This window comes from Triticum aestivum, chromosome 5D (genome assembly GCF_018294505.1).
Source record: "Triticum aestivum cultivar Chinese Spring chromosome 5D, IWGSC CS RefSeq v2.1, whole genome shotgun sequence".
Classification (NCBI taxonomy): domain Eukaryota; kingdom Viridiplantae; phylum Streptophyta; class Magnoliopsida; order Poales; family Poaceae; genus Triticum; species Triticum aestivum.
The window spans coordinates 350,398,163-350,469,785 of NC_057808.1; the positions used below are offsets into that span (position 1 = coordinate 350,398,163).

A 71,623-nucleotide genomic window follows, 5' to 3' on the forward strand; every position below is an offset into this window, starting at 1 on the left:
ATTACATTGTTTCTAAATATTTACCACCTAGCTTCACATACCAACAAAAGAAACAATTCTTCTATGATTTAAGACACTACTTTTGGGATGACCCACATCTTTATAAAGGAGTAGATGGTATTATTAGACGTTGTGTACCTGAGCATGAACAGGGACAAATCCTACGGAAATTTCACTCCGAAGCTTATGGAGGGCATCATGCTGGAGATAGAACTGCTCACAAGGTATTGCAATCTGGATTTTATTGGTGTCGGAGTAAATGGCCATGGGTAGCCTAACCGACTCCCCCTGGCTCTTCGAAAAATTATCAGGCCATTCGAGCCTTCAAGCATACAAAGCATAGGGCCGCCTTCCCCCGGCCGGCTATCCCCAGGGCCGACTCCCGGAAGGCGACCCAGTCTCAGAAAACCTCCCCCAAGAAAGATACAAGATAGCCGACTCCAGGAAGCCGGCCCCAAGAGGACCGACTCCCAGAAGCCGGCTATGAAGAAAGCCGACTCCCAGAAGCCGGCCAAGACTGCACCCACTAAGACTATACCCACATAACGGTGATAAGATGGGGCGTGGCCGCAGTACAGCCCACTACTCCCGAATCCCGGAACAGGCATGGCCACAGGATGCCGTACGAGCCAGCCATCCCCCGTCCGGCGCGACACTGTAGCCATGTTGGCCCCGACGTCACCCACGACAGGTGCCAGAACGGCCCGCGGGCGGCGGGCCCCTTTGCCAGGGAGACATCTAGAGACAGCCCTGCCTCCTCTAGTCGGCCAGAGATGTGGCCGGCTCCCAATAGCCGGCTACCTCCCTCCCTCGAAGCATGCGCCCTATTAAGGAGACAAGACGAGGTAAGGCTACAGTGAGAGCTTGCAAGGTGGCGACACTGTAGCCATGCTTACCTCGACAAAGCCCTCGTCATCAGAGGTGAGGCAACAGTAACCAGCCGACGATAAAGCCCCCATGCGGTGGGGCCGGCAGCCGGCGGGACCCACCAGTCGGCGGGCCCCAATGACCGGCGGAGAAGCCGGCAAGCATGGACACTGATGGCTGGGACCCGCGCCTAGCCGGATTACCATTGTACCCCTGGGGGGTAGGCCTATATAAACCGCTCGGGACACCCATGCAAAGGGTTGGTCTCATAGAATTACACACACCACATAGAGAGAAAAGGAGAGCTAGCCTTGCCCTTCTTCTCCCTCTAACCCGACAGCTCAAGGAGCACTTGTAGCTACTTGTCTTGATCTAGTGATCATGCGGAGACCCTGCAGAGCAGGACTAGGGGTGTTATCTCCACGGAGAGCCCCGAACCTGGGTAAGATTCGCCGGCGTGCATGTCTTCGCCTCATCCCGTTTCCAGGCACCGGCGACGTCTTACTGGCTCCCACAATGATAAGCCACCAGTTGGCATATGTCGCACCTACCACCCGACATTTGGCGCCCACCGTGGGGCCAGGTGCACTGTCGTCCGGAGACCTGTTCTGGACGGGAACCCTTTTCCTCCCCCGCGAGCGCAGCCAGCCCGCTGCACCCGATGGCACTTGCCCCGACGCGCTACAAGGCGTTGACGACGTCTGCGCAGCGAGCTGCCTCGCCGATCTTCTTGGTGAGGCTCGCATCTCTGACGAGCCCGCATCCGATGCAGGCACGGACTACCCCGAGAGCCGCCTCATCAGCCTCCTCGACCAACTTCACGTCTCCAGCGAGCCTGCTGTAGACTTGGAGTCGGTCGGCTCCACCGACCCGATGCTTGTCGACTCCGACACGGCATCGCTCGACGCCTACCCCTCCAACGTGGTAGTCTTCGACGACCCTCTCCCTCGAGCTGACAGTGGAAGCAGCACTGTCACTGAGGTGCTGGTCATCAGCCACGTCGCCGACTCGGGCGAGAACGCCTACGACACCCTGCAAGCGGCGATGCATGACTTATCCATCCCCATCCCGGCCGACGCCGACGCCGAGACCCTGGAGGCACGCCGCCTCACCCTCATCGCGGAAGGCTAGAAGATAGCCCCATGAGACGCCTCACCGAGGCTCACCAGCGCGAAGTCGACCGCGCCGCCTTTGGCACGCCGCCTCCTGGCGGGCCGAGCCGAGCCGGCCTCGTCAAGAAGCGCGGCGCGGCCATCGCCAGCATGCTGGGGGCAGACCGCCCCGTCTATGCCACCCCGCTCGAGAATCTGCGAGCCGCTCAGGCGGTCGCTGAAGAGCTAAATGGGCTGGGAGCTGATGAGCTCCCCTACATGACAAGGCGAATCCAGCAGCTGATCGACGCGGCCGCAGAACGGCACGAAGCCGGCGCCCGCGCTGAGAGTCCTCCCCCGCGCCGAGAGCACGCCGCGACATCTCGGTCGCCGACTGCGAGCGGCGCCCGCGCAAGGAAAGACAAGGAGCCGGCTGCTAGCCCCAGCCGGACTCGGATCACCATCGAGCGCGACGCAGAAGGCCGCCCTCGAGCAGTGGAGCGCCAAGGAAATCCGACTCCTCCCCCGCCTCGAGGGGAGAGATATCCCACCCCGCCACCTGTCACGCATCCGACTCTTGGTGGCCGACTAGGCCACTGCGAAGGAGTCGGCGAGAACAACGCCCGCCACCGGATCGACCGCCTAGCTCGATCCCTGGCGCTAGAAGAAGAAGGCGATGTCGGCCCTGTTGGGGATCATAGCAGAAATTTAAAATTTTCTACGCATCACCAAGATCAATCTATGGAGTCATCTAGCAACGAGGGAGAGGAGTGCATCTACATACCCTTGTAGATCGCGAGCGGAAGCGTTCAAGTGAACGGGGTTGATGAAGTCGTACTCGTCGTGATCCAAATCACCGATGACCGAGCGCCGAACGGACGGCACCTCCGCGTTCAACACACGTACGGAGCAGCGACGTCTCCTCCTTCTTGATCCAGCAAGGGGGAAGGAGAGGTTGATGGAGATCCAGCAGCATGACGGCGTGGTGGTGGAAGTAGCGGGATTCCGACAGGGCTTCGCCAAGCGCTACGGGAGGAGGGAGATGTGTCACGGGAGGGAGAGGGAGGCGCCAGGGGCTGTGGTGCGGCTGCCCTCCCTCCCCCCTCCTATATATAGGCCCCTGGGGGGCGCCGGCCCTAGGAGATCTGATCTCCAAGGGGGGCGGCGGCCAAGGGGTGGCTTCCCCCCCAAGCCAAGTGGGGGGCGCCCCCACCCCTAGGGTTTCCAACCCTAGGCGCAGGGGAGGCCCAAGGGGGGGGACGCACCAGCCCACCAGGGGCTGGTTCCCCTCCCACTTCAGCCCATGGGGCCCTCCGGGATAGGTGGCCCCACCCGGTGGACCCCCGGGACCCTTCCGGTGGTCCCGGTACAATACCGGTGACCCCGAAACTTTTCCGGTGGCCGAAACTGGACTTCCTATATACAATTCTTCACCTCCGGAACTCCTCGTGACGTCCGGGATCTCATCCGGGACTCCGAACAACTTTCGGGTTACCGCATACTAATATCTCTACAACCCTAGCGTCACCGAACCTTAAGTGTGTAGACCCTACGGGTTCGGGAGACATGCAGACATGACCGAGACGACTCTCCGGTCAATAACCAACAGCGGGATCTGGATACCCATGTTGGCTCCCACATGTTCCACGATGAACTCATCGGATGAACCACGATGTCGAGGATTCAATCAATCCCGTATACAATTCCCTTTGTCAATCGGTACGTTACTTGCCCGAGATTCGATCGTCGGTATCCCAATACCTTGTTCAATCTCGTTACCGGCAAGTCACTTTACTCGTACCGTAATGCATGATCCCGTGACCAACCACTTGATCACTTTGAGCTCATTATGATGATGCATTACCGAGTGGGCCCTGAGATACCTCTCCGTCATACGGAGTGACAAATCCCAGTCTCGATCCGTGTCAACCCAACAGACACTTTCAGAGATACCTGTAGTGTACCTTTATAGTCACCCAGTTACGTTGTGACATTTGGTACACCCAAAGCACTCCTACGTCATCCGGGAGTTACACGATCTCATGGTCTAAGGAAATGATACTTGACATTGGAAAAGCTCTAGCAAACGAACTACACGATCTTTGTGCTATGCTTAGGATTGGGTCTTGTCCATCACATCATTCTCCTAATGATGTGATCCCGTTATCAATGACATCCAATGTCCATAGTCAGGAAACCATGACTATCTGTTGATCAACGAGCTAGTCAACTAGAGGCTCACTAGGGACATGTTGTGGTCTATGTATTCACACATGCATTACGATTTCCGGATAACACAATTATAGCATGAACAATAGACAATTATCATGAACAAGGAAATATAATAATAACCATTTTATTATTGCCTCTAGGGCATATTTCCAACAGTCTCCCACTTGCACTAGAGTCAATAATCTAGTTACATTGTGATGAATCGAACACCCATAGAGTTCTGGTGTTGATCATGTTTTGCTCTAGGGAGAGGTTTAGTCAACGGATCTGCTACATTCAGGTCCGTATGTACTTTACAAATATCTATGTCTCCATTTTGAACACTTTCACGAATGGAGTTGAAGCGACGCTTGATATGCCTGGTCTTCCTGTGAAACCTGGGCTCCTTGGCAAGGGCAATAGCTCCAGTGTTGTCACAGAAGAGAGTCATCGGGCCCGACGCATTGGGAATCACTCCTAGGTCGGTAATGAACTCCTTCACCCAGATTGCTTCTTGTGCTGCCTCTGACGCCGCCATGTACTCTGCTTCACATGTAGATCCCGCCACGACGCTTTGCTTGCAACTGCACTAGCTTACTGCCCCACCATTCAAAATATACACGTATCCGGTTTGTGACTTAGAGTCATCCAGATCTGTGTCGAAGCTAGCGTCGACGTAACCCTTTACGACGAGCTCTTCGTCACCTCGATATACAAGAAACATATCCTTAGTCCTTTTCAGGTACTTCAGGATATTCTTGACCGATGTCCAGTGTTCCTTGCCGGGATTACTTTGGTACCTTCCTACCAAACTTACGGCAAGGTTTACATCAAGTCTGGTACACAGCATGGCATACATAATAGACCCTATGGCTGAGGCATAGGGGATGACACTCATCTTTTCTCTATCTTCTGCCGTGGTCAGGCATTGAGCCGTGCTCAATTGCACACCTTGCAATACAGGCAAGAACCCCTTCTTGGACTGATCCATATTGAACTTCTTCAATATCTTGTCAAGGTACGTACTTTGTGAAAGACCAATGAGGCGTCTTGATCTATCTCTATAGATCTTGATGCCTAATATATAAGCAGCTTCTCCAAGGTCCTTCATTGAAAAACATTTGTTCAAGTAGGCCTTTATACCTTCCAAGAATTCTATATCATTTCCCATCAACAATATGTCATCCACATATAATATGAGAAATGCTAAAGAGCTCCCACTCACTTTCTTGTAAACACAGGCTTCTCCATAAGTCTGTGTAAACCCAAACGCTTTGATCATCTCATCAAATCGAATGTTCCAACTCCGAGATGCTTGCACCAGCCCATAGATGGAGCACTGGAGCTTGCATACCTTGTTAGCATTCTTAGGATCCACAAAACCTTCCGGCTGCATCATATACAATTCTTCCTTAAGAAAGCCGTTAAGGAATGCCGTTTTGACGTCCATTTGCCATATCTCATAATCATAGAATGCGGCAATTGCTAACATGATTCGGACGGACTTCAGCTTCGCTACGGGTGAGAAAGTCTCATCGTAGTCAACCCCTTGAACTTGTCGATAACCCTTAGCGACAAGTCGAGCCTTATAGATGGTCACATTACCATCCGCGTCTGTCTTCTTCTTAAAGATCCATTTATTTTCTATGGCTCGCCGATCATCGGGCAAGTCAGTCAAAGTCCATACTTCGTTTTCATACATGGATCCTATCTCGGATTGCATGGCTTCAAGCCATTTGTTGGAATCCGGGCCCGCCATCGCTTCTTCATGGTTCGAAGGTTCACCGTTGTCTAACAACATGATTTCCATGACAGGGTTGCCGTACCACTCTGGTGCGGAACGTGTCCTTGTGGACCTACGAAGTTCAGCAGTAACTTGATCTGAAGCTTTATGATCATCATCATTAACTTCCTCCCCAGTCGGTGCAGGCACCACAGGAACATCTTCCCGCGCCGCGCTACTTTCCGGTTCGGAAGGGGTGACTATCACCTCATCAAGTTCCACTTTCCTCCCACTCACTTCTTTCGAGAGAAACTCTTTCTCCAGAAAGGACCCGTTCTTGGCAACAAAGATCTTGCCTTCGGATCTGAGGTAGAAGGTATACCCAATGGTTTCCTTAGGGTATCCTATGAAGACGCATTTTTCCGACTTGGGTTCGAGCTTTTCAGGTTGAAGTTTCTTGACATAAGCATCGCATCCCCAAACTTTTAGAAACGACAGCTTAGGTTTCTTCCCAAACCATAACTCATACGGTGTCGTCTCAACGGATTTCGACGGAGCCCTATTTAAAGTGAATGCGGCAGTCTCTAAAGCATAGCCCCAGAATGATAGCGGTAGATCGGTAAGAGACATCATAGGTCGCACCATATCCAATAGAGTGCGATTACGATGTTCGAACACACCATTACGCTGAGGTGTTCCAGGCGGCGTGAGTTGTGAAACAATTCCACATTTCCTTAAGTGTGTGCCAAATTCATGACTCAAATATTCCCCTCCACGATCTGATCGTAAGAACTTTATTTTCCTGTCACGTTGATTCTCAACCTCACTCTGAAATTCCTTGAACTTTTCAAAGGTCTCAGACTTGTGTTTCATTAGGTAGACATACCCATATCTACTCAAGTCATCAGTGAGAGTGAGAACATAACGATAGCCACCGCGAGCCTCAACACTCATTGGACCGCACACATCAGTATGTATGATTTCCAATAAGTTGGTTGCTCGCTCCATTGTTCCGGAGAACGGAGTCTTGGTCATTTTGCCCATGAGGCATGGTTCGCATGTGTCAAATGATTCATAATCGAGAGACTCTAAAAGTCCATCAGCATGGAGCTTCTTCATGCGCTTGACACCAATGTGACCAAGGCGGCAGTGCCACAAGTATGTGGGACTATCGTTATCAACTTTACATCTTTTGGTATTCACACTATGAATATGTGTAACATCACGTTCAAGATTCATTAAGAATAAACCATTGACCAGCGGGGCATGACCATAAAACATATCTCTCGTATAAATAGAACAACCATTATTCTCGGATTTAAATGAGTAGCCATCTCGCATTAAACGAGATCCAGATACAATGTTCATGCTCAAAGCTGGCACTAAATAACAATTATTGAGGTTTAAAACTAATCCCGTAGGTAAATGTAGAGGTAGCGTGCCGACGGCGATCACATCGACCTTGGAACCGCGCATCGTCACCTTGTCCTTCGCCAGTCTCCGCTTAATCCGCAGCTCCTGTTTTGAGTTACAAATATGAGCAACCGCACCGGTATCAAATACCCAGGAGCTACTACGAGTACTGGTAAGGTACACATCAATTACATGTAGTATCACATATACCTTTGGTGTTGCCGACCTTCTTGTCCGCTAAGTATTTGGGGCAGTTCCGCTTCCAGTGACCACTTCCCTTGCAATAAAAGCACTCAGTCTCAGGCTTGGGTCCATTCTTTGGCTTCTTCCCGGCAACTGGCTTACCGGGCGCGGCAACTCCCTTGCCGTCCTTCTTGAAGTTCTTCTTACCCTTGCCTTTCTTGAACTTAGTGGTTTTATTCACCATCAACACTTGATGTTCCTTTCTGATCTCCACCTCCGCTGATTTCAGCATTGAATATACCTCAGGAATGGTCTTTTCCATCCCCTGCATATTGAAGTTCATCACAAAGCTCTTGTAGCTTGGTGGAAGCGACTGAAGGATTCTGTCAATGACCGCGTCATCCGGGAGATTAACTCCCAGCTGAGTCAAGCGGTTGTGTAACCCAGACATTTTGAGTATGTGCTCACTGACAGAACTGTTTTCCTCCATCTTACAACTGAAGAACTTGTCGGAGACTTCATATCTCTCGACCCGGGCATGAGCTTGGAAAACCATTTTCAGCTCTTCGAACATCTCATATGCTCCGTGTTGCTCAAAACGCTTTTGGAGCCCCGGTTCTAAGCTGTAAAGCATGCCGCACTGAATGAGGGAGTAATCATCAGCACGTGACTGCCAAGTGTTCATAACGTCTTGGTTCTCTAGGATGGGTGCTTCACCTAGCGGTGCTTCTAGGACATAATCTTTCTTGGCAGCTATGAGGATGATCCTCAGGTTCCGGACCCAGTCCGTATAGTTGCTACCATCACCTTTCAGCTTGGTTTTCTCTAGGAATGCGTTGAAGTTGAGGGCAACATTAGCGTGGGCCATTTGATCTACAAGACATATTGTAAAGATTTTAGACTAAGTTCATGATAATTAAGTTCATCTAATCAAATTATTCAATGAACTCCCACTCAGATAGACATCCCTCTAGTCATCTAAGTGAAACATGATCCGAGTCAACTAGGCCGTGTCCGATCATCACGTGAGACGGACTAGTCAACATCGGTGACCATCTTCATGTTGATCGTATCTTCTATACGACTCATGCTCGACCTTTCGGTCTTCCGTGTTCCGAGGCCATGTCTGTACATGCTAGGCTCGTCAAGTCAACCTAAGTGTATTGCGTGTGTAAATCTGGCTTACACCCGTTGTATTCGAACGTTAGAATCTATCACACCCGATCATCACGTGGTGCTTCAAAACAACGAACCTTCGCAACGGTGCACAGTTAGGGGGAACACTTTCTTGAAATTATTGCGAGGGATCATCTTATTTAAGCTACCGTCGTTCTAAGCAAATAAGATGTAAAACATGGTAAACATCACATGCAATCAAATAGTGACATGATATGGCCAATATCATTTTGCTCCTTTTGATCTCCATCTTCGGGGCGCCATGATCATCTTCGTCACCAGCATGACACCATGATCTCCATCATCGTGTCTTCATGAAGTTGTCACGCCAACGATTACTTCTACTTCTATGGCTAACGTGTTTAGCAATAAAGTAAAGTAATTTACATGGCGTTGTTCAATGACACGCAGGTCATACAAAAATAAAGACAACTCCTATGGCTCCTGCCGGTTGTCATACTCATCGGCATGCAAGTCGTGATTCCTATTACAAGAACATGATCAATCTCATACATCACATATATCATTCATCACATCCTTTTGGCCATATCACATCACACGGCATATGCTGCAAAAACAAGTTAGACGTCCTCTAATTGTTGTTGCAAGTTTTTTACGTGGCTGCTATAGGTTTCTTAGCAAGAACGTTTCTTACCTACGCTAAAACCACAACGTGATATGCCAATTTCTATTTACCCTTCATAAGGACCCTTTTCATCGAATCCGTTCCGACTAAAGTGGGAGAGACAGACACCCGCTAGCCACCTTATGCAACTAGTGCATGTCAGTCGGTGGAACCTGTCTCACGTAAGCGTACGTGTAAGGTCGGTCCGGGCCGCTTCATCCCACGATGCCGCCGAAACAAGATAAGACTAGTAGTGGCAAGAGAATTGACAACATCTACGCCCACAACAAGTTTGTGTTCTACTCGTGCATAGAAACTACGCATAGACCTAGCTCATGATGCCATTGTTGGGGATCGTAGCAGAAAATTAAAATTTTCTACGCATCACCAAGATCAATCTATGGAGTCATCTAGCAACGAGGGAGAGGAGTGCATCTACATACCCTTGTAGATCGCGAGCGGAAGCGTTCAAGTGAACGGGGTTGATGAAGTCGTACTCGTCGTGATCCAAATCACCGATGACCGAGCGCCGAACGGACGGCACCTCCGCGTTCAACACACGTACGGAGCAGCGACGTCTCCTCCTTCTTGATCCAGCAAGGGGGAAGGAGAGGTTGATGGAGATCCAGCAGCATGACGGCGTGGTGGTGGAAGTAGCGGGATTCCGACAGGGCTTCGCCAAGCGCTACGGGAGGAGGGAGATGTGTCACGGGAGGGAGAGGGAGGCGCCAGGGGCTGTGGTGCGGCTGCCCTCCCTCCCCCCTCCTATATATAGGCCCCTGGGGGGCGCCGGCCCTAGGAGATCTGATCTCCAAGGGGGGCGGCGGCCAAGGGGTGGCTTCCCCCCCAAGCCAAGTGGGGGGCGCCCCCACCCCTAGGGTTTCCAACCCTAGGCGCAGGGGAGGCCCAAGGGGGGGGACGCACCAGCCCACCAGGGGCTGGTTCCCCTCCCACTTCAGCCCATGGGGCCCTCCGGGATAGGTGGCCCCACCCGGTGGACCCCCGGGACCCTTCCGGTGGTCCCGGTACAATACCGGTGACCCCGAAACTTTTCCGGTGGCCGAAACTGGACTTCCTATATACAATTCTTCACCTCCGGAACTCCTCGTGACGTCCGGGATCTCATCCGGGACTCCGAACAACTTTCGGGTTACCGCATACTAATATCTCTACAACCCTAGCGTCACCGAACCTTAAGTGTGTAGACCCTACAGGTTCGGGAGACATGCAGACATGACCGAGACGACTCTCCGGTCAATAACCAACAGCGGGATCTGGATACCCATGTTGGCTCCCACATGTTCCACGATGATCTCATCAGATGAACCACGATGTCGAGGATTCAATCAATCCCGTATACAATTCCCTTTGTCAATCGGTACGTTACTTGCCCGAGAATCGATCGTCGGTATCCCAATACCTTGTTCAATCTCGTTACCGGCAAGTCACTTTACTCGTACCGTAATGCATGATCCCGTGACCAACCACTTGGTCACTTTGAGCTCATTATGATGATGCATTACCGAGTGGGCCCTGAGATACCTCTCCGTCATACGGAGTGACAAATCCCAGTCTCGATCCGTGTCAACCCAACAGACACTTTCAGAGATACCTGTAGTGTACCTTTATAGTCACCCAGTTACGTTGTGATGTTTGGTACACCCAAAGCACTCCTACGTCATCCGGGAGTTACACGATCTCATGGTCTAAGGAAATGATACTTGACATTGGAAAAGCTCTAGCAAACGAACTACACGATCTTTGTGCTATGCTTAGGATTGGGTCTTGTCCATCACATCATTCTCCTAATGATGTGATCCCGTTATCAATGACATCCAATGTCCATAGTCAGGAAACCATGACTATCTGTTGATCAACGAGCTAGTCAACTAGAGGCTCACTAGGGACATGTTGTGGTCTATGTATTCACACATGCATTACGATTTCCGGATAACACAATTATAGCATGAACAATAGACAATTATCATGAACAAGGAAATATAATAATAACCATTTTATTATTGCCTCTAGGGCATATTTCCAACAGGCCCGCCATGCTTTGGCCCCCGCATCCGTGATGAGCCCTTCCCCAAAGGGTTCTCGCTCCCCAGAGACACGCCCAAGTACAACGGCTCTGTGAAGCCGGAAGATTGGCTCATCGACTACTCTACTGCTGTCAGCATAGCGAACGGCAACAGGCGCGTAGCCGTGAAGTACGTCCCCCTCATGCTGCAAGGCACGGCACGCACCTGGCTCAACAGCCTCAAGCCCTACAGCGTCAACAGCTGGCTGGACTTCATGGAAGTCTTCGTCCGCAACTTCACCAGCACGTACAAGCGGCCTCCCAAGCCCCGCCAGCTCTCCCTATGCGTCCAAGGGCCCAACGAGTCGACCCGCGACTACCTCACGCGGTGGGCCGAGCTCCGCAACTCCTGCGAGGGGGTGCACGAGGTTCAGGCCATCGAATACTTCACCGCCGGGTGCCGAGAGGGCACCCTCCTCAAGCACCGACTCCTCTGCGACGAGCCGGCTACCCTCGACGAGCTGCTGATCATTGCGGACAAGTACGCCACGGCCGACTCCTCGATGAAGACCGAGCTCCGAGTGGACGCCTCTGGGAAGGTGCTCGCTCCGGCTCCCAAGACGCCGGCTGGCGACCCCAATCGGCGCCCCTACCAGAACGACCACAAGCGTAAGGCCCCTATGCCGCCATCCACCAGTCGGCAGGTGGCCACAGTCGAAGATGAGCAGCCCGAAGAACGGCCCGCTCCCAAGAAGAAGGGCGGCAGGCCGGCTTGGCAGCCGGCCTTCTCCTACGAGCAGACTCTCGATGCCCCCTACAAGTTCCACATCGGCGCGAAGCCGTCCAACCACACGACCCGAAAGTGCCACTGGCTCACACGGATCTCCAAGGGCGAGGGGCTGGTGCCGCCTCCGCCTCCCGGCCCGCCGCCTCCAGCCCCCCAGCAGCTGGCTGCTCGACCAGCAGTCGGAGCCATTCAAGATGAGTTCCCTGAAGAGCACGCCGCCTACATCGTCTTCACGAGCCAGGTTGAAGACAAGCGCAGCCGGCGCCGACAGCACCAAGAGGTCAACGCAGTCACCTCCAGCAACCCCGAGTTCATGCATTGGTCCGAGAATCCTATCAACTGGAGCCGGGCCGACCACCCAGAGGTGATGCCGTCCCCTGGCTCCTACGCATTAGTATTGGATGTCACCCTCGCAACGGAGAGGCGAGCTGCCCGATTCTCCCGCGTTCTGATTGACGGCGGAAGCAGTATCAACATACTGTACCGCAATACCATGGAGAAGCTGAACCTCAAGGCAAAGCAGCTCATGCCAAGCCGGACCGTGTTCCATGGCATCGTACCCGGCCTGTCTTGTTCCCCGATCGGCAAGATCAAAATGGATGTTCTCTTCGGAGACAAGGATCACTTTCGCCGAGAAGCAATCTGGTTCGAGGTAGTAGATCTGGAGAGCCCTTACCACGCCTTGCTTGGCCGACCTGCTCTGGCCAAGTTCATGGCTGTGCCCCACTACGCCTACCTGAAGATGAAGATGCCGAGCTCGAAGGGGATCATCACCGTAGCCGGCGACTACAAGAAGTCCATCGAGTGCTCCGCCGCCAGCAGTCGGCTGGCCGAGTCCCTCGTAGTGGCCGAAGAGAAGAAGATGCTGGAGCGAGTTGTGGCCATGGCCGGCAAGCAGCCGGCCTTGTCCCCTAACCCCAAGGATTATGATGCGCAGGACTCCTTCCAGCCGACCAAGGAGACGAAGAAGATACCTCTGGACCTGGAGAACCCGGAAAGGTTTGCAGTCATTGGTGCAAACCTGGACAGTAAATAGGAAGGCGAGCTCGTCGACTTCCTCCGTGAGAATCGAGACATCTTTGCATGGTCCCCAAAGGACATGCCGGGTGTTCTGAAGGATTTCGCCGAGCACAAATTGCACGTCCGAGCCGACGTGAAGCCGGTCAAGCAGCCCCTCCGCAGACTGTCAGAAGAGAAGCGAAGAATCGTAGGAGAAGAGATAGCCCGGCTCCTCGCCGCCGGCTTTATTATGGAAGTATTTTTCCCAGAGTGGCTTGCCAACCCAGTCTTGGTGTTGAAGAACAACAACAAATGGCGTATGTGTATAGACTACACCAGCCTCAACAAGGCCTGCCCCAAAGATCCGTTTGCTTTGCTACGGATTGATCAAGTGATAGACTCCACGGCCGGATGCGAGCTGTTGAGTTTTTTGGATGCCTACTCAGAATACCACCAGATCAAGTTGGACCCAGCAGACCGCCTGAAGACTGCCTTCATCACACCATTCGGAGCTTTCTGTTACCTGACTATGACATTCGGCTTGAGGAATGTCGGTGCCACTTTTCAGCGTTGCATGCAGAAATGCCTCCTTAAGCAACTCGGCAGAAATGCCCACGTCTACGTAGACGATATTGTGGTGAAGACAGAGAAGCGCGGCACCCTGCTGGAGGACCTCAAAGAAACATTTGCCAACTTGCGCCGATTCCAGATCAAGCTCAACCCTGAGAAATGCGTGTTCGGAGTACCAGCCGGCCAGCTTCTAGGTTTTCTGGTCTCCGAACGCGACATTGAGTGCAACCCTGTGAAGATCAAGGCCATTGAGATAATGGAGATTCCCACCAAGTTGCGGGACGTGCAGAAGTTCACTGGGTCCCTGGCCTCCTTAAACCGCTTTATCAGCCGGCTAGGAGAGAAGGCTCTCCCCCTGTACTGACTCATGAAGAAATCCACTCATTTTGAGTGGAATGACCAAGCAGACCAAGCCCTCCATGAGTTGAAGAAGATGCTGACTACTCCACCTGTCCTGGCGGCGCCGACTGAGAAGGAGCCCATGCTCCTTTACATTGCCGCGACTAGCCAAGTGGTCAGTACAGTTGTCGTGGTCCAGCGCCCGGAAGAAGGCCGAGCCCAGCTAGTCCAGAGGCCGGTATATTATCTAAGCGAAGTACTATCCAACTCAAAGCAAAACTACCCGCACTACCAGAAGATGTGCTATGGAGTGTACTTCGCCGCCAAGAAGCTGAAGCCCTACTTTCAAGAGCATCCCATCACGGTCGTGTGCACCGCCCCGCTTGCCGAGATCATAGGCAGCCGGGATGCATCCGGCCGGGTGGCTAAATGGGCCATTGCGCTGGCACCTTATACGATCTTCTACCAGCCCCGCACCGCCATCAAGTCCCAAGCATTGGCCGACTTCCTCGTCGACTGGGCCGAGACCCAGTACCTACCGCCGGCTCCCGACTCTACCCATTGGCGGATGCACTACGACGGGTCCAAGATGCGCACCGGCTTGGGAGCCGGCATCGTCCTCACCTCTCCAAAGGCGACAAACTCAGATACACGTTGCAAATCCACTTCGCCGCCTCCAACAACGTGGCCGAGTATGAGGCACTCATACACGGACTCCGGCTAGCCAAAGAGCTCGGCATACGCCGGATCCTGTGTTATGGCGACTCAGACTTGGTGGTCCAGTAGTCATTTGGCGATTGGGACGCCAAGGATGCAAACATGGCGAGCTATCGATTCCTCGTCGAGCAGATCAATGGGTACTTCGAAGGGTGCGAGTTCCTTCACGTGCCATGGGCCGACAACGACCAAGCAGATGTCCTGGCGCGGATCGGCTCCACCCGACAGGCTATACCGATCGGTGTCTCTCTCCAGCGCCTCCTCAAACCGTCCATCAAGCCGTCTCCAGAGTCGGACTCTATATTCGTACCGCCTGCCCCTGATGCAGCCGGATCCGACTGGAGGAACCCAGCAGGCGGCTCGGGGACTTCGACAACCGGCCCGGGGACTGCCGTAGTCGCACCCGGCTCGGGGACTTCAGAACCCGGCCTGGGGACTACAGCAGTCGGCCCGGGGACTGCAGCAACACAAGAAGCGGTGGCCGACTCCAACTCCCCACCACCCAACCCGCCCACCCGAGTCACAGTGGCCGTACTGACAATAGAAGAAGTCATAGCTCCATCATGGGCCCAGCCCATCCTCAACTTCCTAGTCAACAGAGAGCTGCCAGCTGATGAGATCTCGGCAAGACTAGTGCGACGTCGAGCCGGAGCATATGCAATAATAAACAGAGAACTTGTCAAGCGCAGTGTCACTGGAGTCTTCCAGCGGTGCGTCGAGCCAGAGAAAGGTGTGGCAATCCTCAAGGATATCCATCAAGGCGAATGCGGCCACCACGCAGCCTCAATATCACTTGTGGCCAAAGCTTTCCGCCACGGTTTCTTTTGGCCGACTGCTTTGGAAGATGCCAAAGAGATAGTCAAAAGCTGCAAAGGATGCCAAGTCTTCAGTTCCAAGCAACACCTACCGGCTTCCGCACTCAAGACCATCCCCCTCACCTGGCCCTTTGCCATCTGGGGGTTGGACATGGTGGGCCCATTCAAGACAGCCCGCGGCGGCTTGACACATCTGCTTGTTGCCGTGGACAAATTTACCAAATGGATCGAAGCAAAGCCGATCAAGAAGCTGAACGGGCCGACTGCCGTGACGTTCATTGCCGACATCACTACTCGGTACGGCGTGCCGCACAGCATCATCACCGACAATGGCACAAACTTTGCCAAAGGAGCACTGGCACGTTTCTGCGCGACGCAGGGTATTCGATTGGACTTAGCGTCCGTGGCCCACCCGCAGTCAAACGGCCAGGTCGAGCGAGCAAATGGACTCATCCTCTCCGGCATCAAGCCCCGACTGGTCGTACCACTAGAGCGATCGGCCGGCTGCTGGCTCAATGAGGTGCCGGCTATCCTCTGGAGTCTGCGTACTACCCCTAACAAGTCAACCAGCTTCACTCCATTCTTCCTTGTATATGGTGCCGAGGCTGTCATCCCAACCGGCATCGAGTTTGACTCGCCTCGGTTCACCATGTACACGGAGGCGGAGGCCAAGGAAGTGCAAGAAGACGGCGTCGACCTGCTGGAAGAAGGCCAGCTGTTAGCACTCAGCCGGTCCGCCATCTACCAGCAGGGTTTGCGCCGTTACCACAACCGCAAGGTCAAGCCAAGATCTTTCCAAGAGGGCGACCTTGTGCTCCGGCTGATCCAGCGAACAGCCGGCCAGCACAAGCTCTCGGCCCCTTGGGAAGGCCCTTTTGTCATCAGCAAGGCACTAGGCAACGAATCTTACTACCTGATCGACGCACAAAAACCAAGAGCACGCAAGAGGGATGATTCCGGCAAGGAGTCGGAGCGACCATGGAACGCGAACCTCCTGAGAAAATTTTACAGTTGAAAGTAGTATGTATCATGCTACCTTTTTGTATTAAGTACGAAACAATGGGCCCCCCGAGGAGCACTCGGGGACTGCCCTCCTTTATCTATGAATGACGAGTGTCGTATTCATGAATGTATTATTACATTTGATTTTCTGTCTGGCACCGGGTTCGACTAGTCGACCCGGGGACTGGCCGCCTTAAGTTATATTAAAGTTCTACCTGAAGTCAGACAAGTAGTGTGCCGGCATCCGAGCCCTCTCTTGTTGAAAGTCGCAGCTCGAAGAACCGACTGTCCGACTAGCAAGAGCCAAAGGCAGAAAAGATACCCACATGAAAAACGGCTAAGGACTAACGAACTTGTATAACGAAAAGACGGCCTCCAACCACGCTTGCCGGCTGTCAAAACAGCCGGCTGGCTGGCCTCCCAATCACTTCGCTATAATCCAGCAAAGCTAGAATACTTACCCTCCCAACTGGCCAAGCACTTCTCCAGCCACAGATTGCAGAGCAACTGTCCGACTGGGGAGGCGGCAACCAAGGGAGGGCGGAAAAGGAAACAGCTAAAGGATGAAAAGCAAAGAACAAGGGAAAGCCAAACGCATGCATAATTATATTTACACATAAGGCCCCCAACAGGCCGGTAGTCAATATAGTTTGAATACACCCCCAGTAGGTGGAATTGTGCAAACCTAACAAAATACTGTTCCAAGAGTGGTAAAACAGGAAAATAGAGGCAGCAGACTAGACTAAGGGCGCGGTGTGGGAGCCGGGTTGGTCGGTGGAGACGGCGCCACCGGCTGGAGGAGTTGCCGGCTGGCGGGTCTCGGCTTGATCATCACCAGCTACAGGCGGTGCACCCGCGCGTGCCTTGTTGCTGGAGGCACGGTCAAGCTGAGGCTGAACGGCCGCTCCACCATCTGGCCCAGCGTCTTCACCCTCCTCCTCCTCGCCCTCGTCGCTGGAGTCGATCTCCTCCGTCGAGTCCTCGCCGTCTGCCGGGTTCAGCCCGAACCACTCCTCCGGATGGGCAACACCGTTGTCGTCCACCTCAGGAGCGAAGGCGCTGGTGTTGGTGTAGTCGGCGATCGCCGAAGCCCGCTGGATGATAGCCGGCCACGCCGGCTCCAGCTCCGTGTCGGCCTCCTGCCGCCAGGTGGCCAGCTGGTCCAGACTCAGCACAGGATACCAGGCCTTGGCGAACTCCAGCGCCCGCCTGGCGCCGGACCGAGCCACCGAAGCCTTCCAGGCCTTGAAGCGGCCGACCGCCACCTCCAGCCAGTCGGCAGTCCGACTGGGGGTGCGGGGAATCACTTCACCAGGCCAGAGAGCGGCCAACACCTGCGCCCCAACACGCTGAAGCCGGCGGAGCAGGCGATGAGCCGGCTGGAGGCGGGCCTGGATCGCCAAGAGCTGCTCCTCCAGCGACCGGCGAGCGTTTGGTGCGATTTCGGCGCCAGCCTGCCTTTGTGCCTCGCGGTGGGCCTCGACGACCTGGTTGGCGGCGGTAGAGTAGCCAGGGAAGTACTCTGCGCAAGGAAGAAAGAGAAAGAAGAGAAAAACACCAAGTCAAAAAACGAGCTAAAACGGCAAGTGGCAAGCAAGGACGAAGAGGAAGGCGGCCTACCATCAACCAAGTCTTCGATCTGGCCATAGCCGTTGATCAGCGTCTGCTTCGCTTCGGCTCAGCTGGCCGCCTCTGTCTCATACTCGGCTTGGAGGGCGGCCTCGCTGTCCCGCACCGCCTTCAGGGCCGCCTTGTGGCTCTCCTCCTGGTCGGCCAACCTCTTGGCCAGGCGGTCACGCTCCTGTGCCAAGGCAGCAAACTCGGCCTCCTTAGCGCGGAGGGCGGCCTGAGCCCCGCCCAGCTGCTCCCTTAGACTGGCGTTGGCCGCTGCAGGGATGGCAGAAAAGAAAGAAGCAATAAGGAAGAAGTCGTCAAGGAAGATCCGACCCGACTGCTCAGCAGTCGGCCCGAATCTCGGGGACTACACCCAGTGGGTGCGCTGACGCGCCCCCACATGAGATAAAAGAAGAAGCACTTACCCCGGCTCTCAGATAGGTCAGCAGTCTTCTGGGTCAGCTCCCGAGCCTGGGAGTTGAAGGCAGCCGCGCGGCGGTTGTGGTAGTCCTGCAAGTCAGGCAGAGGAGCGAATGAGAACAAGAATAGCAAAACAAGGCCCGCTAGGAAGTTCCAAGCCGCCTGCTCAGCAGCCGACTCGGAACTCGGGGACTACACCCACTGGGTGCGCTGACGCACCCCCATGGAAGAAACCAAGATAAAAAAGAGCAAAGACAAGAAGATTAACCCGAATGGTCGCCCGCGTCGCAAGGAACTCGTCATTATATTTCCTCAACGCCGCAGCCTGGGCTTGAAGCCGGTTCCGGATGTCCTGCGCGGCCACGTTCACCACAGCCGTCCCTCCACCTGGCGTCCACCCCGAGCTGGCGCTGGTCGCCTCCATGTCCTAGGCCAACGAGCTGGAGCCCGCGGCCTTCTGCGGCTCCGATGCAGCCTTCCCCGCGCGCTGGCGCGACGGCGTCTGGACCACCAGATCAGTCCTCGCGGCCGGCTCGCCCCCGGCCGATTGTGCAGGCGGCAAGTTAGGCCGGCCGCCTCGGGTCGCCGCAGTCGGCGGGGCCGGTGCTGCCTCCCTCTCCGGGACGACGACGTCGTCCTCCCTCTCCAATCCCGGCTGGTCACCGCCGGCTTCTTCTGGCGGGGGCTCTGGGGCCTCAGGCGCCACGACGCGCAGAGGGGTGACTAGCAAGGCCCCCTCCGCCATCGCCGCGGCCGCAGCCTCCGCTTGGGCCTTGGCCGCTGCATCGGCGAGCGCCTTCGCCGCCTCCTCCTCCTGCGCCGCCTTGGCGGCGGCCGCCCTCAACTCCTCCGCCTCCCGCTCCTCCCGCGCCTCCCGCGCATTTTGCTCCGTTGCTGCCTGAAGCTCGGCACGGGGGTCCACGCGGCGAGTGGTGCTCCCGGATCCTCCCGGCGATCCAACGACGGAGGCGGCAGCAACCCGCTCAAGCGACAGTGGAGCCCTGATTTTTTGAGAAAGGACAAGGATTTAGGAACTACCAGAGAAAAGAAGAAAGAATACATGAAGGAGTATACACTCACGCCGACACCGTCTGCGGCTGCTTCACCGCCTTGCGGAAGCGGGCCGCCTTCGTGGCCGCCTCATCCTGCCTGGTCGCCGCTGCCCCGCCCTTGGGCTTCTTCTGCCGGCTGCCAAACAAGCCCGACGCGGCACGACGCTTCTGCCCGCCGCCCCGAGCAGGGGGCGCGGCGGAGGAACCCGCGCCGTGGCCAGACGCTGGCTGGCGGCATGGGACGACTTCCGCCTTGTCGTCATTCGGCCAGTCGTCGAAGCTGACTCCAAGCCCGGAGCCGCCTGCCTCGCCGCCGGCTTGGCCGCCACCCGCCTCGGTGTTGTCATCCATGGCGGCCGCCCCCAAGTTGGGGTCCTCCAGGTCGTGCTCCGTCCGGTCGGGGAGGAATCGGCGCTCCGCCTCCGACCCGCCTGCAGGCCGAAGGAGAGGGCTCTGCCGAGACGTGCCGACTAGTCAGAGTCGGCCAAAAGGAACTCGGCGACAAAACTAAGAGAAGAAAGGGAAAAAGAAAACATACCGTGGGCGGCGGATGTGCTCGGGAATATGGCTCCTTGCCAAACTGCCATTCTGCGGAGAGCTTGCAGTTCGCAAGGTAATTCACCATATGGGCCACCTCGTCGTGCGGCATGTCCTTGGTACACATCCGACTCGGATCGAGCTGGCCGCTCATCTGACAGATCAGGTGAGGGCAGCTCTGAAGCGGAAGCACCCGGCGCACGACGAAGGCGGCCAGCAAGTCGGACCCAGTCAGGCCCTCCGACTGGATCATCACCCGCAGTCGGGCGACGGCCGCGGCTCCAGCCGGCGTCAGCGTCATGGCCCGATAGGACCACTGGGGCCGGCTACATAAGCCGGCAAATTGACGTAGTCGCCTTGCGGGGCGACGTTCTTCACGTAGAAGTATGACTTCTGCCAGAGCTTCACCGACTGGATTAGCGTGATGACGGGGAAGGGGTTGTCGGCTGCCACCCTCCGCATAGCGATGAAGGCGCCACTCTGAGCCGGCATGCCCTGCATACGCCTGCCCAGCTTGGACTGGAAGAACTCCCCCCAGAGCTCGAGGGTGGGGAGAACGCCAAGATAGCCTTCGCACAAGGTGACGAAGGCGGACAGCAGCACCACCGTGTTCGAGGTGAGGTGGTGCGGCTGGAGTTGATAGAATTCAAGGAAGGAACGGAAGAAAGCACTCGCTGGCAAGCCGATGCCGCGCAACAAATGCGAGCGGAAGACCACCCGCTCGCCTTCCTCCGGCTCCGGCGTGATCTCCTTCTCAGGCGCGAGACGGACCCGCACCTTATCCGCGCCGGGCAGCCCCCGCGTCTTGCGGAGGAACTCGACGTGGTCCACATGGACGTTGGAGCCGTCCCAGTCCCCGCTGTACTGCATGGCGGCGTGAGGCCAGCAAGAATGAGCGCAGCGGCGGGGAAAAGAATGGTGGGACGGCACAGCGGTGAGGCGCTGCTGTGAGGGGAAGCAGGAGGAAGAAGATGGCGGAGAGGAGAGGAGTGTGCGAGCGTCTGTCGCTTCCCCTCCTCCCCCTACTTATAGCCTCGTGCGGTGAAGCCGAGGAGGCGAGGTGTGGGGTGGGACGTGGGATTAACTGCACCCACTCCCCCACGTCCCGCGATTACTGCGCCCTAAAGACGTGCGGAAACCACCGTCGGAAGACGTGCGGACAGCTTTGGGCCGCAAAGAATCCGCGCCTGGGCGTAGGCGTAGGAGTGGTGGGCCCTTCGCCTGCGGCGGCGTCTTGTCACGCGCATGGGTTGGCAGGCTCTCTTCAGCTAGGGGATGCCACGTGGTTCGCGGGCGGCGGGCGGCCGGCCCGCAGCCCGGCGCACGCGCCAACAGACTCCCGCCTTCCGACTTTAAAAATTTCGCCAAGACGGCACGCCCAACCGGAGCCTGCTCCCAGCTGCTAGCTTGTCAAGATAAGAAGCTGCCCGAGCTTCTCGACCTCCACTCAACCTCGAAGCCCAATCAGCTTCGGGGACTACTGTCGGAGTAAATGGCCATGGGTAGCCTAACCGACTCCCCCTGGCTCTTCGTAAAATTATCAGGCCATTCGAGCCTTCAAGCATACAAAGCATAGGGCCGCCTTTCCCCGGCCGGCTATCCCCAGGGCCGACTCCCGGAAGGCGACCCAGTCTCAGAAAACCTCCCCCAAGAAAGATACGAGATAGCCGACTCCAGGAAACCGGCCCCAAGAGGACCGACTCCCAGAAGCCGGCTATGAAGAAAGCCGACTCCCAGAAGCCGGCCAAGACTGCACCCACTAAGACTGTACCCACATAACAGTGATAAGATGGGGCGTGGCCGTAGTACAACCCACTACCCCCAAATCCCGAAACAGGCATGGCCACAGGACGCCGTACGGGCCAGCCATCCCCCGTCCGGCGCGGCACTGTAGCCATGTTGGCCCCGACGTCACCCACGACAAGTGCCAGAACGGCCCGCGGGCAGCGGGCCCCTTTGCCAGGGAGACAACTGGAGACGGCCCTGCCTCCTCTAGTCGGACAGGGATGTGGCCGGCTCCCAATAGCCGGCTACCTCCCTCCCTCGAAGCATGCGCCCTGTTAAGGAGACAAGACGGGGTAAGGCTACAGTGAGAGCTTGCAAGGCGGCGACACTGTAGCCATGCTTACCTCGACAAAGCCCTCGTCATCAGAGGTGAGGCAACAGTAACCAGCCGCCGACAAAGCCCCCATGCGGTGGGGCCGGCGTGCCGGCCAAGAAGCCGGCAGCCGGCGGGACCCACCAGTCGGCGGGCCCCAATGACCGGTGGAGAAGCCGGCAAGCATGGACACTGATGGCTGGGACCCGTGCCTAGCCGGATTACCATTGTACCCCTGGGGGTAGGCCTATATAAACCCCCGGGACACCCATGCAAAGGGTTGGTCTCATAGAATTACACACACCACATAGAGAGAAAAGGAGAGCTAGCCTTGCCCTTCTTCTCCCTCTAACCCGACAGCTCAAGGAGCACTTGTAGCTACTTGTCTTGATCTAGTGATCATGCGGAGACCCCGCAGAGCAGGACTAGGGGTGTTATCTCCACGGAGAGCCCCGAACCTGGGTAAGATTCGCCGGCGTGCATGTCTTCGCCTCATCCCGTTTCCAGGCACCGGCGACGTCTTACTGGCTCCCACAATGATAAGCCACCCGTTGGCATATGTCGCACCTACCACCCGACAATTGGCCTACTCTTTTCGAGGATGCCCGTAAGTTCGTCTTATCTTGTGATGAATGTCAAAGAATAGGTAATATCGGTAAGCGTCAAGAAATGCCTATGAATTATTCACTTGCTGTTGAACCATTTGATGTTTGGGGATTTGATTACATGGGACATTTTCCTTCCTCTAACGGGTATACACATATTTTGGTTGTTGTTGATTATGTTACTAAATGGGTAGAAGCTATTCCAACCAATAAGGAAGTTATTTTCCCAAGGTTTGGAGTCCCTAGATATTTAATGACTGATGGTGGTTCACACTTTATTCATGGTGCTTTCCGTAAAATGCTTGCCAAGTATGATGTTAACCATAGAATTGCATCACCCTATCATCCTCAGTCTAGTGGTCAAGTTGAACTTAGTAATAGAGAAATAAAACTAGTCTTGCAAAAGATTGTCAATAGGTCCCGGAAGAATTGGTCTAAGAAATTAGATGATGCACTTTGGACTTATAGAACAACTTATAAAAATCATATGGGTATGTCTCCTTACAAAATGGTTTATGGAAAAGCTTGTCATTTACCTCTTGAGTTAGAACATAAAGCATATTGGGCAATCAAAGAACTCAACTATAATTTCAAACTTGCCGGTGAAAAGAGGTTATTTGATATTAGCTCATTAGATGAATGGAGAACCCAAGCTTATGAAAATGCCAAGTTATTTAAAGAAAAAGTTAAAAGATGGCATGATAAAAGAATCCAAAAGCGTGAGTTCAAAGTCGGAGAATATGTTCTTTTGTACACTCTCTTTTCAGATTCTTTGCAGGAAAACTCCTCTCCAAATGGGAAGGACCCTATGTTATCGAGGAGGTTTATCGGTCTGGAGCTATCAAAATAAATAATGTCGAAGGTACTAACCCGAAGGTTGTTAATGGGCAACGAATAAAACATTATATCTCGGGTACGCCCATTAATGTTGAAAGTAATATTATCCAAACTTTGACACCGGAAGAACACATAAAAGAGTCCTTCCAGAACACTCCCGAATCGTGAAAATAAGGAGGTACGTGATATGGTAAGTAAATGGACTCCGAAAAATCAGCAAAAATATTTTTTTGTCAGTTTTGGAATATTTGGAAAATAAGGAAAATAAGAAACTTCTAGGAAGCGTACCCTGGTGGGCATAAAACACCAGGGCGCGCCCAGGTGGGTTGTGCCCACCAGGGACACCTTCTGGACTCCGTTTCTCTCACGTTTGCTTGTTTCCCAAGATAAAAAATCTTTATATACCCCCCGAACCTATTGACAGTCGTATCACGGAAAAATCTTATGTTCTCTTTCCTTGTTGTTTTCTGACAGATCGAATCTACCATGGCCGCTCCATGCTCCTCCAAGGGCAAGTTCTTCGAGAACGTCATCAACCCATATCTATGGGAGGTGATGCAGCACCCTCAGGCTATCCAGATGCATGAGGGGGTGCTGCACATCCGTGATGTGCAAGGTCCCAAGGGGACGGGAACCGTGGAGGCCAGGCTTGAGGCTATGGAGTAGGAGGTCTTCCGATGCAAGGGGATGGTGGAACATGGACTCAATGCCAATCACCTCATGATCGCGGACTACACCCGTGATCTCAAGATGGATGGCAAGTCTATGAAGGACATCGTCTTCACCCTCAACGAGCAAATCAACTTCCTCCAAAGCCAGATCTATGATCTTCAAAACCAAGTCTTTGAATATGAGGCAAGGTTTAAAGGTATGAGTTTGGCTGCCAGTTTCAGGACCCGTGAGACTCACTCCTCCTCTTATAATGGTGAGCCTCTGCCATGGAAACCCGAGGACAAGATATCTTCATCACCACCTCCTTCTTCTTCATCACCAAAGGAAAATTGAGTATCGGGTATGGGCACTCCCCTTGGCTTCCGCCAAGCTTGGGGGAGGTGCGCAGGTATCGTATTATCCCCACTATCTTTTTGCCTTTACTTATTTTAGTTCGATCTTTTGCTTTAGATGAATAAAAGTTTAGTTCGATCCTTTCTTTTCGAGAGCTTGCTTAGTTATCTATCCTTGTAATAGTGTGCAAGATATATAATAAAGTTTAGTTTGAGTTTCTGCTTTCTTTACTTTCATGTTGCAATAAAAAGAAAGGATATAAATAAAAAAGAAAGGAAATAAAAGAAAAAGATCATATGCTAACCTTATGGTAGGTGATGGCACCACATAAGGAAAAGTATAAGTAGAAAATTTTATTAGAGATTGACAAACATAGCATTGGTCAATGATGCAACTCATGAAAGAATTAATAAGGGAAGAGAAGATTCACATATAAATACACTATCCTAGAAATCTTTTGTGATTTCGAGCCCCATCAAAATATTATATGCCAAAAACTGTTGACGTTGGACAAGGAAGACAACGTAATGATTTATGTTTGTCATATTCACATAGAAGTTATATTGTCATAGATCCTTCAACATGTGGTGCTTGCCCCTATCTTTGCTAGCCAAAAATTCCGCACTAAGTAGAGATACTACTTGTGCATCCAAAAACCCTTAAACCCAAATCTTATTTTCAAGAGTCCACGATACCTACCTAGGGATTGAGCAAGATCCCTCAAGTAAGTTGCCATCGATGCAAAAAGGCAATAAAAATTGCTTCTAAATGTGTGAGATCATTTAGTGTAAGAGAAAATTGAGCGTTGCACGAACTTGTGATGATGAAGAATTAAAGCGATAGACTGCATAATAAAGGTTGCTATCACAAGGGGCAATGCAACGTGACGTTCTTTTGCACTAAGGGGTTGAGCATACAAACAAATAAGTGCACGGCAACCTCTGCTTCCCTCTGTGAAGGGTCTATCTTTTAATTTTATGTTTTTTTTTACAGAATACTTTTATGCAAAGAGTCAAAGTTTTTCCCTCTATTCCTTTTTTATTTTTCTTCTTTGGCAAGCATCATGTGGTGAGGAAAGATCTAGGCACATATGTCCAGTTGAATATGGGTGGCATAAGTTATTACTGTTGACATCACCCTTGAGGTGAATACGTTGGGAGGCGAAACTATAAGCCCCTATCTTTCTATGTGTCCGGCTGAAACGTTTTGCTCATGTGTATGCGATGAGTGTTAGCAATCATAGAAGACTATATGATTGTTGAGTATGTGGACTTGCCTAAAGGCTCTGATACGCGACCCTTCCTAAAAAATGATGAATTATAGTTACAAAGTTGACTAAGAACATAGTTTGTTGGTTTCTAATAGAGTTTATGCTTTATACTTCGATTGTGTGATGAACTGCTACTTATTCATGAGAAGTCTATGATAAAAGCTCTATGATAAAAGTCTTGTGTTTAAATTTGTTGCTGTTATAATAATCTACATGATGCTTCTATGTCTGTATATTATTTTTATCGACAACTCTCTCTCTAAGCATGTGGACATGTTTTTCGATTTTGGTTTTCGCTTGAGGACAAGCGAGGTCTAAGCTTGGGGGAGTTGATACGTCCATTTTGCATCATGTTTTCCTACTGTTATTTATGATGTTTTTATGCATAATAATGCTTTTGTAGTAATTCTAATGCCTTTTCTCTCATAATATGCAAGGTACACACAAAGAGGGAGAATTCCGGCAAATGGAAATCTGGACCTGGAAAAGCTACGTCAGGCCACCTATTCTGCACAACTCCAAACAAGCTGAAACTTCACGGAGATTTTTTATGGAATATATGATGAATATTGGAGAAAATAAGTACCAGAGGGGGCCCACCAGGTGGACACAACCCAGACGGGCGAGCCAGGGAGCCCATGCGCGCCCTGGTGGGTTGTGCTCACTCAGGCCCACCTCCAGTGCCCATCTTCTGGTATATAGGTCATTTTGACCTAGAAAAAATAAGGGGAGGACTATCGGAAGGAGCGCCGCTGTCTCGAGGCGGAACTTGGGCAGGAGCACTTTTGCCCTCTAGCGGAGCGATTCCGCCGGGGGAACTTCCCTCTCGGAGGGGGAAATCATCGTCATCATCATCATCAACAACTCTCCCATCTTGGGGAGGGAAATCTCCATCAACATCTTCAACAGCACCATCTCATCTCAAACCCTAGTTCATCTCTTGTGTTCAATCTTGTTACCAGAACTATAGATTGGTGCTTGTGGGTGACTAGTAGTGTTGATTACATCTTGTAGTTGATTACTATATGGTTTATTTGGTGAAAGATTATATGTTCAGATCCAATATGCTATTTAATACCCCTCTAATCTTGAGCATGATTATCATTTGTGAATAGTTACTTTTGTTCTTGAGGTCACGGGAGAAATCATGTTGCAAGTACTCATGTGAACTTGATATGTGTTCGATATTTTGATAGTATGTATGTTGTGATTCCCTTAGTGGTGTCATGTGAACGTCGACTACATGACACTTCACCATATTTGGGCCTAAGGGAATGCATTATGGAGTAGTAAGTAGATGATGGGTTGCGAGAGTGACAGAAGCTTAAACCCCAGTTTATGCGCTATTCCGTAAGGGACCGATTGGATCCAAAAGTTTAATGCTATGGTTAGAATTTATTCTTAATACTTTTCTGGTAGTTGTGGATGCTTGCGAGAGGGTTAATCATAAGTAGGAGGCTTGTTCAAGTAAGAACGGCACCTAAGCACCGGTCCACCCACATATCAAATTATCAAAGTAGCGAACACAAATCAAACCAACATGGTGTAAGTGACTAGATGAAATTCCCGTGTACCCTCAAGAATGCTTTGCTTATTATAAGAGACCATTTTGGCATGTCCTTTGCCTCAAAAGGATTGGGCTACCTTGCTGCACTTTTGTTACTACTATCGTTACTTGCTCGCAAATTATCTTGCTGTCAAACTACTCTGCTACTTACAATTTCAGCACTTGCAGACATTACCTTGCTGAAAACCACTTGTCATTTCCTTCTGCTCCTCGTTGGGTTCGACACTCTTACTTATCGAAAAGAGCTACAATTGATCCCGTATACCTGTGGGTCATCATTGGGGAATAAGACCTCCTTTGTATAGTGGTGGGGCGAATCCAACCATTACTTGTTCTGCCCGCACCCAAGCGGCAAATCCAACCGTTACTTTGTACTACCTCTAGGTGTGATTGTTCTAGCTGACGCCTGCGAGTACAAGAGTACAAAGGCGATAGTGTCGCCGAAGTGGTACTACCGTTCCCATATGCGGTACTGCCGCGAGGGGTCACAGGACACAGATGCCAAGGCAGAAGTACCGCACGAAGTGGTAGCTTAGTACAGCCGCTCTAGTACCGCTAAAATAGTCTGGGCAACAGAAGCCCTAAAATAAGCGGTACGCGTCAGTAGAATGCGGTACTGCCGCAATAAGCGGTACTACCGCTCTACTACCATTAATTATGGGGAGGCCTAAAACAAGAGGTATTGGGTACGGTACTGGTCTGCGACAGTACCGCCAAGCGATGCTATCGTGGACCAGCGCGATACTACTGCTTGAGTGCTTCAACTTTGCCAAGTAAAAACGGTGAACTCCTACATGTTGCCGGAATGGTTAGTGGGTGCATATGTGTAAGTGTACGTGTTGATTTCACCCAAACCTTTTCAAAGCGAATCCCTTCTTAATAGTACGGTTTTCCTACGACTCATGTCCACCAAAAAAAGAAACGTCGGAAAAACCGTCTTCACTCTTATTGTTACCAAGGGGAATAAATTCGTCTTGTGCCATATATAAGAATATCTAAAATGCTCAATGTGAACGGTTAGTCCGTAAAACACATTGTCATCAATCATCAAAACCATTAGAGAGAAATATGCCCTAACAAATGGAGAGGAGCTTGTGTTGGAGATCATGGGCCGACTGCATGTCAAGTCGCCGTCGCTGTTTAGGTGCATCTGCAAGGCCTGGTGCAACACTATCTCCATTAACGCACTAGCGCGCCGTTTTGCCTGGTCCATCTCCATCCCCAGATGCCATGCTTACTCCTCTCGACCAACACTAAAGAAGACCATACGAACAAGGTCACCACCATCTGCAGGACCTTGTAAATGTAAAAAGATGGAAAGCGAGTATTATTCATGCGCATATATATATTTTGTTCTATATCATCTTGGTGTGTGCATATATCCAATATTTTTTGTGAAGGCAAGATGGACAATAGATGTCAAGCCAGCGTTTCGTTCTTCGAGGACTGCAAATACGCATGTATGGTCTGAGCACATGAATAAGTACCAGAACTATGTAACATGGCTAGTGAAGCTTTATTCACGGCCGCAGCTAGCGAATCACAGCCAGAAGAGATGATGGAGTTCCTCAAGAGTATATTGGTTGACAAAGAAAAAACTGATTGGGATCATGGTCGGAAATCGTTTGTTTCTTTGTCGGCCTACTTCTTTTCTGCTCGCGAATGCTACACCGATGAAGTCGAAGACCCAAACCCAATAGTTTCAAAAGGGAGACCAACTACCAAAGAATCCAACAAGAGGATGTAATCTAAGCGCGAGAGGTTGAGAGGCAAAAAAAAGCTAATGAAGTTCATGTACATGTTTACCTCTTTGTTCATTTTCATATGTGTTTACAGTGTAATTTACTCCCTTGGAGAGTGTTAAAATATTTTTCTTCAATTTTGCCAGGAAAGCAAAAGGCACTAGGTAGAGGCGGAGAAAAGAGAAAGATTCAGATGCAGAAGATGGATCATTGGAGGATGCAGAGAAGAGAAAGATTCAGAATGCAGAAGATGATAAGGTGGCGAGGGGCAAGAAGAGACCATTGAAGGATGCAGAAGAAGATTGTGCAAAGCCAAAGAAGTGAGTATTTAGCATTGTGATGTGTAGTGAAACATGTTTAGTTTGTTGGTAGTCTATTCATCTATTTGGAAACGGAAGTGTGCTGGAAAGGTCAAAAATGGAAGCCTCGATAGGAATTATGAACACATCGACGGATTGAAATGTGGAAACCATCAAATAATGCATTTTTAGTGATGTAGGTTTTTCGTAATTTTATCATTTTTTGACGTGCAGTTTTTTGAATTTTGATTAAATTATAGTCAAATTTCATACTTGTTATCAAAATAAAGTCAAATCAAAAGCCTCATTTTGAAACATGAAATTCAGCGTTAGTTTTCAAATTTTCAAAATAGAAACCTTATTTTATAAAATTAAAAATAGCGTGTTCATTTTCTTTAAAAATAATAATTATTTTACACGCAAAATTAATATTTTTTATCAAATGCTTGACAAAATAGGAATCTCATTTTTGAAACATGGAAAATGGGTGATATTTTGAAATCATACTATCTTGAAAAATGTTGATTTTGAAATATGAAATAAGCGTGTTCAACAATATATAATATGTTTGAGCTGAAATTTGAGCGTTTTGGTCAAAACAGAACCCTCGTTTTTTAGATTTGTAAATAGCATGCTGGTTAAAATAGAAATCTCATTTTTGAAATAAAAATGGGTGATATTTTGAAATCATGCTTTATTGAAAATGTTGATTTTCAAATAATAAATAAGCATGTTCATTTTAAATAACATATGATATATTTTGTGCTGAAATTTCAGTATTTCGGTCAAAACAGAACCCTCATTATTAAGATTTGAAAATGGCATGCTGATTTTCATAAATTTTATCATTTTTTACGTGCAAAATTCATAAATTTGATGATCTTCTGGTCAAAATATGAAACTAACATGTAGTCCATATGAAAAATGGTTACATTTTCTTTTCGGGAAATTGCATCATTTCAAAATTCTACTAAAAAAAGAAACACCATTTTTACATTATAGTCATGTTGGGCAAAATTCTAGTCCAAATATAAATGTTGGATTGTAAATTTGATTTAGCGTCTCAACATAGCATATTTTATATTTTGGTGTGAAATGAGCTGAGTGTATTGTAGCCCTTTGTGTAGTGAATAAAAAATAGCAAAATCGCAGTACTGATTGCCAAGCTAGTACAATTTGAAGGAGAGTAGTAGGATGGTTACACTAGAAGCCACATATATGTACATTTACATGCCAAGTAGGTCACAAAATAGAAGGTGGATGATCTTCATATCCAGTTAGACCCAAAAGTTGATACTACCAAGTTCATTACCGCATAACACCTACCATTAAACACATAAGTTCGTACTGTATACTACTACATACATATCCTAATCTGCCATTCAATCAGGGTTTATCACATGGGCCAATGAATCATCAAACCACTGGTCATGTTGACCTTATTGAACCTGAACACAGCCATTTCAACTTCTTTCATCATGGTGTCCTCGACAACTTTTCACCAGTTCTGCCTCATGATCGCACGCCCGTCACTCTTACCCATCATAAACCGGATCTTTTTAGAACCTTCAAAATACACATCGGTGACAGACACAACCATGCGTTTATACAGATAATCCTTTTTATCTCAGAGTTATTGGCGTACCGTGATGCTATGTGACTAACTATGGACAAATTGTTATCTCATGTAATAACTGAGTCTGATTGTCAAAACCTTTGCAACTTGTGGATGCAAGGCGATGACAGGTCCGTAGGATGGCAAGTTTTCAGAGAGATGTAGTCTTATGTCTGGAGTTTTCAGGGATTCAAACTTGTCTACACTTATAGGGAGGCCAATGTGGCGGCTCACCTTTGTGCTAGATACTCCTTTTCCTTACATGTTAATCAGTATACTTTCGATGTAATCCCTGAGTTTCTGATTGAGCATATGATCCGCTTGAAGGAATAAAATGCCTGATGGGCAGTTCTCAAAATAAAGGGCAGACAATGCAAGAGCTTGCCTGTAAAGTATCCAGTGAAATTCAAGAAAGACATGGCGTAGTTGATGTTTTCCAAATGCCGTTTTAAAGTGCAAAATTGTACAGATAGCACTACAGAGTTCGCTGATTCAGAACATACTTCGGCCAGAACAAGGCAACATTACTGATAAAATACTTGGATTTAGGGTCATAATTTTTTTTGCCTCAGTGCTCTTGACCTTGTACTTTATAGGTTCAAGACCCCACAAAGCCTATCCGGCCTGACAACTTTAGTTGAATGATCTGATCCCGAAGCAAGCCTTTCCAAAATACCTCTAGCTGGAAACTTGACCAGACCACAATCCAACCCGTATGAAATGGGATAATTAAGTACAATGTGAAGGCACTCGAGCGCATCAAAATTCGCAGCTAAAGCTCAATCAAAATCAAGGGAGCACTCGTAGTCATCACCTTCACGAACTTGACCGAAGGAACTGTACGCGAGATGATCACCCTTCTTCATCTTGCCACCAAGAAAGCTCTGGGGATCCTTGTCATCATGCTGCACCCTTCCGGTTACCTCCAGGCACAAGCCATTCTTTCCGAGTTTCTTGCTCTGTTTTACCCTGTCGGTTCTCGGCTTCACAGGTCCTGTTTCAACGAAGACTGGTTGCTCTCTGATCGAGGGGCTGGGCTGTATGCGTTGAACCTGATGCATCTGTTCTAGTGGTCTCATGATCCCTTGGTCAGATTCCGACTCTGCGGCATCATCCTTGTTCAAAATTACCTGCAGAAGATACTTGCAAAATTATATCGGCGTCGAAATGTTTCTTTTCTTATTGAAAGCTTCCAAACTGTGAACCGAGCCTGCAGGAACGAGTTACTACCTTACGGCCCACCAAATCAAATGTGACCGTCACTTTCCCCTTTTGTTTTTCAGCTGCATCCTGAGCTTCGTCGTGCACCTTCTTTAGGTTTGTCTTCTCCTGAAGCGAGAAAAATAGAGAACTGCAATAAATGTCTTTGTATATATCATCCAATTAGAACAACTTGCCTTTCAATATCCTAAAAAACAGTCACACAACATCCTATCATTGTCTAATCCATCAAATTACATCTTTTATCATATATACTCATAAAAATAGATGATATATGCATAATTTTTAGGAGTAAAGAGTTGATTGCTGAAATGGGCTGATTCTGAGCACCAAAGAAAAATACATTGCATAAATAAATCCTATAATAAATATAAACATAAATTTTCACATTATGGCTAGGTGTTGTATGCAAATTTCGGTTAATAGCTAAAAGTTTTTCCTTACGACTTAATCACTAAAATAAAGGACAGTGAAGATCAACAAATGGGAAAGAATCGGAATGAGTGGATATATACGAGTATGAGCCACAAGGGATGAGATGGATGGAACAATGAAATAGAAACAATCAAACGTCGATTACCTTAGATGAGAGCCAACTATTTCCTTCCATTTCAAAATAGTCACTTTGATCATCATAAACTTTAGTTCTTGCCGCAGAGTTTCTGTCATAGTCAACAAGCCTCTTTGCATAAGCTTCAGCTGCAACTTCTGTGTCCGAAAGAGGAACTCCAACATCACTTAAACCCGCATATGTACTACCTTCCATCAAGACAAGTGAGCCACAGAAACTACATGGTCCCTCGCCCTCTTGTTCACACACAATTTTTCCACATGATAAGCAGTTGCTAACAAGATTGTGCAGCCGTGCTTGGCATGAACAAGGTTTCCCCTGCTTGAAGACAATAGAACCCTTTGCTGCCTCAGCAAGGGAGATGGCCTTTCCTCCCTTCTTTTTTGGACCTCTCTTGGAGGCAGCAGGGGTCTCAGCAGCATCTGATTGACTCTTGGAACTCTGACTAGAAGAAGATGCTGGATCTTTTTGTGTACGTGTATGTTTCTTTGTTTGGGCAGTTGCTGCATCAGCAGATGGCTTCAAATAAGGCTGAAGGTTAGACGACTGCGAGCTTCCAGCTCCTTTTGAGGGATCAATGTAGCCCCTCCTCTGCAAGTACTCCTGAATGAGGTCCTGCGCGGCTTCTGCTCCAACAATATTCTGCAGAATTGTACACATAGAATGATCAACATTTTACTTCACCTAAGTAACAGTAGTTTCCACAATTCATGGCGTGTGCATAATATAGAACATGATAAGCTGATAAACAGTGGTGTCACTCAGAAGAAGCAGTCTGGAGTATGTACAAGTACAACTCCAAACGAATTAAAAAAATGGAACTAGAGCTCCTTTATAACACAAAATGGCCACACATAAAATTTGAGAAAGCCATGCACAATGCCCAATTGAGAAAGGTTAATGCAAAACTACAGTGACACGGATGTCAAGAGCACACATTAGTTTCATCATGATGGTATTTGGGCTGAATGTGCCCAGGTCATCCTTTCAACTATATTCGAGATGCTCCGCAAAAGATATGTAGACACACTGCCAAACCAATAGTCAATGTACATGCTCACAAGAAAGCAAATCATTTTCATCACAATCCACAATACTTGTGTCGATCAGATCAGCAAGACAAGGGCAGGCTAACTATGCACTAGTCTAAGTTTCCCTTAAAGATGTAACTACATCTCAAGCTCTAGATTGCCAGCGAACATGCACATATGCATATATTAAGTAATAGAACAGATAAGATGCTCAAAACATACTGACAAAACATTAGGTTACAAAATGGGATTCATGATGATATGATTCTTTTTTCATTTTTTTCTCTTTTCTTTTGAAAGAATGATGATATGATTCTTTAAGCACCATGTTCTCCACTGGCCGCATACAAGTCTAACATGACACGCTTTGATCATTCATCAGTTTAAAACTAACAGACAACCCTCAACCAGAAATAGCAAACTGCCAGTGGCACAATGCAGCAACCAGACTATCGAAACTACTAGTGACAATTATCATCAAGCTCTGAAGGTTGATCTGACGTGAAACCGATCCTAACGTCAGCCAAATTTACTAAAAACCGCACAAACCCTAAATCTGAGAAAACCCCCAACCGGATGCAGATCAGGCCGCCGCGCCAAACAAGCACACACGCGCAGCAAGCTCAAATCAGAAGGCCGAGCGCGACGCGATATGGATCATGTGCTGCAAGCTATCGTTCCGATGACGGAGGGGCGTGTGGTGGGGGTACGGACCGCGAGGTAGTCGGCCGCGTCGGGCGGAGGCGCGAGCTCGCAGAAGGAGACGAGGCCGGAGATGAGGCCGTCGTCGAGCTCCAGGGCGCTCCCCGTGCGGCCCCTCAGTTCCTGCAGGGCGCCCTTCAGCCACTCGCCGGACGTGCTCGCCGACGTCGCCATCGCCGCCGCCGTTGCCACGAGCGCGGAGGCGTCTTGCTCCTAGGAGAAAAGAACGGGTGTGTGTCACTTTGCAATTTGGACCCCAAGTTATACGACAAATAAACGAAAGGGTCTCCCGTCTACGTTTTCTGGCTTTGCGCTTGCATTTTATCTGATTTACAGAAAGGTCCCCACCTTATCCCCACGAGGCCGTGAGGCTTTCTTCCCCAGCGAGCAGAGAGAGCAGAGAAGTGAGAAGCGCGCGCCCTTTCCGATGGCCTCCACGTCGTCGTCTCCGCTCTCTCTTGTCCTCCTCCGGCCGCTCCCATGCAGATCCCTCCTCCTCTCCAAGCACGGGAGGCCATTTCCCACCCCAAGAACCGGCCGCCTGGCAGCGTCAGCCGCAGCAGGAGCTCAGCAGCGGTTGCTGCGGCCGCCGGAGACCGGCCGCTGGAGCAGGAGCTCGAGGAGCGGCAGAGACTTCGCGTGCTTATCCTACAACAACCCGCCACCGCCTTCCAGTAAGGTGATGCGCCACCGCTCCATTTCTTGATGCCCTACCCTACTGAGGCTAGCAGCAGTGCTTCTTGTTGCTTGGTGCAGAATTTAGGTTCTTGAAAGAGCAGAAGAACTTGTGTTGAAATTTGAAACACGTCCAGTGCATCAATAGAAAAATGTGGCCGGTGCATTGGTGAACTATCAATCTATGTGCAACGATATTATCTAGCCATGGAAACTTACTGAACTCTAGTTGGACTGTGAATATTCCTGTCTTTCTGGTGTTGCCCTGCTGACAATCAGACTTTGTTGCGTTATTTGGATGTAAGCAGGATTCGAACGAGTGGCCCGTCCTTCGCCGATGGGATGTGCCATGGGAGTGGCAAACTGTTGTCCTCAGCATGGTGGGCTGTGGAGTAAGGTACTCTTATCCTGCACACCGGATGGTTATTTTCGCAGAAGTATCTTTGTATATGCATGCTGGCTGTGGTTGGTGATGCCTATTTGCAGTTTTAGGCATGGTTAACGCTAAGAAAGTATCCTGAGCGTTCTTTAGACAGCTTTGCTCTGACAGGATTGGTTGAGCAGTCGATACTGCAATACGTAGGGTTTTCAGCCGCGGGGGCAACTATAGATGAGAAGGCAGAAATACTGTTCCTCGGACAACTGTATGGATCTATTCTTACTCGATACTTTTTCTGGTAGTGTGTACATACTAAAGGATGGATATTGCCCATTTCAAAATATCCAATTCTGTTTATTTTTGTTGTCTTATGCAGTAGCGTGACTGCTGTTGTGCTTGGTGTTATATTTAGCATCACCAATACCTTCCGACCATTCCCTGAGGATGTCTTCTGTTACGGTCAGGACATGATCTTATTAATATGCTTACTTTTAGTTCATTTGATCTTGTGCAAAGAGAGTGGTGCATTCTTTCTTGTAGACTAATGTTTTCAACTGTCAGAAGTGCTGTCGGTTATTTACTGCAACTGGAGTTTCCTTGTAACTATGAATTTAGGGGTTCCTCTTTTTCATGAATGCTGCTTTTAACACTTTAGTCAAGGTCAAAGATTATTTTTGTGATTTTCTGTTAGGAAGTAAGTTGACACTGTGTTTGGGACTAAAGGCTTTGTTGTTGTTGAAGTACATTGACATTGTAATTTTGACCTTTCAGATGTCAAAGAACCATTCAAGCTGCAAAATGGCTGGCTTCTGTGGGCTGGTATTGGCCTCTTTGGTGCAGTCATTTCCATTGCTTTAGTTGGAGCTGCCATGACCTATCTGAATGGTGCACCTCCAGAGAGAGAGGTCAGGCTCTGTTATACTCCCTCCATTCCTAAATATTTGTCTTTCTAGAGATTTCAACAAGTGACTACATACGGAGCAAAATGAGTCTTTACAGACTTACACTAGTCTGCTCCTTACACTTCTGTCACCTTACAGACTTACACTAGTCTGACTCCATCCACCTTTAATTTGCACCCCGATTTGTTCATTGAAAAGTAATATGGTAAATAAAGCATTTTGTTGGACAGTTCAGAATATGCCAAATGTAAAAGTTCTTCCTAAGAATCTGTTTTGTTTTCATATGGCCAATCTTTTGACGTATCTTAAGCCCACTTGAGCCTAGCTTTATGTAATCACTTTTACTCATGCAAGACTAACTCAATATATTCATAACCTGAGACTGTTCTATATGTTCTCTGTCAAAAAAGAAAGACTGTCCTATACTTTGGAGTTAGTACGAAATGATTGTCAAATCAAACGATACATTTGCCAGAACAGAGAGCTATGTTGTTAAACATTTGGAAACATAGATTCTCTTATTTTTGGTTGGCAATTGATTTCTCTGAGATGCCTTATAATTTTGGATGTTCAGAATTTTTTATACCTATCCTATATGTTGTACAACTACTGCAGTTAACCCATTTAATGGGTACTACTACATGACTACTGATCTATTTCTGGACTCTCTTTGTTATTGCAGAAGGACTCGCTGGTCCTTTTACTGCCACTAATTGGCTCATCAACTCTCAGGTAGCATCTCACTAGCTTTTGTGTTTTACTTGCCGGCTGTCACACCAGCTATCAGAACTTTATTTATTTTTCAAATTTTAAAATTGGTAGCACTGCCTATTTGGTGGGGATTACTGGAGTTCTAGCACCAATTCTGGAGGAGACTGTGTTCCGAGGATTTCTAATGGTGTCCTTGACTAAGTGGTAAAAGTTGATATTGTATTTATTTTTCTAGAGCTTGCAGTTTTGCATGTCGGTGTATTGAATAGTTTGCTTTTGGTACAGGTTTCCTACTCCAGTCTGCGTGATTCTCAGTGCTGCTGTATTTGCCTTCGCCCATTTGACACCTGATCAATTCCCACAACTGTTTGTACTTGGTAATTTTCTAGGAGATTCAAAACTAATGTGGAAAACCAATTGAATTCCATTTTTGCCATCTGTGCATGAACATACTTAGTTGCCGACAAACTTTGCCATATGGTTCATGTTGCTGTAGGGGATGCTGCTGTTGGGACTTCCCCATATTGGGGCAAACCAGCAGCGCATGGCACCCTGCCACCAGTAGCGAGTCCAGTGCGCGCATCTTTAGGGAAGCTTCATGTTAGAGATAAAGTCCCCATATCAGTCTATCTGGTAGCAGGAAATTGGTGGTGAGGCAGCAGTTCAGGATAATTAGGAAAGACGTAGTATAGGACTTGAATTAGTTCCCAGTTAGTCCCGAATCTTAGGGATCAGATTAGGTGGTAGTTATCCTTATTTGAACAATATTCAACATCAGCTGTTGTGTTTGTTACATCTGGTGTAACCGTTATGTGGTATGTTATAATTGTGGTCTTCTCTTCTAAAGAAAGAAGCCAAAACTGGCTACAGAAATATGACAGACAAAGCTGTTGCGATGAAACAAAGAACAGGCACAACATGCAACATTTTGTGTAATTCGGTCTGAGGACTACAATCTGTCAGTGGTGTCTTCTTCAGGACAAATTATCAGTTTTACCATTATGTTGATACAAATTTTGTGAATGTTCCGCAGGTGTTGCACTGGGGTTTACATATGCTCAAACTCGCAATCTTCTAGCTCCTATTACAATACATGCATTTTGGAACTCGGGAGTTATACTACTGCTAACCTTTCTTCAGGTACGTCTTATCATCTGTGTCAGTAATTTGCTGGATGAAAATGCTAAGGAAATTATGAGTTGATTAACATGCAGAATATTGCACATGAGCAGGGGCAGCTAATTCATGTTCCCTTCTTCCTATGTAACTGACATATGATCTTTTATTGCTTCAGTTGCAAGGGTACGATATCAAGGAGCTATTGGGGGCGTCTTGAAGTCTTTATAACCGTCCGGATTTTAGCTTTGTGCATATCCTTGAGTAACTTCTGCAAAAAGATCTGGAAGAACAATGAGCTTTCCTTTATTCGACTGCTTAGTGTATGATCTTACTGGGTAAGGCACGCAATGTATGGTCTACAAGATGTCTTACAAAATATGATTATGTATGGTTCTTTCCATACTACTGCCAATCTTCGTGGTGGAAAATGTCCAATCATACAAATATACAATACGGTTATTGCTATAAGAAATGCATTGTACTTGTACGTAGCTTTCAGGTTGGCTCAATGATTCTTCCTCGCAAGTGGGCAATGGATGTTCATACCATGCTAGCATTAAGTAAAACTTATACCAATAAATCTATCTCACTGGGATTTTCTATTATTTTTCCTATGGATGTACTGTGTGAATGGAGGGAACTGCAGGTATGCACCAAGTTGTTCTTTCTTTGCTACATGATTGACATGCTCTGGCTTGTCCTATGTAGTAACTTCTTTTGAGTAAAGAGGTTGATGTTAACGGCTTCATTATACTATCGGGAGGTCAGATGTTGCTTTCTGGGCCAGTCCATTTCAGCCACACAAAAAATTAGGCCGTGCAATGTAAGTTCTGTAGTGTGCATGGGCAAACAAATTATGAGGATGCATGAAAAATGCTCCTTTTAAGATAGTAAATTAGCAAGATATGTGTTGCTGGCACCACATATTTGCTCAAAAGGGTTGTAGGAAAAGGAATGCATAAAAATTGGAGTTGATTTTTCATTTCCTTTCTAAAAACTATCTGATTCATGGCAGCTCTAATGACTCGTATTTAACCAGCTTTGCAAATGCGAATGTAATCCAGGGCCAGAGTTGTTAAGATGAAATGGTCAAATTTCCTCTCACATTTCACAGTAACTCAGCAAGTATCTATTTTTATATGCTCCTAAGATATAAGATATGGAACATCTGTAAGCTCCCCGATGGCATGCTTTGGCTGCAAATTTCCAGCACTATAGCTTGACGCACATTTGGCTCGATAGTCCCAAAGACTCAAAAGCTGGGACTCCTTTTCTTATCAAACAAACAGAAGATACAACCCTCGATACAAAATCTAGCACAGGTTGGAAGATATGGTACCATAATGTAGATTGCAGAGTCCTAAACATGCATTTGTTGGTGTGTGTGCTCTATTTTTAGCAAGTTCACAAAAATTGGAAAAGGAAAAAACCAACCCGCAAATTAGGCAATAAAACAAAGATAATGCCCATTTGGCAAGAACGTTCTGGTGCTCCAAGAACTACAAACCAAGAATGCGACAAGGACATCGAGAAGGTATGCGTTTGAAGAGTTCAACCCAAACCATCTCCCAATGTGGATCATGGTAGAAGACAAGAGTTGTGAACGTGATCATGTTTTGTTTTCAAAAACATGGAATTGATTGGGTGGTAATATCCTGCCTGGAATTGGGGAGGCATGGGAAATTTCTGAGTTCTTTTTGGTACTAAGTTATTTGTACGTTGTAACATGGCCAAAATCTTGTCTTTAAGCCGTTGGCATGATTATTATGTCAGCTGATTCAGCGCAGGAAAGATGATACAGAAAGTAGCATGGCAAAAAAAAAATCGGGATACCTTTGACAGAAAGAGAGGCTGTACAAGATCATGTATGACCAAGTAATCATATTTAACTATGCTAACTGTGATACTTAAAAACAGGATCTTATAAAATAATGAGCAATGAACTGTGTACAATTGGTGATGGACCAGAACATACGATAAAGCACTCAAGCAAGCTGAGATTGATTCTACGACAATGACTGATTGTGAAATAAAAGTTGATATATACCAATATATGTGACAACAGTTTGCAGTGAGTTATACGATTCTTGGTAGAAAACTGAAGGCAATTACACTGCTAAGGCTATCATTGTCAGGAGATGACGATGATTATTTTTTAATGACATTAACTGGGATGAAGGTTTCTCCACACTGCAGTTTTTAAACAGTTACCCCGCCTTTTCAGTTAAGCTATTGCACAGGTTTAGAACAAAAAGTAGCAATCACAAATTCATAGGTACGTGTACATCTGTTGTCACATCAACTTTCATCCAAGTTTCCATCAATGATGTTAGCAGTAGAAATAAGCTAACCGTTGCTTTAGTACGTGCAAAATGGATCGTCCTAGTGAGAACAAATTAGACAGTGGTGAGAAATGATCCCGTAAAAGAGAAGGAATTCTTTATGCAAAGTAAATCTCGAATGCAACCAGAAGCGTAATAGCGTATATGTACTGAAAATGATGTGTAGTAAGAAGAGATATCCTTTTCTATATACAAGGGATTTTCTAAACCAGAGAATGGAGGAATATGTATTGGTATTCTTCAAGAAAATTAATGTAGCAAGAATAAATCCTGGATATTGTGGTGTTGATGTATTTGAAAGTGTTTAGCTTCCAAAGCGTACTCACTCCGTTCACAAATATAAGATGTTTTGGATATTTCAATATGGACTACATATGGACTGAAATGAGTGAACAAATACACTAAAACATGTCTGTAGACATCCAATTCACTAAAAATTTAGAACATCTTATATTTGTGAACAGAGGGAGTACTAAAGAAACTGTTCAAACCATACCTGATTTCTATGAAACTGACAAATATATAAAAGAAATGGTGCTACTACTGTTTATGAATATTTTTTAGGGGTTGCTTAGGGTGTCCTAGATCACAATTTAGGTGTGAAGTGAAAGGGACAAATAATCCCCATATATGTTGACATGCTTGTCTTCATTGAGATACTAATCCTTGATTAAATAAATCTGATAGATTCAAAAGGAGACTGAATAAAATATTATCTTATTGCAAGGGGCGCTTCAGAGTTGTGGGCCTCATCTAGTCATGTTTAAGCAGCTGTAATTTCTTTCATAAAGGGTATGTTAAACTCCCCTTGCCGACTATCGTTTATGACCCGGAATACAAGGCATATAATAGGAGCCTAGAAATCTAACAGAAAAACAGTTAATCTTACACAGTAGTTATATAAGTACTAGTTTCCTACCTCATGTCCTCAAGTTACACATGATACCTGCGTCTTGTATTCATTCTTTCCCATATATTTAGGTCCATCAAGCCATCTCTGTATTTTTTTCTGGGTTGATAAATTCCTGTACCATATTAGATAACTGTCAGTAAGAGTTTTGCCACCTTTGCACAAGCACAAAGCCACAAACAAGGGATATAAATAGTAGACCGTGCATAGTTGATAAGTCCTTGCACTGTATTAGAGAGACAGATTCGTGAGTTTGTCTTCACCTAGCCAACTTCGACCCTAAAACCATACACTACATCCATATAGGTAATACAAGAGCAGTGCAACCTGTATCAGGCTTCACCCTTGTTAGTCATGGATGAGAGAAGTGATATGGACAAGTCAGAGGAGGTACTTCTGCCTGGTTTCCGGTTTCATCCGACAGATGAAGAGCTGGTAGGTTTTTATCTCAAGCGAAAGATTCAGCAGAAACCCCTTTCAATTGAGCTCATCAGGCAGCTGGACATCTACAAATATGACCCATGGGATCTCCCAAGTAAGCTGCTACCTTCTCTGTATTGTTCTTATTTGATTTGTTCTTATTTGTTACTGAATGGAGCAACAAGGAACTTTGATCTTGTAAAGGCTTTAGCTTCAAATAACCAAATAAATGCCAGCATATACAATTTTGCATTTATGTATCAATAGAATGAATGGAAGACATCTCTCTCTAATAACATGCAGACACCAGATATTATGCCCCACGTTAGAGATGAGATAGAATTTCAAAATTATTCCACACTCACCATCTTGTTTCTGCCGAATGCATGGAAGATAAACTCATAGCCTCCTTACTTTTGGGGAACTACAGCGCAAAGATACAGTCTTCATAGTTAACCTATATGAAAGTTAAGACGAACAAGAGAGAGAACTCGTGATTTCTGATCCACTTCAGTTCAAAGTTTTACTCTTAATACAAGTTGGGCAAATCTTCTAGCAATATTTCAAGCAATGGGTAAACTAGTGGTCATGGTAAATAAGGCCATATCATACTCAGACAGAGCACAGAAGATCCAAGATTGTGCATATCCATTATGTATGCATGCAACGTGTTCAAAATATAATAGTAACCATAATTATAGCAAAAGTCGCACAAAACATAGACTTTATTTTCATAATATAAGAGCATTTTTTACACTAATAGTTAAGAACCTTCTCATCAGAAAACCAAACTAAATATAGTTATCCTCCTTAAATATCTGCAAACATTACTTCATTGCATTGAATTATTCACCTTTACTTTCTCTAATATTTTATTCATTACCTTGCCCTCACTTAGAACTTGCAAGTTCTGGGGAAAAAGAATGGTATTTCTACTGCCCAAGGGACCGGAAGTACCGTAATAGTGCTAGACCAAACAGAGTCACAGGAGCTGGATTCTGGAAAGCAACAGGAACAGATAGGCCCATTTACTCCTCCGAGGGAACCAAGTGCATAGGCCTGAAGAAGTCTCTTGTCTTTTATAAAGGGAGAGCAGCAAAAGGGATCAAGACTGACTGGATGATGCATGAGTTTAGGCTTCCTTCACTAACTGATCCATCACTTCCTAAAGTACCAATAGACAAAAACATTCCAGCCAATGTAAGCCTCTTATTCAAAACATTTACTTATAGTGCTAAAATTCCAAAAAATATCTCGATATATGATATATATCTTCTGATGACAGGATGCCTGGGCTATTTGTAGGATATTTAAAAAGCCTAGTTCTATGGCACAAAGAGCACTATCCCACTCCTGGGGTCCTCAGTCAACTGCAACAATAGAGCCAGATCTCTTATCTGCCCTGCAATCCATACAAGCTTCACATTTTGCTTTCGAAAGCTCCCCTTGCTCAGCAGAAGTTGCAATACCTGTGAGTCGGCTCAATAGCCAGCATTACTTTCATGAGCAGCAGCAGCAGAAGCCCAACAGTTCACAAAATGGCTCTTCATGTAAAGTCATAAATTTCAGCCGTGGTCCGTCTTTAACTCATATATCAGACAAAGACATCCATAGTGGTCCAATCATCTTTCCATTTGAAACACAGACCCTCCAGAGGTCATCAGATGCCATGCTTTTCAGCATAGCCCCTGGAATAATCAATAGCATGAATGAAGCCTCGCCAGAGATAGAGTTTGAACACCCTGAACAGTGCAACGGGTATGCAGTTGATTGGGTTATAGACACAAATGAAGGTATTGGAAATAGGGACGAAGATCCATATACAAGAAAACCTGACAATGGACACAATACAGGCAATGAGTATGGAGTTCCGCCCAAAGTAAAATTCCCCTTTGATTTGGGGGTACATTCTTCAGATGATTGGATATCCAATGTGCCATGTGAATCTCTCAATTGTCCCCCTGCCTCTCCGAGAGATGTCCAATAGCTGCTCGAAGGAAAAATATATACATAGTTAGATAATACAAGAAGAAGAGCAACCTTCATTTGCTAGCATTTCTGTTAGCAATTGCCCTTGTACATTTTCTGCTCAGTGTATACTTTGTGAATCCTACCCACCTGTACAAAAGATAGGCTAATAGAGAGAGAAATAGATTTGGTTGTATGTATTGAGTGCTTCAGTATTATGAATACATATACTTTCCCTGAGAATTATAAGTGTGCCCTACATGTCAAATATCATAAAGTGAATGAAGAATTAAGTTCAGCAAAGAGCCTGACTCAGTTGTATTGTCGGTGCAAATTTAGAAAGGCATCAAGTCTTCCCCATGATCAGGAACAAATGTCACTAATCAGATGCCTAACAGGTTTAGAACAACTACCAATGCAAAATGTGCTGAACAGTGTAAAAAGGCTCAACAGTTTATCCAATATACCAATGATATCCATTGCACATTGCTTACATGTAACCAACTGGCGCTCTTCTCAGAACTCCCCGAGATGATGTCATTATTTCATCTCAGTCAATGTACTGTGCTGCATTCCTGTTTTATTTATAGAACTCTTTGACCATTTCACTTTACACCATACTCAATCCAGGCTCTTTCTTGCTGCTCTTTAATGATTTTCTGACTCTCGCTACTTCCTCCCAGTCTCCAGAGTTTGCTAGAATGTTTGACAGCATTGCAAAAGAGCTTGGGTCATAATTATCTTCACGTATCTTATTTTCTACAAATCGTCCAAGTACAGCATCCTCATGAACTCTGCAAGCAGCAAGCAGTGTGCTCCATACCATCAAGTCAGGCTTCATAGGCATACTCTCAATAAAACTTTTTGCCTCTGCAAGCCTCCCAGATCGACCAAGTAAATCAACCATACAACAGTAGTGATGTAACACAGGCTCAAGCCCATACACGTTTCTCATAGATTTAAAGTAGTTAAAGCCTTCTTCAACTAAACCGTTACGGCTGCAAGCAGATAAAATACTCACTAGTACAACATTATCTGGTTTCACTCCACGCCTAATCATCAAATCAAACATCTCCAAAGAATCCTGACCGCTTCCATGCTGAGCATATCCATCAATTATAGCTGTCCAAGTAACTAAATCCGGGGAATTTATTTCATCAAAAACTTTACGAGAATCATGCAGGTTGCCATTTTTGGAGTACAGCTTCACAAGTGAACTACTTACTGATAGATCAGACAGTATTCCTGCCTTAGTTGCATACCCATGTAATAGTTTTCCATAGAGCGGTCTTGCTATGTTAGCACATAGGCTAAGGATAGATGAGCATATGAACCTATCTATCTGAAAACCAGCTGCCATCATAAGCTGAAATAGTGAGATTGCCTCGTCAGTGCAACCATTTGTAGAGTATCCAGATACCATTGAAGACAACATGACCTGATCTTTGCATGGAGTTGCATCGAAAATTCTTCTAGCTGTTTGTACTTCTCGACATTTGGAATACATGGAAACCAAACAAGTGCTAACAGACGTAGTTTCTCCATAGACACGAAGAATATGTCCATGAACTTCCTTCCCTTTGAGCAAGTATTCTGGTCCATTACAAGCTGAAAGAATGGCAGATAACGACACATGGTCAGGCTTTAGATTATCAAGAATCATATTCCTGAACAGTCGGAATGCCTCATCTGAATGGCCATGAGATGCAAAACCAGCAATCATTGCAGTCCATGAGACTTCATCCCGTTCCTGCATTTCTTCGAAGACCTTGCAGCTATCTTCCATTTCACCACATCTAGAGTACATGGTGGAGAGTGCACTGCCCACAAGGACACCATGAACAAACCCATCTTTTATAACCAGCGAATGCAGCTGCCTTCCAAGCTCAGTTGAGTCCACAGAACTGAAAATAGAAGCATAGCATTTGTCGTTTGGTCTTAGACCCTGACGAAACATCCTCGTTAATAGCTGAATTGATCTCGGTAGGTTATGGCTACTAATCCCAGATATGAAAGTTGACCAGATACTTTTGTTGCTTACTCTGCCAACTTCTTCGAACACCTTCTCGGACAAATCAATAGCCCCAATATTAGCGTATGTGCAGATCAAAGCCTCCTTGACAACGTAATCCAAGTACAGCTCTGTCTTTATGATCATTCCATGGATCTGGCTAGCCTCTCGTATCATGTGCATCTGGGAGCAGGCGAGCAAGATGCTAGTAGCTGTGTATTTGTTGATAGACACGCCGCCCCGGACCATGTCTCTGAGCAGCCGAACAGCACCTAGTGGCTCCTCCTGCTGCACGAAACCAGCGATCGCGGTGGTCCAGGAAACCACATTCCGGACGGGCATCCTCCAGAACTCCCTCATGGCAGCGACCATATCACCCGACTTCGCGTACATGTTGACGATCGCCGTCCCAATGAACACATCGTACTCGGGGTCACGCCGAAGCACCAGCCCGTGCACTGCCTTCCCGACGCACAGCTCCGCGCCCGCCGCACAGGCACTGAGGACCCCGGAGTAAGTGAACGAGTTGGGCTCGCAGGAGCCCCACGCCATGTCGCCGAACATCTCGACGGCGAGCCCGTGCTCGCCGTTGCGCGCCGCCCCGGAGATGACCGCGTTCCAGCAGACCGCGCTCCCGCGGTCGCCGTCCGCGAACGCCCTGAGCGCGTCCCCGAGGCGGCCGCTCTTGGCAAGCAGGTCGACCATGCCGCTGCAGACGTAGGCGTCGCCCGCGAGCCCGTCCTTCCAGGCGGCGCAGTAGAGCTGCTCCGCGAAGGCGACGCTGCCCGCCCCGGCGGCCGGGGTGCAGGCCGCGAGCGCGTTCCCGTAGGCGAACTGGCTGGGCGTGTGCCCCGCGGCGCGCGAGCGGACGAAGCCCGCGAGCTCGGGCGGGAGCCGCCCGAGGCGGTCCGGGCGCGGCACTCCGTCGAGCAGGTGGGGGGCACCGGCCCGGGCGGCGGATGCCGGGGCGGCGGAGAGCGTGCGTATGTGGGCGGAGAGGGCGGGGGAGGGGAGGCGTGGAGGCATCGAGACGGTGGAGGGCAGAGACGGCGTGGAGTAGGGATGCAATCGGAGTGAGCGAGCGCTGTCGCCGCCTCGCCGGTGAACTTTTGCACTTGAATTTTTCACGGCGATGGGAGTCGGCTTGCTAGTGTTCTATGTGATGTTGCACACAAAGTCACAAACATTGTGGTTTGTACTCGTAGCTGTTAACCCATGCAAGTCTAGCCTACCTTAGAATGGTAGCCCTCATTGCTTCCTACAAAATGTTTAGCTTGATTGCAGAAGAGAGCCATCAAGTCAAGATGGCCGAGTTGGTCTAAGGCGCCAGTTTCAGGTACTGGTCCGAAAGGGCGTGGGTTCAAATCCCACTCTTGACATACAATTTTTTATTTTGTAAGCTTTTGAAAGCTAATTATATATGCCCTCATCCTAGTTTCATCTTATTGTAAGAGCATCTCTAACAGCCGCCGAACGCGCCGCGGGCTAAAAACTACTTTGTCGCGCACCCATCGCCTGATTTGGCGTGGCGTGCAGCGCTGGCGTGCGCAGTGCGCAAAAATGCAGCGCGCGAGACTCTCGCACAAACAACATATGCATTCCAAAACAGAAGCAAAAAGATCAAACATAAACAAAAATAAATCGAAATAAATAGTTCAATTTCATTTACAACTCAAACAAACAGTTTATCGTTCAATACAACAAATAGTGCAATAAACACAACAAATAGTTCAACAATACAATATCGAACGCACAAATCATGATGCTCTTTGTCGTCCATTCCATGCCCACCACTCCTCAATGAGATCCTTCTGAAGATCGTTATGCGTTGTGGGACGTCGAATGGCATGATAGGAGGCAACAAAACGGGCCACCCTTTCAGCCCTCCGTCGCACTCGCACGGGATGTCCCAAGAGCTCATACTGATAGTAGTCTACATCTTGGCAACGCTCATTCTCGATGATCATGTTATGCATGATCACACAAGCGTGCATGATGTACCAAAGCATTTTCTGATCGCAAAATCTAGCCGGTCCTTTCACAATAGCAAATTGGGCTTGCAAAATCCCAAAAGCTCTCTCTACATCTTTTCTAGCCGCCGCCTGAGCATCGTGGAAATCAAGATTTTTCTTATCTTCCGGCTTTTTCAACGGCTTCACAAAGGTTTGCCACTTTGGATAGATGCCATCCGCTAGATAATAGTCATAGTTGTATGTACGGCCATTTGCTACAAACTGCACCGGTGGCAAATCACCATTTGCAATCTTATGCATCAGTGGAGACCGGTTGACAACATTGATGTCATTCAAAGATCCAGGCATTCCAAAGAATGCATGCCAAATCCAAGTCTCTTGATCGGCCACCGCTTCAAGGATTATAGTGGAACCCTTTTTTTGGCCGTGGAATTGCCCATGCCATGCCTTTGGACAATTTTTCCAACTCCAATGCATGCAATCTATTGAGCCAAGCATACCAGGAAAGCCGCGAAATTTGTTCATCTCCAATAGCCTTGCGGCGTCTTCTGTTGGGGAACGTAGCAGAAATTTAAAATTTTCTACGTATCACCAAGATCAATCTATGGAGTCATCTAGCAACGAGAGAGAGGGGAGTGCATCTACATACCCTTGTAGATCGTGCGCGGAAGCGTTCAAGAGAACGGGGTTGATGGAGTCGTACTCGTCGTGATCCAAATCACCCATGATCCTAGCGCCGAACGGACGGCACCTCCGCGTTCAACACACGTACGGAACGGGGACGTCTCCTCCTTCTTGATCCAGTAAGGTGGGAGGAGAAGTTGATGGAGATCCAGCAGCACGACGGCGTGGTGGTGGAAGTAGCGGGATCCCGGCAGGGCTTCGCCAAGCGCAAGCGGGGAGGAAGAGGTGTCACGGGAGGGAGGGAGGCGCCAGGGCTTGGGGTGCTGCTCCCATGCGCCTCCCCACTATATATAGGGGTGGAGGGGGCTGGTTTCTTGCCCTCCAAGTCCATTGGGGCGTTGGCAAAGGTGGGGGAAAGAAATCCCATCATTTCCCTTCCCCACCGATTGTTATCCCCCTTTTTTAGGGATCTTGATCTTATCCCTTCGGGATATGATCTTATTCCTTCTAAGGTGGGATCTTGGTGCGCCTTGACCAGGGGTGTGGGGCCTTGCCCCCACTACCCACGTTCATGTGGGTCCCCCCATGCAGGTGGGCCCCACTTCGGAACCTTCTAGAACCTTCCCGGTACAATACCGAAAAATCCCGAACATTTTCCGGTGGCCAAAATAGGACTTCCCATATATAAATCTTTACCTCCGGACCATTCCGGAACTCCTCGTGACGTCCGGGATCTCATCCGGGACTCCGAACAACTTTCGGTTAACCGCATACTAATATCTCTACAACTCTAGCGTCACCGAACCTTAAGTGTGTAGACCCTACGGGTTCGGGAGACATGCAGACATGACCGAGACGACTCTCCGGTCAATAACCAACAGCGGGATCTGGATACCCATGTTGGCTCCCACATGTTCCACGATGATCTCATCGGATGAACCACGATGTCGAGGATTCAATCAATCCCGTATACAATTCCCTTTGTCAATCGGTACGTTACTTGCCCGAGATTCGATCGTCGGTATCCCAATACCTTGTTCAATCTCGTTACCGGCAAGTCACTTTACTCGTACCGTAACGCATGATCCCGTGGCTAACTCCTTAGTCACATTGAGCTCATTATGATGATGCATTACCGAGTGGGCCCAGAGATACCTCTCCGTCATACGGAGTGACAAATCCCAGTCTCGATTCGTGCCAACCCAACAGACACTTTCGGAGATACCTGTAGTGCACCTTTATAGCCACCCAGTTACGTTGTGACGTTTGGTACACCCAAAGCATTCCTACGGTATCCGGGAGTTGCACAATCTCATGGTCTAAGGAAATGATACTTGACATTAGAAAAGCTCTAGCAAACGAACTACACGATCTTGTGCTATGCTTAGGATTGGGTCTTGTCCATCACATCATTCTCCTAATGATGTGATCCCGTTATCAATGACATCCAATGTCCATGGTCAGGAAACCATAACCATCTATTGATCAACGAGCTAGTCAACTAGAGGCTTACTAGGGACATGTTGTGGTCTATGTATTCACACATGTATTACGGTTTCCAGTTAATACAATTATAGCATGAACAACAGACAATTATCATGAACAAGGAAATACAATAATAACCATTTTATTATTGCCTCTAGGGCATATTTCCAACAGTCTCCCACTTGCACTAGAGTCAATAATCTAGTTCACATCACCATGTGATTAACACTCAAAGTTCACTAGAGTCAATAATCTAGTCCACATCACCATGTGATTAACACTCAATGAGTTCTAGGGTTTGATCATGTTATGCTTACGAGAGAGGTTTTAGTCAACGGGTCTGCAACATTCAGATCCGTGTGTGCTTTACAAATCTCTATGTCATCTTGTAGATGTAGCTACCACGCGCTACTTGGAGCTATTCCAAATAACTGCTCTACTATACGAATCCGGTTTACTACTCAGAGTCATCCGGATTAGTGTCAAAGTTTGCATCGACGTAACCCTTTACGACGAACTGTTTTACCACCTCCATAATCGAGAAAATTCCTTAGTCCACTAGATACTAAGGATAAGTTCGACCGCTGTCATGTGATCCATTCCCGGATCACTATTGTACCCCTTGACTAACTCATGGCAAGGCACACTTCAGGTGCGGTACACAGCATAGCATACTGTAGAGCCTACGTCTAAAGCATAGGGGACGACCTTCGTCCTTTCTCTTTCTTCTGCCGTGGTCAGGTCTTGAGTCTTACTCAATACTCACACCTTGTAACACAGCCAAGAACTCCTTCTTTGCTGATCTATTTTGAACTCCTTCAAAATCTTGTCACGGTATGTATTCATTTGAAAGTACTATTAAGCGTTTTTGATCTATCCTTATAGATCTTGATGCTCAATGTTCAAGTAGCTTAATCCAGGTTTTCCATTAAAAACACTTTTCAAATAACCCTGGATGCTTTCCAGAAATTCTACATCATTTCTGATCAACAATATGTTAACAACATATACTCATCAAAAATTCTATAGTGCTCCCACTCACTTCTTTGGAAATACAAGTTTCTCATGAACTTTGTATAAACCCAAAATCTTTGATCATCTCATCAAAGCGTTCATTCCAACTCCGAGATGCTTACTCCAATCCTTAGAAGGATTGCTGGAGCTTTGCATACTTGTTAGCATCTTTCAGGATTGACAAAACCTTCTGGTTGTATCACATACAACCTTTCCTCAAGAAAATCGTCGAGGAAACAATGTTTTGACATCCTATCTGCAAGATTTCATAAATAATGCAGTAACTGCTAATATAATTCTAACAGACTCTTAGCATCGCTACGAGTGAGAAAGTCTCATCGCAGTCAACTCCTTGAACTTGCCGGAAAACATCTTAACGACAAGTCGAGCTTTCTTAATGGTGACACTTACCATCATTGTCTGTCTTCCCTTTAAAATCCATCTGTACCCAACAGCCTTACGACCATCAAGTAGTTCTTTCAAAGTCTATACTTTGTTTTCATACATGGATCCTCTCGGATTTTATGGCCTCGAGCCATTCGTCGGAATCCGGGCCCACCATCGCTTCTCCATAGCTCGTAGGTTCATTGTTGTCTAGCAACATGACTTCCAAGACAGGATTACGTACCACTCTGAAGTAGTACGCATCCTTGTCGTCCTATGAGGTTTGGTAGTGACTTGATCTGAAGTTTCATGATCACTATCATAAGCTTCCACTTCAATTGGTGTAGGTGCCACAGGAACAACTTCCTGTGCCCTGCTACACATTAGTTGAAGTGACGGTTCAATGACCTCATCAAGTCTCCACCATCCTCCCACTCAATTCTTTCGAGAGAAACTTTTCCTCGAGAAAGGACCCGTTTCTAGAAACAATCACTTTTGCTTCCAGATCTGAAATAGGAGGTATACCCAACTGTTTTGGGTATTCTATGAAGATGCATTTATCCGCTTTGGGTTCGAGCTTATCAGCCTGAAACTTTTTCACATAAGCGTCGCAGCCCCAAACTTTTAAGAAACGACAGCTTAGGTTTCTCTAAACCATAGTTCATACGGTGTCGTCTCAACGGAATTGCGTGGTGCCCTATTTAAAGTGAATGCGGTTGTCTCTAATGCCTAACCCATAAACGATAGTTGTAATTCGATAAGAGACATCATGGTATGCACCATATCCAATAGGGTGCAGTTATGATGTTCGGACACACCATCACAATATGGTGTTCCAGGCGGTATTAGTCGTGAAACAATTTCCACAATTTCTTAATTGTGTGCCAAACTCGTAACTCAGATATTCATCTCTATGATCATATCACAGACATTTTATCCTCTTGTCACGACGATCTTCAACTTCACTCTGAAATTACTTGAACCTTTCAATAATTCAGACTTGTGTTTCATCAAGTAAATATTCTCAGCATCTACTCAAATCATCTGTGAAGTAAGAACATAACGATATCCACTGCGTGCCTCAGCACTCATTGGACTGCACACATCAAATGTATTACTTCCAACAAGTTGCTCTCTTGTTCCATCTTACTGAAAACGAGGCCTTTCAGTCATCTTGCCCATGTGGTATGATTTGCATGTCTCAAGTGATTCAAAATCAAGTGAGTCCAAATGATCCATCTGTATGGACTTTCTTCATGCATATATACTAATAGACATGGTTCGCATGTCTCAATCTTTTCAAAAACGAGTGAGTCCAAAGATCCATCAACATGGAGCTTCTTCATGCGTTTTATACCAATATGACTCAAGTGGCAGTGCCACAAGTATGTGGTACTATCATTACTATCTTATATCTTTTGGCATGAACATGTGTATCACTACGATCGAGATTCAATAAACCATTCATTTTAGGTGCAAGACCATTGAAGGTATTATTCAAATAGACAGAGTAACCATTATTCTCCTTTAATGAATAACCGTATTGCGATAAACATAATCCAATCATGTCTATGCTCAACGCAAACACCAAATAACAATTATTCAGGTTTAACCCCAATCTCGATGGTAGAGGGAGCATGCGATGCTTGATCACATCAACCTTGGAAACACTTCCAACACATATCGTCATCTCACCTTTAGCTAGTCTCCGTTTATTCCGCAGCTTTTATTTCGAGTTACTAACACTTAGCAACCGAACCGGTATCTAATACCCTGGTGCTACTAGGAGTACTAGTAAAGTACACATTAATATAATGTATATCCAATATACTTCTGTCGACCTTGCCAGCCTTCTCATCTACGAAGTATCTAGGGTAGTTCTGCTTCAGTGACCGTTCCCCTCATTTCAGAAGCACTTAGTCTCGGGTTTGGGTTCAACCTTGGGTTTCTTCACTAGAGCAGCAACTGATTTGCCGTTTCATGAAGTATCCCTTCTTGCCCTTGCCCTTCTAGAAACTAGTGGTTTTACTAACCATCAACAATTGATGCTCCTACTTGATTTCTACTTTCGCGGTGTCAAACATCGCGAGTTGCTCAAGGATCATCATGTCTATCCCTGATATGTTATAGTTCATCACGAAGCTCTAATAGCTTGGTGGCAGTGACTATGGAGAACCATCACTATCTCATCTGGAAGATTAACTCCCACTCGATTCAAGTGATTGTAGTACTCAGACAATCTGAGCACATGCTCAACGATTGAGCTTTTCTCCCTTAGTTTGCAGGCTTAAGAAACTTGTCAGAGGTCTCATACCTCTTGACGTGGGCACTAGTCTGAAATCCCAATTTCAGTCTTTGGAACATCTCATATGTTCTGCGACGTTTCAAAACCGTCTTTGGTGCCACAATTTTAAACCGTTAGCATTACGCACTGAACTATCACGTAGTCATCAAAACGTGTATGTCAGATGTTCGCAACATCCACAACGACGCTCGAGGTTCAGCACACCGAGCGGTGCATTAAGGACATAAGCCTTCTGTGCAGCAATGAGGACAATCCTCAGTTTATGGACCCAGTCCGCATAATTGCTACTATCAACTTTCAACTAAATTTTCTCTAGGAACATATCTTAGTAGAACTAAAGCGTAAGCTACGACATTATTTGCAAAGACCTTTTGACTATGTTCATGATAATTAAGTTCATCTGATTATTTAATGAACTCCCACTTAGATAGACATCCCTCTAGTCATCTAAGTGATACATGATCCGAATCGACTAGGCCGTGTCCGATCATCACGTGAGACGGACTAGTCATCATCGGTGAACATCTCCATGTTGATCGTATCTACTATACGACTCATGTTCGACCTTTCGGTCTCTTGTGTTCCGAGGCCATGTCTGTACATGCTAGGCTCGTCAAGTCAACCTAAGTGTTTTGCTTGTGTTCCGAGGCCATGTCTGTACATGCTAGGCTCGTCAACACCCGTTGTATGCGAACGTTAGAATCTATCACACCCGATCATCACGTGGTGCTTCGAAACAACGAACCTTCGCAACGGTGCACAGTTAGGGGGAACACATCTCTTGAAATTTTAGTGAGGGATCATCTTATTTATGCTACCGTCGTTCTAAGCAAATAAGATGTAAACATGACAAACATCACATGCAAATCATAAAGTGACATGATATGGCCAATATCATCTTGCGCCTTTGATCTCCATCTTCGAGGCGCGGCATGATCACCTTCGTCACCGGCATGACACCATGATCTCCATCATCGTGTCTTCATGAAGTTGTCTCGCCAACTATTACTTCTACTACTATGGCTAACGGTTAGCAATAAAGTAAAGTAATTACATGGCGTTTTTCATTGACACGCAGGTCATACAATAAATTAAGACAACTCCTATGGCTCCTGCCGGTTGTCATACTCATCGACATGCAAGTCGTGATTCCTATTACAAGAACATGATCAATCTCATACATCACATATATCATTCATCACATCCTTTTGGCCATATCACATCACATAGCATACCCTGCAAAAACAAGTTAGACGTCCTCTAATTGTTGTTGCATGTTTTACGTGGCTGCTATGGGTTTCTAGCAAGAACGTTTCTTACCTACGCAAAAGCCACAACGGTGATATGCCAATTGCTATTTACCCTTCATAAGGACCCTTTTCATCGAATCTGATCCAACTAAAGTGGGAGAGACCGACACCCGCGTACCACCTTATGAATCAAGTGCATGTCAGTCGGTGGAACCTGTCTCACGTAAGAGTACGTGTAAGGTCGGTCCGGGCCGCTTCATCCCACAATGCCGCCGAATCAAGATAAGACTAGTAACGGTAAGCAAATTGAACAAATCGCCGCCCACAACTACTTTGTGTTCTGCTCGTGCATAGAATCTACGCATAAACCTGGCTCATGATGCCACTTTTGGGGAACGTAGCAGAAATTTAAAATTTTCTACGTATCACCAAGATCAATCTATGGAGTCATCTAGCAACGAGAGAGAGGGGAGTGCATCTACATACCCTTGTAGATCACGCGCGGAAGCGTTCAAGAGAACGGGGTTGATGGAGTCGTACTCGTCGTGATCCAAATCACCCATGATCCTAGCGCTGAACGGACGGCACCTCCGCGTTCAACACACGTACGGAGCGGGGACGTCTCCTCCTTCTTGATCCAGCAAGGGGGGAGGAGAAGTTGATGGAGATCCAGCAGCACGACGGCGTGGTGGTGGAAGTAGCGGGATCCCGGCAGGGCTTCGCCAAGCGCAAGCGGGGAGGAAGAGGTGTCACGGGAGGGAGGGAGGCGCCAGGGCTTGGGGTGCTGCTCCCATGCGCCTCCCCACTATATATAGGGGTGGAGGGGGCTGGTTTCTTTCCCTCCAAGTCCATTGGGGCGTTGGCAAAGGTGGGGGAAAGAAATCCCATCATTTCCCTTCCCCACCGATTGTTATCCCCCTTTTTTAGGGATCTTGATCTTATCCCTTCGGGATATGATCTTATTCCTTCTAAGGTGGGATCTTGGTGCGCCTTGACCAGGGGTGTGGGGCCTTGCCCCCACTACCCACGTTCATGTGGGTCCCCCCATGCAGGTGGGCCCCACTTCGGAACCTTCTAGAACCTTCCTGGTACAATACCGAAAAATCCCGAACATTTTCCGATGGCCAAAATAAGACTTCCCATATATAAATCTTTACCTCCGAACCATTCCGGAACTCCTCGTGACGTCCGGGATCTCATTCGGGACTCCGAACAACTTTCGGTTAACCGCATACTAATATCTCTACAACTCTAGCGTCACCGAACCTTAAGTGTGTAGACCCTACGGGTTCGGGAGACATGCAGACATGACCGAGACGACTCTCCGGTCAATAACCAACAGCGGGATCTGGATACCCATGTTGGCTCCCACATGTTCCACGATGATCTCATCGGATGAACCACGATGTCGAGGATTCAATCAATCCCGTATACAATTCCCTTTGTCAATCGGTACGTTACTTGCCCGAGATTCGATCGTCGGTATCCCAATACCTTGTTCAATCTCGTTACCGGCAAGTCACTTTACTCGTACCGTAACGCATGATCCCGTGGCTAACTCCTTAGTCACATTGAGCTCATTATGATGATGCATTACCGAGTGGGCCCAGAGATACCTCTCCGTCATACGGAGTGACAAATCCCAGTCTCGATTCGTGCCAACCCAACAGACACTTTCGGAGATACCTGTAGTGCACCTTTATAGCCACCCAGTTACGTTGTGACGTTTGGTACACCCAAAGCATTCCTACGGTATCCGGGAGTTGCACAATCTCATGGTCTAAGGAAATGATACTTGACATTAGAAAAGCTCTAGCAAACGAACTACACGATCTTGTGCTATGCTTAGGATTGGGTCTTGTCCATCACATCATTCTCCTAATGATGTGATCCCGTTATCAATGACATCCAATGTCCATGGTCAGGAAACCATAACCATCTATTGATCAACGAGCTAGTCAACTAGAGGCTTACTAGGGACATGTTGTGGTCTATGTATTCACACATGTATTACGGTTTCCAGTTAATACAATTATAGCATGAACAACAGACAATTATCATGAACAAGGAAATACAATAATAACCATTTTATTATTGCCTCTAGGGCATATTTCCAACATCTTCGGCATTAGGAGATCTCAAATACTCCTGGCCAAACACTTGCACAATTTCGACTGCGAAGCGCTTGACACACATGATGGCTTGGCTCTCACCCATAGCCAAGTGATCATCAACTAAATCAGCCGGGATACCGTATGCCAACATACGCAAAGCGGCTGTCACCTTCTGAGAGGTGCTATGCCCGAGCTCTCCGGCTGCATTCCTCCTTTGCTGAAAAAACCGGTTATGGCTCGCTAGTTTCTCTGCAATGCGCCTGAACAACTCGGTGCTCATCCTAAACCGGCGACGAAAGTACGACTCCGGGTATGTGGGATTCTCCACGAAATAGTGCCTCATCAATCTGTTATGGGCATCAATCCTATCCCTCCAAATTTTCTGCCGACCCATAACCGAACCACCGTGCTTCGGTTTTTTATTGATGTGCATAGCTAGGATCATTGCAAGATCCTCCTCCTCTTCCATATCAAATTCTTCTTCGGAAGAATCATACGGCGAACTCATCTACAATGATCAATACCAGGCTATAAAAACTACAATCAACATGCACCAAATTCATGAAGTTTGAGCAATACATACTTTGCAGGCGTTTTGTCGAACACCTTGCGGGCGCCGAGAGGCAGCGAGCGCCCAGGCGCTGTTCGTCGGAGGACGGACGCGCGCGAGGGGCAGTGATACATCTCCATCGTATCTACTATTCCAAACACTTTTGCCCTTGTTTTGGACTCTAACTTGCATGATTTGAATGGAACTAACCCGGACTGACGCTGTTTTCAGCAGACTTTCCATGGTGTTATTTATGTGCACAAACAAAAGTTCTCGGAATGATCTGAAACTCCACGGAACATCTATTTGGAAAATAAGAAAAATACTGGTAGAAAAAGCCACGTCAGGGGGCCCACACCCTGTCCACGAGGGTGGAGGGCGCGCCCGCTACCTCATGGGCCCCCTGACGCTCCACCGACCTCAACTCCAACTCCATATATTCACTTTCGGGGAGAAAAAAATCAGGGAGAAGGATTCATCGCGTTTTACGATACAGAGCCGCCGCCAAGCCCTAAACTCTCTCGGGAGGGCTGATCTGGAGTCCGTTCGGGGCTCCGGAGAGGGGACTCCGTCGCCGTCGTCATCATCAACCATCCTCCATCACCAATTTCATGATCCTCACCGCCGTGCGTGAGTAATTCCATCGTAGGCCTGCTGGACGGTGATGGGTTGGATGAGATCTATCATGTAATCGAGTTAGTTTTGTTAGGGTTTGATCCCTAGTATCCACTATGTTCTGAGATTGATGTTGTTATGACTTTGCTATGCTTAATGCTTGTCACTAGGGCCCGAGTGCCACGATTTCAGATCTGAACCTATTATGTTTTCATGAATATATGTGAGTTCTTGATCCTATCTTGCAAGTCTATAGTCACCTACTATGTGTTATGATCCGGCAACCCCGAAGTGACAATAATCGAGACCACTCCCGGTGATGACCGTAGTTTGAGGAGTTCATGTATTCACTATGTGCTAATGCTTTGTTCCGGTACTCTATTAAAAGGAGGCCTTAATATCCCTTAGTTTCCATTAGGACCCCGCTGCCACGGGAGGGTAGGACAAAAGATGTCATGCAAGTTCTTTTCCATAAGCACGTATGACTATATTCGGAATACATGCCTACATTACATTGATGAATTGGAGCTAGTTCTGTGTCACCCTATGTTATGGCTGTTACATGATGAACCACATCCGGCATAATTCTCCATCACCGATCCAATGCCTACGAGCTTTTCACATATTGTTATTTGCTTATTTACTTTTCCGTTGCTACTGTTACAATCACTACAAAACCCAAAAATATTACTTTTGCTACCGCTACCGTTACTTCCATATTACTTTGCTACTAAATACTTTGCTGCAGATACTAAGTTATCCAGGTGTGGTTGAATTGACAACTCAGCTGCTAATACTTGAGAATATTCTTTGGCTCCCCTTGTGTCGAATCAATAAATTTGGGTTGAATACTCTACCCTCAAAAACTGTTACGATCCCCTATACTTGTGGGTTATCAAGACTATTTTCTGGCGCCGTTGCCGGGGAGCATAGCTCTATTCTTTGAGTCACTTGGGATTTATATCTGCTGGTCACTATGAAGAACTTGAAAGACGCTAAGACAACAATCTATCCCTCAACTACGAGGGGAGGTAAGGAACTGCCATCTAGCTCTGCACTTGATTCACCTTTTGTTTTGAGTAAGCTTGCGACACCTAAACCCGCTTCTGCTATTCATTCTGATATGTCGCATGTTATTGATGATGCTACTTCTGCTATGCATGATACTTAATTATGATGAAACTACTACTATGCTTGATACTACTGTGCCACTTGGTGAATTTCTTGAAGAACAACTTGCTAGGGTTAGAGAGAAAGAAATTATTGAAACTGATAATATTGATGAAAGTGATGATGAAGACTCTCCTGTTATTCCTGAGGGTTATGTTTTTGAAAAAGAAGTTGCTTTAGCTATTTTAGCTTGCAAAGATAGATACGAGCTCAAGAGGTTATTAGCTAAATGGAAGCAGCAATCTCTTAATGCTAGAATGAAACCTGACCCTGCTTTTGCTACTTCACCTATCTGTGTTACTGATAAGGATTATGAATTCTCTGTTGATCCTGATATAATTACTTTGGTTGAATCTGATCCTTTTCATGGCTATGAATCTGAAACTGTTGTGGCACATCTTACTAAATTAAATGATATAGCCACCCTGTTCACTAATAATGAGAGAACTCGCTACCTTTATATCCTTAAAATATTTCCGTTCTCATTAAATGGTGATGCTAAGATATGGTTTAATTCCCTTGATCCTGGTTGTGTGCGTAGTCCTCAGGATATGATTTATTACTTCTCTGCTAAATATTTCCCTGCTCATAAGAAACAAGCTGCTTTAAGGGAAATATATAATTTTGTGCAAATTGAAAAAGAGAGTCTCCCACAAGCTTGGGGGAGGCTTCTCCGATTACTTAATGCTTTGCCTGATCATCCTCTCAAGAAAAATGAAATACTTGATATTTTTTATAATGGACTAACCGATGCTTCCAGAGATTACCTGGATAGTTGTGTTGGTTCTGTTTTCAGGAAAAGAACACCGGATGAAGCTAAAATTCTATTGAATAATATGTTGACAAATGAAAATAATTGGACACTTCCTGAGCCAGCTCCTGAGCCAATCCCAGAGCCTATTCCTAAACCAACTCCAAAGAAAAGAGGTGTTCTATTTCTCAGTCCTGAAGATATGCAAGAGGCAAAGAAATCTATGAAAGAAAAGGGTATTAAATCTGAAGATGTTAAGAATTTACCTCCTATTGAAGAAATACATGGTCTTAATTTACCGCCTGTTGAAGAAACTTGTGATCTTAATCCTCCACCTATTGAAGAAACTCATGGTCTTGATAACCCGACACAGGTAGTAAAGGTAAATTCTCTCTATAGATTTGATGAAGGTGATATTCCTCACTATAAGTCTGCTAGACAATGCTTAGAAGAGTTTGATAATTTTATTGTCAAACAAGAAAACTTCAATGCTTATTTTGGTAGACAATTGAAATACAATTCCGATACGCTTGAACACTTGGGTGATTATATGTCTAGAGTTAAAGGTGAACTTAAACTCATTAGTAAACATGCTTCTATGGTTACCACTCAAGTAGAACAAGTACTTAAGGCTCAGAATGATTTGCTCAATGAATTGAATAGTAAGAAAAATGATTATGCTGTTATAGTGGCTACTAGAACTGGTAAGATGACTCAGGAACCTTTGTATCCTGAAGGCCTGTAACACCCCGGATGTAACTTTCCATATTTGTAACTCCAACTCTTGCCATTTTCGGCTATGTGTTATGATATTCCCTCCGTGGTTGGGTTTTGGCTCTCGTTTTGCATTTTGTTCATGTCATGCATCTCATATCATGTCATCATGTGCATCTCATTTGCATACGTGTTCGTCTCATGCATCCGAGCATTTTCCCCGTTGTCCGTTTTGCAATCCGACACTCCCACATGCACCGGCGCACCCCCTCTTGTCTCTTTTCGTGAGCGGTTGTTAAACGTTCTCGGAATTGACCGAGGTTTGTCAAGTGGCCTTGGTATACCACCGGTAGACCACCTGTCATGTTTCGTTCCATTTGGAGGTCGTTTGATGCTCCAACGGTTAACCGGGTAACCGCAAAGTCCTTTTCTGTGTTGCAGCAAAACCCCCCTCCAAACAGCCCAATAACCCATCTAAGTCTCCTTCATGCTCTCGGTCGTTCGATCACGATCGTGTGGGCGAAAACCGTGCCTCATTTGGACTCTCCTAGCTCCCTATGCCTATATAAACACCTCCCCCTTCCAAATTTGCGTCCAAACCCTAAAAATCGCCCTCCGCCGCGACCGGACAAAGTCGCCGCCGCCCCGCAGCCAGTGGCGAGCCGCCACGTGGCCCCCGGCCACCGCGCGCGCCGCCGGCCCGCCAGGCCCGCGCCCGGCCCCCGGAGCCCGAGTCGCCGCCCGACCGCGCCCCGCCGCCTCGTCGTCTCCGCCGCCGACTGCCGCCGCCTCCTCCGACCGCCGCCGCCGCGCCCCGACCGCTGCCGCTGCGCCCCGACCGCCGCCGCCCGTGCCGCGACCGCGCCGCCCGCGCCTCGTCGTCGTCCGCCGCCGCCGCGCCCTTCGTCCGAGCGCCGGCCCCGTCCCTCCTCCCTCTCCGTCCAAGCACCGGCCGGCTCCGTCCAACTCCGGCGAGTCACCCCGCCTCGACGTCCGTGCCTGCTCCCAATCCAGATCTGGGATAAGGTTGACCCCCGAAATCCTCTAAGTCCTGAATATTTCACATTATGTTGCTCTGTTTATCATGGCATATCTCACTGCATACTGCTCTGTTTTGCGTGCATGATATATAGAAATGTTCATCACGAGATTCTCTTCATTTTGTTCCATTGTGTCATGCTCGTTTGAGTTCATCTTGATGCCTAAATCTCTGGTGTAAGAGTGCTATATGATGTTTACTGCTGTTAATTATCAGAACTTGGTGTTTTGTTATTTTGCTACATTTGATGTGTGCATCTTATAGGCATGAGCTCTACAGTTGTTTTGATCTATGACATGCCATCTTTACAGAGGTGTATTCTATGTATTTTTGTGATCTATGTGGTGGCTAGCACAAGCATGCAAACTAGGCTTCGTGATGTTTCTGTTTTCAGGGACTTGAATTTTGCTAAGTCTGTTACTGTTGTTATTTTGTTGCCATGTATCCATGTGTCTACAGTGAGATCCATGCTTCTTTTGGGCATGTTCAATAAGGATGTTTTGTAGATATAATTGTGCTCTATCCATCCATGCCCCTGTTTGCAATTATGGAGTGCCATAGCATGTCTTAATCTTGCTCTACTTTTGCTATAAAATGTTCCTGGCAGAATGTAAACATGATATTCAATTTTGCCAAGGTTGTTGTAGTTGATCCATACATGCTATGAATTTGTTCTTGCCATGGTTAGCTTCATAAACATGTCATCTTGCTGTCTGTATGCTTGTTTTTTCATGCATTGCTTTGTGATGAGTGCATCGAGCTCACAAAGATGCCTTCATAATTTTGTTAATGCCATGTTCTGTTTTCTGCCAAGTCTGAAACCTGTTAACGAAACTTGCTATGTTTACATGGGTCCCATCATATCTTCTGTGCCTTTTTGGCTCATGGTAAGTAAGGGATTTTTGTTCTATGCATTTAATAGATTCATGCCATGCCTTGTTTTGCTATGTTAAGTTCCTGTAGCATGTGTTTTGCTTGCTCTGAACATTGCTACCTGATGCTGTTTATGCCATGTCCAGTATTTTCACCAAGTCTGTGAAGCTGATATCTTTTGCACTTTTGCCATGCTTGTTTGAACCTGTTTTGGTGTGATCTAGCCGTAGCTCAGTGTTCATCTTTTGTCAAGAATATCCTGTAGATCACTGCCATATGCTTTGTTGCTATCTTGGGGTGCTGTAGCATAGTTACTTGATGTATTCTAAGTGCTATCCTGCTGTTAATCGCAGAATTATGTCATTCTTGTTTTGCTTGCCATTTGCAAACCGTGCATCCGTTTCCGGTGATCTTTATATCGATTTCGACCGAAATCATCTCATCTTTCCAGTGGCATACTTGGTTTGCCAAGTTGCTGCCTTGTTCATCATTTTTCTTCCGGAGCACGCATACGCATCGCATATCATATCTCGCATATCATGCATGTAGTGCATCATGTTGCTTGTGCATTTCCCGTGATTGATTGTGGTTCCATTGCTTGTGTTCTTGCTGTGGGTAGAGCCGGGAGACGAGTTCGTGAATGAGGAACCTGTTGAGTACGCTTACGAGAATCAAGCTTTCGACAACTCTGAGAACCTTGCAGTCAAGATGACCATACCCTCGAAATCACTTCTATCTTTGCTTTGCTAGTTGTTCGCTCTTTTGCTATGCTGCGCTACCTACCACTTGCTATATCATGCCTCCCATATTGCCATGTCCAGCCTCTAACCATCTTTTCCTAGCAAACCGTTGTTTGGCTAAGTTACCGCTTTTGCTCAGCCCTTCTTATAGCGTTGCTAGTTGCAGGTGAAGTTGAAGTTGGTTCCATGTTGGAACATGGATATTTTGGAATATCACAATATCTCTTATTTAATTAATGCATCTATATATTTGGTAAAGGGTGGAAGGCTCGGCCTTATGCCTGGTGTTTTGTTCCACTCTTGCCGCCCTAGTTTCCGTCACACCGGTATTATGTTCCTTGAGTTTGCGTTCCTTACGCGGTTGGGTGATTTATGGGACCCCCTTGACAGTTCGCCTTGAATAAAACTCCTCCAGCAAGGCCCAACCTTGGTTTTACCATTTGCCACCTAAGCCTTCTTCCCTCGGGTTTTCGCGAGCCCGAGGGTCATTTTATTTAAACCCCCGGGCCAGTGTTCCTCTGAGTGCTGGTCCAAACTAGAGCCCATTGCAGCGCCACCTCGGGGAAACTTGAGGCCTGGTTTTAGTTGTACGGACTGCTCATCCGGTGTGCCCTGAGAATGAGATATGTGCAGCTCCTATCGGGATTTGTCGGCACATTCGGGCGGCTTTGCTGGTCTTGTTTTACCATTGTCGAAATGTCTTGTAAACCGGGATTCCGAGACTGATCGGGTCTTCCCGGGAGAAGGTTTATCCTTCGTTGACCGTGAGAGCTTATAATGGGCTAAGTTGGGACACCCCTGCAGGGTATTATCTTTCGAAAGCCGTGCCCGCGGTTATGAGGCAGATGGGAATTTGTTAATGTCCGGTTGTAGAGAACTTGTCACTTGACTAAATTAAAATACATCAACCGTGTGTGTAGCCGTGATGGTCTCTTTTCGGCGGAGTCCGGGAAGTGAACACGGTTTGAGTTATGCAGGAACGTAAGTAGTTTCAGGATCACTTCTTGATCATTTCTAGCTTCGCGACCGTTGTGTTGCTTCTCTTCTCGCTCTCTTTTGCGTATGTTAGCCACCATATATGCTTAGTGCTTGCTGCAGCTCCACCTCATTACCCCATCCTTTCCTATAAGCTTAAATAGTCTTGATCTCGCGGGTGTGAGATTGCTGAGTCCTCGTGACTCACAGATCCTACCAAAACAGTTGCAGGTGCCGACGATGCCAGTGCAGATGACGCAACCGAGCTCAAGTGGGAGTTCAACGAGGAACGTGGTCGTTACTATGTTTCGTTTCCTGATGATCAATAGTGGAGCCCAGTTGGGACGATCGGGGATCTAGCATTTGGGGTTATCTTATTTTCATTTGGATTTGACCGTAGTCGGTCTATGTGTGGATTTTGGATGATGTATGAATTAATTTATGTATTGTGTGAAGTGGCGATTGTAAGCCAACTCTCGTTATCCCATTCTTGTTCAAAACATGGGATTGTGTGAAGATGACCCTTCTTGCGACAATACCTACCATGCGGTTATGCCTCTAAGTCGTGCCTCGACACATGGGAGATATAGCCGCATCATGGGCGTTACAAGGCCATCCTAAGAGAATTGAGCAGGATTCTCAGAGAAATAATATTGATGCACCTAGTCCTTCTAAAAGGAAGAAAAAGAAAAATGATAGGACTTTGCATGCTTCTAGTGAACCTATTGCTGAAACACCTGAGAATCCAAATGATATTTCTATCTCTGATGCTGAAACACAATCTGGTAATGAACATGAGCCTAGTGATAATATTAATGAAGATGTTCATGATGATGCTCAACCTAGTAATGATAATGATGTAGAAATTGAACCTGTTGTTGATCTTGATAACCCACAATCAAAGAATCAACGTTATGATAAGAGAGACTTTGTTGCTAGGAAACATGGTAAAGAAAGAGAACCATGGGTTCAGAAACCCATGCCTTTTCCTCCCAAACCATCCAAGAAAAAAGGATGATGAGGATTTTGAGCGCTTTGCTGAAATGATTAGACCTATCTTTTTGCGTATGCGTTTGACTGATATGCTCAAAATGAATCCTTATGCTAAGTACATGAAAGATATTGTTACAAATAAAAGAAAGATACCGAAAGCTGAAATTTCCACCATGCTTGCTAATTACACTTTTAAGGGTGGAATACCTAAGAAACTAGGAGATCCAGGAGTACCAACTATACCATGCTCCATTAAAAGAAACTATGTTAAAACTGCTTTATGTGATCTTGGAGCCGGTGTTAGTGTTATGCCTCTCTCTTTATATTGTAGACTTGACTTGAATAAGTTGACACCTACTGAAATATCTTTTCAAATGGCCGATAAATCAACTGCTATACCTGTTGGTATTTGTGAGGATGTGCATGTTGTGGTTGCAAACGTTACTATTTTAACGGACTTTGTTATTCTTGATATTCCCGAGGACAATAGTATGTCTATTATTCTTGGAAGACCTTTTTTGAATACTGCAGGGGCTGTTATTGATTGCAACAAAGGCAATGTCACTTTTCATGTTAATGGTAATAAGCATACGGTACACTTTCCGAGGAAACAACCTCAAGTCCAAAGTATCAATTCTATTGGAAAAATTCCATCGATTATTTTTGGAAGTTTTGAATTTCCTCTTCCTACTGTCAAGAAGAAATATGATATTCTTATTATTGGGGATGTGCATATCCCCGTTGAGGTAACATAGTGTCATTCGAAATTTCTCTGGTTCCATGTTATTCGAAATGAGTTTGTTAACAAGACTTGATCAACCTTGTTAGTGGATTCCTTTTGATGAGCATGAGATGGATGAAACTAGAAGGCACAACCTTTTGTACCCTCTCTCTACTTTCTGTTATTTAGTTGAAATAAAATAAAAATAGTATTTTTCTGTCTGTTTTTTGAATTATCCGTGCAATATAAAAATACCCCGAACATAAAAGTTCTCCAAATGCCCTGAAAATGAAATATGATTTTTTCTAGAATATTTGAGAATATCGGGCACTGAGAACACAGCAGGAGGGGCAAGCACATGGCCACGAGGATGGAGGGCGCGCCCTACCCCCCAGGGCGCGCCCCCCTGCCTCGTGGGCCCATGGTGGCTCCCCTCCACTTATTCCTGCACCCACACACTTCTTCTTCCTCCCAAAAAAATCACCATCCAGCTCAAGCACGAGTTCTAGCTCATTTTGCTGCGATTTTCGATCTCCTTGCTCAAAGCACCTCTCATAAAACTGCTTGGGGGGATTGTTCCTTGGTATGTGACTCCTCCATTGGTCCAATTAGTTTTTGCTCTAGTGCTTTATTCATTGCAAATTTGTGCTGCCTAGGTGACCATGTTCTTGAGCTTGCATGTCAAATTTATATGGTTCCAAGTAGTTCTAATGCATGATATAGGCTCTAGGCACTTGTAGGAGTAGTTGCTATCAATTTTGTTGAGCTTGGTTCACTTTTATTTGAAGTTACTAAAAATTTCAGAATTTTTCAGAAAATAATGAAGAGATTTTTGAGGGGCTCATCGAGCCGAAGCTCGAAGGAAAAGCAAAGCGAAGAAGCACAGAGGCCCAAATATAATTTGCCTCGCACCGCAGAGGTCCGGCCATGTGAATGGCCTTCCAATGATTTCTTGAGAGAAGCCGGGATTTATGATGATTTTTATGAATTGGCTGAGAATGCAGGCCTCACCGACTTCCTCCGCGACCAACGCAATCAGTATCTCTTACTCACCAATACTTTTGTGCAAAACTTCTACTATTGTCCTAAGGAATCACCTCCTTCAGTAGAGTTTCATTTATATGATGTTGTTAAGAAGATGCCACTAGATGAATTTTGCAAGGTTTGCAAAATACCCTTTGAGGGTAGTTTAGAGGAACTACATCGTAAAGATGTGGATGGGTTTATTGACACTATTACTGTGGCGGAAACCAGGAAGGTTTCCGATGCAAGAATCACTAGCATACATTTTCCTGTTTTACGCTACTTTGCCATATTTGCTAGTCGCTGCTTAATTGGTCGCGGAAACTGTGGAAACCTTAGTGTTCCTGATATTATCATTTTGTTCCATGGTTTATTATGCAATAACACTATTAGTATGGGCGGTATTATTGGCAAACGGTTAAGTCTGAACCGTACGAAGGGGCCCATCTTTGGGGGTATTTACGCTTCACGCCTTGCTGCACATTATAACCTATTAGGCACTATGAAAAAGAAGAAAAATTGCTGCCCAATGCTTATTTAGATTATAAGAGTATGGTAGCGCATGACTTTATTGTTAAGAATAGGGAAGGAGCGCTTAAATACAAATTGTTCTTTGATAAACATCACCCTGAGACTATTACCTTGCCTGCTCCCTCCTTGTTTAATTTATCTGAAGGTCCGTATCTCGTTCCGTTGGCGGCCATTCACGCCTACCGGAACCCTACACCAGCCACGGAGCCGGAACCACAATTTGAACCTCCACGACAGTCTAACTACCAGTGGGATCCGGAGATGATTTCCAACCAGTGGCAGTCGGAGTCTTCTTCATCTCAGTACGACCCCGGCTACAACTATGGATATCCGCCAGGCCATTCGTGGCAATAAACCAACTTAGGCCAAAAGCCTAAGCTTGGGGGAGTACGTATTTCTCACCGACATTACATTTATGTTCACACACACTCATTGCTAGATGTCGGTGCTCATACTCTTTCACTGTAATATCCATGCTAGTTTATTTTCTTTTTCTTGCTTTCTTCTTGTGTGTTTAATAAACCTTAAGAAAAACCAAAAAACAATTAGTTGTAACTTTTAGTTAGTTTACTTTTCTTGCTGTAGTAGTAATAATTAAAAAGAAAACCCAAAAAGATTTCATGTTCTTCTTTTGCTTGTTGGGAGCTTTCCCGTGTAAATAGTTTTATTTCTTTTCTTTTCTTTGGGGGTCGATAGGAGAAGACCATAATTAAATTGTTGAATTGGCTCTTATATGCATTATTGTTGATTTAACCAAGAGCCCATATTGCCTTGTCTTCTCCTGTTTATTGAATGCTCACAGATTCCAGCTTAGTCCAATGCACGTGCACTCTTATTATTATTCACATCGTTCGGTCGTGCAAGTGAAAGGCAATTATGATGATATATGATGGACTGACTGAGATGAGAGAAGCTGGTATGAACTCGACCTCTCTTGTTTTTGTAAATATGATGAGTTCATTGTTCCTGATTCAGCTTATTATGAATAAACATGTTTGCAATGACAATTAGAGATCATAGTTGCTTATGCCATGCTTGATTAGCTATGAGTTATAATGGTTTACCTTGCGTGCCAACATGCTATTAAAATGGTTGTGATGTGGTATAGTGGGGTGGTATCCTCCTTTGAATGATTTAAGTGACTCGACTTGGCACATGTTCACACATGTAGTTGAAACAAATCAATATAGCCTTCACGATATTTATGTTCATGGTGGATTATATCCTACTCATGCTCGTACTCAATGTCTATTAATTTTAATGCATGTTCATGACTGTTGTCGCTCTCTAGTTGGTCGCTTCCCAGTCTTTTGCTAGCCTTCACTTGTACTAAGCGGGAATACTGCTTGTGCATCCAATCCCTTAAACCCCAAAGTTATTCCAGACGAGTCCACTATACCTTCCTATATGCGGTATCTACCTGCCATTCCAAGTAAATTTGTATGTGCCAAACTCTAAACCTTCAAATAAAATTCTGTTTTGTATGCTCGAATAGCTCATGTATCAACTAGGGTTGTCCGTATCTTCCATGCTAGGCGGGTTATTCTCAAGAGGAGTGGACTCCGCTCCTCACTCACGAGAAAATGGCTGGTCAGCGGGATGCCCAGTCCCATGCTTTATGCAAACTAAATCAAAATAATTGCAAACAAAACTCCCCCTAGGACTGTTGCTAGTTGGAGGCACTCGTTGTTTCGAGCAAGCCATGGATTGATGCTTGTTGGTGGAGGGGGAGTATAAACTTTACCATTCTGTTTGGGAACCGCCTATAATGTGTGTAGCATGGAAGATATCGCCATCTCTTGGTTGTTATGTTGACAATGAAAGTATGCCGCTCAAAATATTATTTATCTCTATTTCAAAACCGAGCTCTGGCACCTCTACAAATCCCTGCTTCCCTCTGCGAAGGGCCTATCTATTTACTTTTATGTTGAGTCATCACCCTCTTATTAAAAAGCACTAGCTGGAGAGCGCAGCTGTCATTTGCATCCATTACTATTAATTTATATTGGGTATGACTATGACTGGATCTCTTTTACCATGAATTACAATGTCTAGTCAGTCCTTGATCTTTAAAGGTGCTCTGCATTTATGTTTTGCGATCTCAGAAAGGGCTAGCAAGATACCATCCTGTTATATCATATTATGATTGTTTTGAGAAAGTGTTGTCATCCGAGATTTATTATTATCGCTCGCTAGTTGATTATGCCATTGATATGAGTAAACATGAGACCTAAGAGTTATTGCAAATGTGGTTAGTCATAATCTTTGCTGAAAACTTGAATGCTGGCTTTACATATTTACAACAACAAGAGCAAACAGAGTTTGTGAAAGTTTTTCTTTATCACTTTCAGTTTATCAACTGAATTGCTTGAGGACAAGCAAAGGTTTAAGCTTGGGGGGAGTTGATACGTCTCCGTCGTATCTACTTTTCCAAACACTTTTGCCCTTGTTTTGGACTCTAACTAGCATGATTTGAATGGAACTAACCCGGACTGACGTTGTTTTCAGCAGACTTTCCATGGTGTTATTTATGTGCAGAAACAAAAGTTCTCGGAATGACCTGAAACTCCACGGAACATCTATTTGGAAAATAAGAAAAATACTGGTAAAAAAGCCACGTCAGGGGGCCCACACCCTGTCCACGAGGGTGGAGGGCGCGCCCCGCTACCTCGTGGGCCCCCTGACGCTCCACCGACCTCAACTCCAACTCCATATATTCACATTCGGGGAGAAAAAAAATCAGGGAGAAGGATTCATCGCGTTTTACGATACAGAGCCGCCGCCAAGCCCTAAACTCTCTCGGGAGGGCTGATCTAGAGTCCGTTCGGGGCTCCGGGGAGGGGACTCCATCGTCGTCGTCATCATCAACCATCCTCCATCACCAATTTCATGATCCTCACCGCCGTGCGTGAGTAATTCCATCGTAGGCTTGCTGGACGGTGATGGGTTGGATGAGATCTATCATGTAATCGAGTTAGTTTTGTTAGGGTTTGATCCCTAGTATCCACTATGTTCTGAGATTGATGTTGCTATGACTTTGCTATGCTTAATGCTTGTCACTAGGGCCCGAGTGCCACGATTTCAGATCTGAACCTATTATGTTTTCATGAATATATGTGAGTTCTTGATCCTATCTTGCAAGTCTATAGTCACCTACTATGTGTTATGATCCGGCAACCCTGAAGTGACAATAATCGGGACCACTCCCGGTGATGACCGTAGTTTGAGGAGTTCATGTATTCACTATGTGCTAATGCTTTGTTCCGGTACTCTATTAAAAGGAGGCCTTAATATCCCTTAGTTTCCATTAGGACCCCGCTGCCACGGGAGGGTAGGACAAAAGATGTCATGCAAGTTCTTTTCCATAAGCACGTATGACTATATTCGGAATAAATGCCTACATTACATTGATGAATTGGAGCTAGTTCTGTGTCACCCTATGTTATGACTGTTACATGATGAACCACATCCGGCATAATTCTCCATCACCGATCCAATGCCTACGAGCTTTTCACATATTGTTATTTGCTTATTTACTTTTCCGTTGCTACTGTTACAATCACTACAAAACCCAAAAATATTACTTTTGCTACCGCTACCGTTACTTCCATATTA

At 46.7% G+C, this 71,623-nt stretch overlaps 4 protein-coding genes and 1 non-coding gene across 5 annotated transcripts; 3 read left to right on the forward strand and 2 right to left on the reverse strand.

Moving 5' to 3' along the window:
• Window positions 1–31,628: 31,628 nt before the first annotated feature.
• On the reverse strand, window positions 31,629–35,026 carry LOC123121691 (activating signal cointegrator 1). The gene is made up of 4 exons (XM_044541708.1): window positions 34,740–35,026; window positions 33,004–33,636; window positions 32,433–32,531; window positions 31,629–32,332 (listed from the first exon to the last, which is right to left on the reverse strand). Exons 1-4 carry the CDS (start codon window positions 34,899–34,901, stop codon window positions 31,982–31,984), a joined length of 1,245 nt encoding a protein of 414 aa, XP_044397643.1. The 5' UTR covers window positions 34,902–35,026; the 3' UTR covers window positions 31,629–31,981.
• A 44-nt stretch (window positions 35,027–35,070) lies between these two features.
• LOC123121693 (uncharacterized) lies at window positions 35,071–39,038 on the forward strand. Its single transcript, XM_044541710.1, has 10 exons — window positions 35,071–35,406; window positions 35,711–35,799; window positions 35,939–36,046; window positions 36,158–36,240; window positions 36,553–36,686; window positions 37,366–37,415; window positions 37,506–37,598; window positions 37,680–37,771; window positions 38,428–38,534; window positions 38,689–39,038. Exons 1-10 carry the CDS (start codon window positions 35,155–35,157, stop codon window positions 38,728–38,730), a joined length of 1,050 nt encoding a protein of 349 aa, XP_044397645.1. The 5' UTR covers window positions 35,071–35,154; the 3' UTR covers window positions 38,731–39,038.
• Window positions 39,039–41,976: 2,938 nt separating this feature from the next.
• LOC123121692 (protein FEZ) lies at window positions 41,977–44,189 on the forward strand. Its single transcript, XM_044541709.1, has 3 exons — window positions 41,977–42,300; window positions 43,084–43,385; window positions 43,471–44,189. The coding sequence occupies exons 1-3, from the start codon at window positions 42,120–42,122 to the stop codon at window positions 44,170–44,172; spliced, it is 1,185 nt and encodes a 394-aa protein (XP_044397644.1). The 5' UTR covers window positions 41,977–42,119; the 3' UTR covers window positions 44,173–44,189.
• LOC123121690 (pentatricopeptide repeat-containing protein At1g74600, chloroplastic) lies at window positions 43,246–47,350 on the reverse strand. The gene is made up of 2 exons (XM_044541707.1): window positions 44,648–47,350; window positions 43,246–44,172 (listed from the first exon to the last, which is right to left on the reverse strand). Exon 1 carries the CDS (start codon window positions 47,188–47,190, stop codon window positions 44,764–44,766), a length of 2,427 nt encoding a protein of 808 aa, XP_044397642.1. The 5' UTR covers window positions 47,191–47,350; the 3' UTR covers window positions 43,246–44,172; window positions 44,648–44,763.
• Window positions 47,351–47,462: 112 nt separating this feature from the next.
• TRNAL-CAG (transfer RNA leucine (anticodon CAG)) lies at window positions 47,463–47,543 on the forward strand. The gene has a single exon. It is a non-coding gene; the product is annotated as a tRNA-Leu (tRNA).
• Window positions 47,544–71,623: the final 24,080 nt, after the last annotated feature.

Coding starts and splice junctions, on each gene's coding strand:
- LOC123121693 (XM_044541710.1), top strand. CDS start 35,155: ATGGCCTCCACGTCGTCGTCTCCGCTCTCTCTTGTCCTCCTCCGGCCG. Junction 35,407..35,710: donor CGCCACCGCCTTCCAGTAAG/GTGATGCGCCAC, acceptor GGATGTAAGCAG/GATTCGAACGAGTGGCCCGT. Junction 36,687..37,365: donor GTGCACCTCCAGAGAGAGAG/GTCAGGCTCTGT, acceptor TTGTTATTGCAG/AAGGACTCGCTGGTCCTTTT.
- LOC123121691 (XM_044541708.1), bottom strand. CDS start 34,901: ATGGCGACGTCGGCGAGCACGTCCGGCGAGTGGCTGAAGGGCGCCCTG. Junction 33,637..34,739: donor ACGCGGCCGACTACCTCGCG/GTCCGTACCCCC, acceptor ACAATTCTGCAG/AATATTGTTGGAGCAGAAGC. Junction 32,333..32,432: donor TTGATTTGGTGGGCCGTAAG/GTAGTAACTCGT, acceptor TATCTTCTGCAG/GTAATTTTGAACAAGGATGA.
- LOC123121692 (XM_044541709.1), top strand. CDS start 42,120: ATGGATGAGAGAAGTGATATGGACAAGTCAGAGGAGGTACTTCTGCCT. Junction 42,301..43,083: donor TGACCCATGGGATCTCCCAA/GTAAGCTGCTAC, acceptor GCCCTCACTTAG/AACTTGCAAGTTCTGGGGAA. Junction 43,386..43,470: donor ACAAAAACATTCCAGCCAAT/GTAAGCCTCTTA, acceptor TTCTGATGACAG/GATGCCTGGGCTATTTGTAG.
- LOC123121690 (XM_044541707.1), bottom strand. CDS start 47,190: ATGCCTCCACGCCTCCCCTCCCCCGCCCTCTCCGCCCACATACGCACG.